The sequence below is a fragment of the Nicotiana tabacum genome, chromosome 10 (assembly GCF_000715075.1).
Source record: "Nicotiana tabacum cultivar K326 chromosome 10, ASM71507v2, whole genome shotgun sequence".
In the NCBI taxonomy this organism is placed as follows: domain Eukaryota; kingdom Viridiplantae; phylum Streptophyta; class Magnoliopsida; order Solanales; family Solanaceae; genus Nicotiana; species Nicotiana tabacum.
The window spans coordinates 105,132,869-105,204,957 of NC_134089.1; the positions used below are offsets into that span (position 1 = coordinate 105,132,869).

The following is a 72,089-nucleotide window of genomic DNA, read 5'->3' on the forward strand; positions in this document are numbered from 1 at the left end:
CGCTGATATCAGTATTACCTCATCGACCGTGAATATTTCTTTTGCAGCATGTTGCTCCCCGTACACTATTTTCACCCTGTCCGACATCAAGAATTTCATCATTTGGTGGAGAGTCGAAGGGACTGCCCTCATGTTGTGGATTCAAGGCCTCCCGAGCAGGGCATTTTACCTAATGTTGACCTCGATTACGTGAAACTTGGTATCATGGATAGTTCCAGCCATGTTCACCAGTAGGATAATCTCTCCTTTAGTTATTTCACTAGCCATATTAAAACCGTTCAAGACCCGAGCTGTGGGCACGATCTGATCTTGTAGGCCAGGCTGTTCCACGATCCTTGATCGGATGATATTTTCCGAGCTACCGGGATCCACTAAAACACACTTAACTTGAACTTTATTTAATAAGATAGAAATTACTAGAGAGTCGTTGTGAGGCTAATATATTCCTTCTGCTTCCTCATTGTTAAATGATACGGTGCCTTCTGGCTCATAATCCCGGGTCTGTTTCTCCCTAGTAATTGATACCTTAGTGCGTTTGAATACGACCCTTGTGGAATATCGACCCCTGCGATGATCATATGAATTACATGTTGCGGCTTCTCCTGTTTATTTTTCCTGTTGGAGTCCCTTTCCTTGAAATGATTCTTGGCTGGGTCACTTAGGAATTCTCGAAGGTGTCCCTCATTGAACAAACGAGCTACCTCATCTCTCAATTGCCTGCAATCCATGTGTACCATGATATTTACACATCAGATTAGGGTTCCTTTGGGAAGGATCGGTTTGTATGGTCCTGGGCCATCTGGTATCTTTGATTCTTCCAATTGCTGATACAATGCCCGACACATCGACACTAAAGTTATATTCCGACAATCGAGGTGTCTCTGTGGGATAGGCATACTTATCAAAACCATTTTTGTTCATGAGCACCCGAGAAGTCTATCCTCGATCGCTTCTTCGATCATTCCGGGCGGAATTGCATCCTGGACCACTGTTCCTGCGATCTGAGGTGTACGGTTGATATCGATCTTTGTTCGATCTTGGCTTCCTGTCAATGTCCCTCTGATTTTTGACTGCTGGCCTGTTTGAGTGCACTGAACCAAAAGGAGCTCCTAATTGGTCATCCTAGACCCTGATCATCGATTGGTACGATTGTGTACATCTGCCCAAGTTACAGTCGGATACTCGATCAAATTTTGCTTCAGCTGATATGATGTTATCGAACTTCGTTCATTCAATCCCTGAGTGAAATCTTGAATGGCCCAATCATCTGTGACCTGATGGCAACTCCATGCGTTCCATTTGAAATCGGGATAAAAACTCCCTCAACATTTTGTTATCCCTTTGTCTTATCTTGAAAACGTCTAATTTTCTTATTATGACCTTTATTTCCCCAGCGTGTGCCTTTACGACAGAATCTACTAACATGGCAAATGAGTCGATGGAATTTGGTGGCAGGTTGTGATACCAAATCATTGTTGTCTTTGAAAGGTTTCCCCGAACTTCTTCAATAAAATAGATTCGATCTTATCATCTTCCGAATCATTACCCTTGATGGCTCATGTGTAGGAGGTGACATGCTCGTTGGGATCGGTAGTACCATTGTAATCTAGGTATGTCCGGCATACGAAACTTCTTTGGAATGGGTTTCGGAGCTGCACTCAGAGGGAATGACTTTTGTACAATTTCTTTGAATCCATCCCTTTCAAGATTGGTGGTGCCCCCAGTATCTGATCAACTCGGGATTTGTATTTTTCACTTTTTTATCATTTGCTTCGATTTTCTTCTCTCCTGACTCAATTCTTTTAGTGAGCTCCTCGAGAATGAGCTCCTCGAGAATTTTCATTATTGCATGATCGATCCCAGATTCGTTACCATTTGACCTCTCTAGCACTGACTTGGTACAACGAGAGATTTCTGGGTTGACCCCACTCGGAGTCCTATGTTGATTTTGTAGCTGAGCAATAGCGGTTTGTTGAGCATGTAGCAACTCGAATATCACTTGGAGACTAACTCCTCTATCTCCTCTGCCCTGTGTACCTTGGCCACCAGATCGACCTTCCCTACGTACGCTCCCTTCGGGGTCCGCATTTAAAGCAACGTGTGAACTGACATCGATCGAATCGGCAACCAGTGCTCCCCCGTGATTAGCCGGTGGCACCTTGGCTCCTGGAGCAATTACGGTGTCATTTTCCCCGTGAAATCCAAAGACCATTGTCACCATGTGTGGATGCGTTTTGTGAGTTTGACATGTTTTAACCCGAGAGCAAAAATACTTGACAAGAACAAGCGTGAAATAATGTGTGTTATCAAAATCAGCACCGAACAATCACTATTATCCTTAGCCCCTACGGTGGGCGCCAAACTATTTACCCTAAAATTCGATAATAATTAAACTTATATTATGGTTTTAAAGATATGTGATTTCGTTCAATACTAATTGATAAGCAAGGAAATAAATGAATAAATTAGAGAATAAAATAAATCAAACCAGTACGCTAGCCAGGTCTCGACCTCGACTTGGGATAGTCTCGAGGTGGGATAGTAAGAATAGTAAATGATAAAGCAACTCTGATGAACAGTAAGTGAAATGGTAGGAAAGTAATGAGTGTATATATTCTTATCAGTGAAAAATGATGATCCTTACAAATGAATGGGATCCCTCTTTATATAATAGAGGAGTCATAAATAAGGCACACTTCTAATTATAGCAGGAAACCATATTAACATCTGATTAACCGTCGTAGATTGATCCGTTCCGAGATTCACGCCATGATCCTCGACCAATCGCGGATATCTCGCCTTTTCCGTTATCAAGCTATACCGATGTCACTCAAAGTCTGTCTCTTTCTGGCCGCAATTGATGTCGACCTTGGTCCGGACTCGACATCCTAACTCTTTGACGCGACATTCTTCTCTCAACCAAAGAATAAAATCGGGTAGCCCCTATTTCTACCATTTACGAGTACACTTTTGCGAAAGGCCTTGAATAGTAACGTACATTTTCACTAAGTTTCAAGAAAAAGTATCCTTCGCACTGTTAGTGTTGAAAAATGCATTCAGTTTATTTAAGACACCCAAGTCAACTCAATTGCATTAAAATTCAATTATTTTTTATGCTATGTTATTAGTAGAGTTTACCGTTTACACACTGATAATAAAAACTTTTACGATTTCAAGTTCTTTAAATTGCGATCCACAGTAACTAATCGCATTAAAAACATAAATAATTGATAATGTGGAAAAGAAAATTAACGGATATCAATAATATTTTCTTCATATTATAATATACTACATCCCTCTTATATTACTTGTTCATTTTTTCTTTTACCCATAAGCATAAATAAGAAAAATATTTTTACTAATTTACCCTTTTAACTCTTTTTAATATCTACTATTTGACTATTTAAGTGGCCTCAAACTAATCAACTCAAGTTAACAAAGTGTATCCAAAAGTTCTCGTTGACGGACTAGCATAAAGCATATGAACAGACACCATCAAAACTGATTTAATTTTTAGGGTAAAATGGGAAAATTTTAATTTTTGTTTTGTAAAATTGACAAGTAATTCGGGATAGATATTTTTAGTAATGTGGACAAGTAATATGTGACGGAAAGAGTATATAGCTTAAATTTTATATTTCCTTTGTTATTATCATTATAGTATTATTATTGTTCAGTTGATGGGGTGGATGGTACCGAGCCATTTCTAACCCTTGCCTCCATTTTCTCCTCCAAAATGGAATAAAGTTACTCCAACCATTTTTTACTTTTATTTTATATTTCTCTCTCTCTTCAATATTATATTATTATCTTTTATTTAAATTTTATTTTCTTATTTCTATTAAAGAAATTCTATCTTTTTTTCTTTTTTACATATTCATCACATATAATTTAATATAAAATTATTTTATACCATAAGTTTTTAAATAATATAATTTGTAAGCAAATATTATAAATTATATATATGAACGGATATTTCAAATAAAAGTGAAATCATGGAGATACAAAGAAGTTATTATGCTATTTACCATAGTTTCTATTTTTATGTATTTTAATTTAATGTATTTTCAGTTTTCGCTTTTCAATTTTAGCAACATTTTTATATTCGCACCTTTCAATTTTACAACATATAATATTTTATATTTGCATCATTCATTTTTTGAGATGATTATATATTTTTTGTACAATTATAACTTATAATAAAATTAACTTACAATTTTACATAAAAATAATAAATGCACGAAAATTAATTTATCAAAATTATACGCTAAAGTTAAGATGTAAAATTAATATTATAATGATATTACATAAACATAATTAGGTATATATAAAGAGATAAATTAAATGAGTTAAATAATAAAATAATATGAATGAATAGTAATGGAGGAGATGGGGGTGTCACTCCAAATTTGGAGTAACACTATTCATTCCCGTTTTGGGGGCAAAAATGGAAAAGTATTGAAGCTACATTTTGACAAAAAAAAAAAGACTTATTATGAAAAAATGGGGAGGGTTGGAGATGCCGTGAGACCTTGATTGCACATTTTACTACTCCAAGAGAACGGAGTAATAAATTCTTGAGGGAATGAAAAGGGGTGGAGGGTCAAAGTCACCTGAAAAGTGTTTGTTTAATTACCTAATTAATTCCTACCCTCTAACTAACCTACAACAACAAACCTAGCCGACAAATATAAATGTCGTATATGAGTAACGTCCACTCAGCCACCTTCGTCTTTAATTAACCACCAATTATTTTTGTACTTACTCCCATGTTCCCGTTCACATAAATTGAAACGGAGGGAGCATCAATTATTACCCTCTATCTTCCTTCGCTCGTAAATCTATAATTTGCTTTGGTTCAAACGTAAAATTAACTTTTTTTTCCTCGATGCATATGTTATATAATTTTCATTTTAAATACGAATAGATATATTTATCATGATTTTTAAACTATTTTAAAATTATTTTAAATTAATAACTATTGTAAATTATACTAGGACTTATTATTACTAGTTTTCAAATATTTTAATTTTAGTTAAGAAGTTCAAACATTTCAAGTTCGTACTAAAAAATAATTTGACACCTTTGCCCTTGAATGGAAGGAATAATATTTTCCTTATATATGCAACCACCTCCTAGTATTCGGAACATACTACTTCGACTAATTTAGATTTTCGCAGGGTAAGGCCTTTTGAATAAAGGAATTGCTTCCTATATATTGTGAATTATTGTGCTTTGAATCAGTATATGTAGTTAATGGAAAAGAATTATATGCATCCCAAAGGAGTATTCAGCTTTAGGGGTATGAGTAAGACTTAGAACGGGGTCGACCACGATACAGCAACTGACGGTCGTCCAAATAAAGGCCAGCGACTAGAAGCGGGCAGCTGAGATATGATAATAACGGTAACTTAAACTGAGAAAGAGACAGGAAGAATATTCCTCTGGATTTTATGTTGTACTTTTTAGGGGTTTTTGGGGAATGTTCCTTATAAATAGGAAGAGATAGTGAACAAAGAGGGGATCTGCCTTTTTGAGAATTGAGACATATTATAAAATTGAGAGAAGAATATACGAAAGAATTGTCTTATTCACTTTATTCAAGCACATGTTATTCAACCTTCATCCATAAATCTCAAGATTCCACATTCATATCGACTGCTTACCTTTTCACGTCGTTAGAGAAAGGAAACACCCAATCACACAATCATTGGGTGATAATCCCTTTACACTATAACCCTTATCATTTCTTGCATTTATTATACATTTATAATATTACATATGTTGTCAATCATAGCATATCAAGTTTACTATTTAATGCTCCTAAGCTCTACTCGTTGTACAAGAGTCTTGTTTTATTTGGTCTAGGATTTATTAAATTCAACTGAGATTCACCCTATTAACTTACTATTAATTGGTTTAGCAATAATTTGCTCAAACAATTTGGCGCCGTCTGTGGGGAGGGTTTAGTTGAAACTATAGTTCTTTCTAGATCATAAAAAAACCATCTCTTCTACGTTTGCAAAAACTAACAATGGCAGGAAAAGGAGATGCGAGACTGAAAGCGATAGCAGGCGTCACTACCAACATTTTAAACACCATTAACAAAGATGGCAGGGGAGACGACGAGAATGTGACACCAAACGTTATGCCCACGCGAAGTATTTCACCTCCCCCTCACGAAAGCATGACGGTTTTCACGCGAAAGGGGATCCTCCACATCCACAGCTAAAGAAGCACCACCATCAGTGAAGAAACTACTAGAAGAGTGAGTGACAAGCACTCTAAACAATATCCTCGATAGACCTGCCCAAAGGGAGAATGAAAACACCGCGCAAGCAGATATTGTAACAACTACTGGCGAGCAGCCCCTTCTTCAAACAGGTAACACTTACCCCACTGTGGATGCAGGTAACGATGCGCTCACAGCCGTCCTAAAAAAATGGAAGAAATGGGAAACGAAAACAAGGTGCTCCGCGACCAGATGAAAGAACACCAAGAAAGGGTCGACAAGATACCAGGCACCCCAAAGTTACTACCAAAACGAGACATTGGTTGACTCGTCGAACAACCGTACAGCGAAGAAGCGGCTCCACACGCTATTCCCAAAACCTTCAAAATATTGTACATGAAGATATATGATGGTACTACAGATCCAGAAGATCATATTGTCCACTACGCTACAGCGGTGAAGGGCAACGATCTCTTGAAGGAGCAAATACCATCGGTGCTACTGAAAAAGTTCGGCGAAACCCTAACAGGGGGAGCCCTAACCTGGTATTAACAACTGTCGGCGAGGTCAATAGCAATGTTTAAGGAAATGGCTGACAAGTTTATCACCGCCCATGTAGGGGCTAAGAAGGCGGAAGCCAGGGTGAATGACATATTCGTCGTTAGGCAATCAACTGGCGAGGGACTCAGGGACTTCCTTGCCCGGTTTAATAGGGTGAGAATGAGCCTACCAAATATATCAGAAGGGATGGCGGTAGTGGACTTCCAGAATGGGTTGAGCAGGAACGAGTTGAGGGCAGCCAAAAAACTATTAATCAGGCTCATGAAATACCCTCCCACCACTTGGGAAGAAATCCACAATGCCTATTGCGCCGAGGTGAGAGCCGACGAGGACAACCTTAACGGTCTGATCCAACAACTGACATCAGTTCAAGCAGAATCGAGGAAGGATCGTCGTAACAACGGTCGAAAGGATCAGTCGGGCCCCTATCTCAGCCGAGAAAGACATCGGCCATATGTCACAATAGCTATCCCACCACCTCCTCAACATACGGAAGGGTCGTCAAGGCCGCACACAGGGACTCAACAAAACGAACTTATCCTCTCACAATTTTTGTGTTTCCCCTTCAGAGATTGTGTACGCACTAGAGAAGTTTGGCACGAAGGTGAAATGGCCACAAAAGATGAAGTCCGACCTAAATACTCGAAAGTCCAACGTCCTCTGTGAATTTCACCAGGAATGAGGTCACAAAACCGAGGATTGCATAGGTTTGCGACAAGAGGTAGTGAGAATGTTAAACCAAGGGCACCTGAGGGAACTAATGAGCGAGCCTGGACGAGCCAACTTTGCCCGCGGACGCAAACCACACTAGGGACCTCCAAATCCACCCTCTCCCATTCGCACCATCCAAATGATCATCGATGGAGGCGATGAAGCAACGATCAACCATGTGAAGTTCACCACTACGCATAAACTGAAACGGTCGATCACCCACGAACGGTACGACGACTTTAGAGATAGTATCATCTTCGATAAGTCGGATATCGATGGTTTGATTTTCCCTTATTTTGATGCTCTTATTATCACTTTACTTATTTTAGACACTGATGTAAGAATAATAATGGTATACGACGAAAGCGACGCATGTATTATCCACCCTCGAGTCCTCACACAAATGAGACTCGAGGACAAGATAATACTACGTTGCATAACACTAATAGATTTTAACAATGCAGTTGAGCGAACCTCTAGGGAGATAACGCTACTCGTTTTGGCCGGGGGCGTCACCTTGGAAACAACATTCCATGTCATGAACCAAGACATAGCTTACAACGCCATCATAGAGCGGTCATGGATAGACGCCATGAGGGCTATCCCATCGAGCCTCTACCAAGTAATCAAGTTCCCTACTCCATTGAATATTCAGTATCTAGGGTGAACAACGCACCGCCCAAGAATGTAATCGTATCGCCCATGATTGTACGTACGCCCAACAGATGAAGGGAGCGGACGCAGAGGCATATATTACCACAGTCGAGGATCGGACTTGACATACAAACAAATGTCATCAAGGACCCCGACATCATAGAAGCGGCTAAATCAACGGTAGAATATCTCGATCCCGTCCAATTGAACAACAACAACAACAGCAAAAAAAGGCTTATGTCGGGCATAAACTCTCAAAACTAGGTAAATTTCACAAGTTTTTAATTGATAACGCCGATCTGTTTGCTTTCTCCCATGTAGATATGTTGGGTATCCCGAAAGACGTGGCCACACATAAGTTGAACGTCGACCCACTCTATCCGCTAGTACGACAAATAAGAAGGAAATTCAACGCTGTAATCAACAAGGTTGTAAGTGATGAAGTGGAGAAGCTCCTCGCTACCGGTTCCATTCGAGAATCAAAATACCCCCAATGGGTCGCTAACGTGGTCATGGTAAAAAAGAAAAATAAAAAATGGCATATGTGTGTAGATTTCACAGACCTAAACAAGGCATGCCAAAAAGACTCTTTCCCATTGCCGCACATCGACCAGCTCATTCATGCAACAACAGGACATGATTTGCTAAGCTTCTTGGACGCCTACTCGGGTTAGAACCAAATCCTCATGGAGGAAGAGGACCAAGAGAAAACTACTTTCATCACTCATCAGGGAACGTACTGCTACAGAGTTATGCCGTTCGGGTTGAAGAATGTGGGGGCAACGTACCAAAGGTTGGTCACCAAGATGTTCAAAGATAAACTCGAAAAAATAATGGAAGTCTACATTGATGACATGTTGGTTAAATCAAAAAGAAAATAAGACCACATCGATCACCTGAAGGAAGCCTTCGGTATACTGAGGATGTAAGACATGAAACTAAACCCCAAAAAATGCACCTTCAGCGTAACCTCGGGCAAATTTCTTGGTTTCTTGGTATCACAAAGAAGCATCGAGGTCAATCTAGATCAAATTAAAGAAATTGAAGGGATACCTGAGGTGTTGATCAGCAAGAAATAGGTGCAAAAACTGACTGGCCGTATAGCGCTCTGTTAAGATTCATCTCGCGGTCATCCGACAGATGACACAAATTCTTCAACATGCTGAAAAAAGACAACGGGATCCAGTAGAACTCAGAATGCATTGATCCCTTGAAAGAACTAAAAGCATACATGTCCTCGCCCCCACTACTTGCCAAAGCAGAGCTCGACGAGTGCCTTCTAAAAGATTTGGCTGTCTCAGAAGTCGCGATAAGTGCGGTGCTGGTCCACGAGAATAAAGGTTTGCAATCCCCAATTTATTATATTAGCAAAACACTGGTCGATGCCAAAACAAGGTACCCCCACCTCGAAAAATTGGCCTTAGCATTGGTTGTAGCTTCACGAAAGCTTAGACCCTATTTTCAGTGCCACCCCATATCGGTAGTGACGACTTCCCCCTACGGAGCATCCTACATAAACCTGAATTGCCGGGAAGATTGGCCAAGCGGGCCATAGAACTAAGCGAGCATGATATAACTTATCAGCTGCGAACGATGATAAAATCACAGGTACTCGCCGACTTCATTGCCGATTTCTGTGCCAAAATAACGCCCGAGGTCGAGCAGGAAGCTTCACGTACTTCCATTGGGAAACCCGACCTCTAGGTCCTTTACACCGTTGACGCAGCTAACGCGTCAGGATCTAGACTAGGACTCGTACTCGAGGTCCCAATAGGGGATGTTATTCGCCAATCCATACGGTGCCCCGATATGACTAACAATGAGGCCGAGTATGAGGCCGTAATTGCAGGGTTAAAGCTAGCTCTCAAATATGGAGCACAACGAGTCGTCCTCAGATGCGACTCACAACTCATCGTCAACCAAGTTACAAGGACTTTCCAAATCAAACAGCAAAGGCTACAAAAGTACCAGGCAGAAATTCACAAACTACTGCAGCAATTCGATGAATGCCGACTCGACCAGATTCCCCAAGCTCAAAATATCGAGGCAGATGGCCTCGCCAAACTAGAAGCCGCCACCAAAAATATCACTAAAGAAAACGCGGTCACCCTCCTCCACTCGTCAATAGACCAACTCGAGGTACATTCCATAAATTTGACTTGGGATTGGCGCAACCGCATCGTGACATATTTGCAAGAGGGAACACTCCCACAAGACAAAAAGGAAGCCAAAAAGCTTTGAATGCAGTCGTCCAAGTACAACCACATAAATTAGGACCAACACAAGAGCACGTTCGGGGGGGCCTTGGCAAAATATCTAGGGCCGAGCCAAATAAGACGTGTGCTCGAAGAAGTACACGAGGGTCATTATGGTGCCTATACAGGAAACCGAGCCCTCATCAAATGCCTCATTCGGGCAGGGTATTATTGGCCCACTATGAAAAAGGAAGCCACAAATTATGTCAAGAGATGCGAGCAGTGCCAAAAGTACGCGCCTATGATACATCAAGCGGGCGAACTCTTCTACTTTATCACTTTGCCATGGCCGTTCATCAAATGGGGAATGGACATCGTGGCCGTTCATCAAATGGGGAATGGACATCGTCGGACCCCTCCCAACGGGGTGAGGTAAGACACGTTTTCTTTTAGTTTTAACTGATTACTTTTTAAAATGGGTGGAAGTAGGTGAGTTCACCCAAATAAGCGAAGAGGAAGTCATCACATTCATATGGAAAAATATCATATGCCACTTCGGCATCCCCAAAGAAATCAGCTGCGATAATGGGCCCCAGTTCACTGGGAAAAAGATGACCGAGTTCTTCAAAAAATGGCGCATCAAGCGAATACTCTCCATGCCATATCATCCTACTGGCAACGGTCAAGTTGAATCCTCCCACAAAACAATATTGAATATCTTAATTAAAAAGCTTGAGGACGATAAAGGGCTATGGTCGGAGCTACTACCAGAGGTATTATGGGCCTACCGCACCATGCCAAAAACGAGCACAGGCGAAATGCCATATTCATTAGTCTATGGGACAGACACTATGATACCTGTTGAGGTCGGAGAGCCTAGCCTGAGATACTCCAATAAAAGTAGATCAAAAAATAATGAGAACAGAAAATAAGACCTAGACGAGGCAGAAGAACAAAGAGACATGTCTTATGTAATGATGGTAGCCCAAAAACAACAAGCGAAAAGATACTACAACAAGAAGGCCAAAATATGACCACTCAAGCTGCAAGTGCTTTAACACGAGCACCCTCGAGTTCTACCTCGGAAACCTTCCCGTTAGCTTGCACGGACTTATACACGTCAAGCTGAGCCTCGGCATAGACCCACATCTCATACAACTCCCCACACACGACGACATCATCCAAGGTATGAGATGTGGAGGGTTGTGACTGTTGTCGCACCTCCTCCACCTTCAAAGAAACAACCTGTTCGTTCAATACGGATAACTCTGCCTCCAGATCTTGCATCCGTTCCTCTAACCTCGCTACATAAGCGTCGACGTCTCCATCTCATTATCCCGCTCAGATCTACAAACACGAAGGGCGTCTTCCAGAGTCGCTACCTCAGATACAGCAGTCACCCTGCCCTTTTTAGCATGAGCTAATTCATTAGCCTTAATGCTCAATTCACCCCTCAGATCGACAACCTCCGCCTCTCTTTGACCAAGATCAGCAGTCAAGGTGGCCACCTGTGCCTGAAGGTCGGCGTTCTCGGCCATCACCTTCTTGCTCACCTCAAACTCATCCTCCTTGGCCTTAAGAGCCGCCTCAAGTTCACTACATCGGTTAGTGGCCTTCATAAGCTCTTTATCCCTCTCTTTTAGCTTTTCAACCTACTACACCAACTCTTCCTCCTTCTGTTTAAGCCCATCACGAAACAGCTGAAAATTGTTATCCTGAGTGAAGACATCGGCCAATGTACGGTGCTTGGTGCGGTACTCTTTGTACTTATAGGCCACTTTGCCAAAAACGGTCGTCCTTCGTTCATCCCTCCAATCACGCTCAATCTCCATGATGAGAGTTTGATATGCAGAGGAAAGAAAGTCAGCTTACGCAGATTACGCATAAAAAACAAATCCAAAAAAATAAGAGAAAACACTTACCCACAAAGCCATGCCGGAAATACTCTGTGATAGCTCCGCGTCACTTATCACCTGAAGCGCCATGTTCTCGAAAGTAGCGCACAAAAGGTTAAATGCTGACACTGCCTGCTCGAAGTATGCCAAAAGGTCGTAATCCATGGGAATGACTACGTGTCGGTTAGGGCCCTCCGTCCTCACTTACACGTGGGTATGTCTCTCCAAAAAGGCTCGCACATCTTTGGGATCGATGTCCAAGCCTGAACTACCATCCTCTGTAAGCTTTGCTACATCCCCTCCGGTAGTAGAAGACGTGCCACCTTCAGCAGCACGTACAGGTCCCCCGCCTTGATATGCCTCTTCGGCCCTAGGGGACCTCCCTGCCAAAATGGCATCCGCCATAAAAACGGTCCTTGTGCTTGACTTAGGAAAATACGCCACTCTCGAAGCAATGATTTTTCTCTTTTCAACGTCGGTGGTGACGACCTTCCCAAGCTCCACCCTTCTCCTCTTTCTCGGCGGAGATTCATATCCGTTGGAAGACTCATTTATAGGGTGGGGTGGTAGGTAGGCCGAGAAGGTATCTCATCTTGTACAGCGACATCCTGAGGAGGGTCCCTTATTGATAAAGTCTGAGTACGACCTCCGCAGACGGACTTGGCTAAAGTAAATTGCATCCCCGCCGATATAATGGCCTGGCAAAATGCCAGGACTGTAGCCTTTTTTTTGGAAATCCGTCGGCCTATCACCACAAAGAGGTCGTATCAATAAACGACAACAAACAACCGAAGGCTGGAGAAAACGTAACACTTAATAGATGGAACCTTAGATCCAAAGCGTTTGAGAAAAGTGACCCAATCTCGAATCCCCACCACGTGAGGTAGCACGCGAGCTACTCAATTGTCAATGTCGACGACGGGAAAAGGTGCACGTCTCTCAGCTGCACAGAAAAATCACATGTGAATAAAAATCAGAAAGAATGAAAGTAGATAACAATCGTACATCATCGACACCTACGATTATGATTCCATTGCTTTAGAAATCCAGCAGGGGCTGACACCAAGTGCTCCGTTTTGATGAAAAAGTCTTGTGCCAAAACTTTCGACTTTCCCTGTCATCCGTTCCAACCACCAACCACCTGGTCCCACGATGGCACAGATGTATCATGGCACCCCTATGAAAGCTCGGGAAAATAAATGTAATAGGTGGTGGATGTCAACCTCACACCCAACCTACTCTGCATACTTTGTCAGCATCAGAAAGATTTTATACAAGTACGGAGACAGTTGTACTGGGCAGACTTTGTAAAACCGACAGAACTTCTCTACTAGCGGAAGAAGAGGGAGGGTATGACCAATCATGAAAAGATACACATAAAAAGCACAATATCCAAGTCTATGGACCTCCACAATGTCCCCCTAGCCGGAACCATCTCGACGTAAGGTGGAATATGGTATATAGACTAGAGTTCATCTAACGGAGATGCCCGGTTTCAAAGATCATCAGAACGGGAGAAGGAGCAGGTTCCTTATGGTAATCGGTCCTGGACAAAGGGTTTCTGGGGAGTATCTCTTCTATGGTAGGGAAGCTATCACCCTCATCAGCCGCAATATCCTCGCCACTAGAAGGAGGGGCCACTGACAAAGGGGTGGCATCGGAAACTTCATCGTGTGCACGAGAGGTTTGGGACATCTCGATAACAGAGGGTGTGCTAGTAAACCTGAAGGGAGAGACGATGACCAAACGGGAAGATGGGAAGCAGAATCACAGAAACGGAGCTAAGAAAGATGATCAAATGAGAATAAGGTACACACAAGGAAGAAAATGGAAAAAATTTCTGAAAAAAACTTAACCCTCACCTTTATAGGGCTGAATGGCGCAAGAATCGAAGTAGAGGACTGTCAATGGCGCTAAACCAAAGCGACAAGCACACAGACACTGTCTCGGGAAGATGCATAATGATGACGTGCGTGGTAGTGACGTCACACCTTGATAACCACATCAATCAGAACTCTGCAGGTTGCGTTGTTCTTTCAATCTTAATCAACCCGACGTAATTTAATAGTCTCCCACAACGGAAACGAATGATGTCCGCTTATCGAGGACGTGTAGGGCTACGACCTCAACAAGTAGAGGGACTAACTGTATAGGTCCAAATTTGGTAACCACGGTAACGAATAAGCAAGACTTAGGACGGGGTCGACCACGACACAATGACTGACGGTCGTCCAAATGAAGGCCGATGACTAGAAGTGAGCAGTTGAGATAGGATAATAGCGGTAACTTAAACTCAGAAAGAGATAGGAAGAATATTTCTCTCGATATTCTTTATGTTGTATTTTTTAGGGTATTTTGGGGAATGTCCCTTATAAATAGGAAGCGATAATGAGCAAAGAGGGGATCTGCCTTTTTGAGATCTGAGACATATTGTAAAATTGAGAGAAGAATATACGAAAGAGTTGTCTTATTCACTTTATTCAAAAACATGTTGTTCAACCTTCGTCCATAAATCTCAAGATTCCACATTCATATCGACTGCTTACCTTTTCACGTTGTCAGAGAAGGAAAACACTCAATCACACAATCATTGGGTGATAATCCCTTTACACTATAACCCTTATCATTTCTTGCATTTATTATATATCTATGATATTACATATTTTGTCAATCATAACATATCAAGTTTACTATTTAATGCCCCTAAGCTCTACCCGTGGTACAAGAGTCTTGCTTTATTTGGTCTAAGGATTTATTAAATTCAACTGAGATACACCCTATTAACTTAGTATTAATGAATTTAGCAATAATTTGCTCAAACATCTATCCCATCATAATTGTCGGTTTTGAAGGTGTTGGACTTTAAGCCATTGGGCTTTAAAGTAGAAGAAGTGTGAATTGGAAATGGAGGGAAAATAAAAAATTTGAAGAAGTAACTTTTGTCTTGGACTTTGTCCCTCATTGGTGAGGGACAACCACATTTGTGTGCTTATATATAGAATCACTTCTTAAAACTCTTAAAAGGAGTTGAAGAGAATGAACCCTCGCGCTGTCATCGTCGTCGCTCGCTCGGCTTTGGCTTTGGATTTGGATTTGTCAAATGATCGATCGATAAGATTATTTTTTGGACAAAATTTATTTAATTATTTAATTAAATGCCAAATCACTGCTGAAAAAACGCCAGAATCCTTCTGAAGATTCAGAGGGTCTCTCTGGCCGAGGTTCTACTGCAACCGCGGTGGAACCGCGGTAGGCAGATTCAGAGAGCCTCTCAAACCGCGGTTCTGCCGCGGTCGCGGTAGAACCGCGACAGGCAGCGTATTCTTCTGAAAAGGCACCTTTTCCAGACACATCTTCTGATAATTGCCTATAAATTCTGACGCAAGGCTCCATTTTCGATATACGAAAAATACTCCAGAACTTCTTTCTTTCTGAATACACTGCATCCTAATTCGCAGTCTCTCCAACTCAAATTCGTAAGTGTGAGTTTGCTCCGTTCTTTGAGTTCGTTGGTATCCTGTAGTTTGTATTGCCACTATTGAAGGAAGGTTTATTCCGTTTTATCCTGGGAGGATTTAATCCATTACCTTGGCAACATGTGAGGGGATTAAAATTCCTTAAGGACACACAAGAAAATTGTGAACTCGGAATATTTCTTATTGTTTACTATTTTTTGTTCCAGTTTTTCCTTCTAACAGTTTTTCTTTAGTTTCCTCGTAATTTTGTGTTTCCACACAGGATTGTTAACAAGCTTAAGGAATTTTAAAAAAAAATCTAACAGTTCTGTGTTGAAATATATATATTAAACTGTTATCTATATTTTGTATACTGGTTTGGAGACTAAAGCCTTCGTGCTTTCTACTCCAATAATTGTTCTGTCCGATTTAAAGTATAACAAAACTTTACCGGAATAAGAAACGTACGGGTTTGAAGTATATAAAAACTTCACCATTGTTATGTGTTGTGTGTTTGGTTTGGTATTCAGTTTGAAGATATCAAAACTTCACTAATTTAACAAAGTTCTGTTTTGTTTCCAACTCTACAGAAACATGTTGAATGAAAACCAAACTAATGGAAATGTTGCAGGAATGGGTGCTACTGTTACGAGTGTTGCTGCCTCGTCAAGCCGTTCAACTCCTGCTCATGCTATGGCACCAGCAGAAAAACCCGGAAAGTTTTCCTGTATTGACTTCAAATGTTGGAAAATGAAGATGCTCTTCTATCTGACTACGTTGAGTTTGTAGCGATTCATCAAGGAGGATCCTCCAGTCCTGGCTGAAGGCACTCCGGATGACGAACGATTTGTGGTAACTGAAGCATGGAAACATTCTGATTTCTTGTGCAAAAACTACATTTTGATTTGTTTGGAAGATAGCTTGTACAATGTCTATAGTGTCATGGAAACTTCAAAAGCATTATGGAATGCGCTTGAGAAGAAGTACAAGACTGAGGAGGCCGGACTTAAGAAGTTCGTGGCTGCAAGTTTTTGGATTTCAAGATGACTGACACTAGGTCGGTCATAACTCAAGTCCAAGAATTACAAGTCATTGTGCATGATCTCCTTGCTGAAGGTATGACCCGAATCAATAATTTTATTAATAAGATTTTTCGTGTTATTAATTGTGAATTTATTATTGAAGGTATGGTCATAAATGAGGCCTTTCAAGTCGCCACTTTCATTGAGAAGTTACCTCCGTTGCGGAAGGACTTAAGAACTATCTTAAACACAAGCGGAAGGAGATGACACTTGAAGACTTGATTGTTCGTTTGAGGATAGAAGAAGACAACAAAAATGCTGAAAAGAAGTCACGTGGAAACTCGACAATAATAAGGGCTAACATTATTGAGGAGGCGCCACAAAATAAGAAGAAGAAGAAGGCTTCTGGACCAAAGAATTACCCAAGCAAGAAAACGTTCAAGGGTAATTGCAACAACTGTGGAAAATTTGGGCATAAGGCCGTGGATTGTCGTGCGTCATAGAATGATAAGAAGAAAAAGAACCAAGCTAACATGGTTGAAGATGGAATGGAGGACTTATGTGCCATGTTGTCTGAATGCAACTTGGTAGGAAATCCAAAAGAATGGTGGATAGATTCTGGAGCCACCCACTATGTTTGTGCTAACAAGGAGTTATTTTCTTCTTATGCCCCCGCAGGACCCGACGAGACAATCTTCATGGGAAATTCATCTACGGACAAAATTGAAGGAGTTGGCAAGATTGCGTTGAAGATGACGTCGGGAAAAATAGTGACTCTAAACCAAGTCCTCCATGTTCCAGAAATTTGCAAGAATCTTGTGTCTACCTCACTTCTTGTCAAGAATGGATTCAAATGTATTTTTGTTTCTAATAGTGTTGTACTAAGTAAGAATGATGTGTATGTAGGAAAAGGTTACCTGAATAAGGGCCTTTTAAAGCTAAATGTAATAGCAATTCCTATAAATAAAGTTAATGCTTCTTCTTACTTACTTGAGTCAAACACTTTATGGCATGCACGCTTAGGTCATGTCAACTTCAAAACATTGCAAAAAATGATAAATTTAGAAGTATTGCCAAAATTTGATTTCATTAATTCTAAATGTCAAATATGTGTGGAATCAAAGTATGCTAAGCATCCTTATAAGTCCGTTGAAAGGAATTCAAGTCCTTTAGACTTAATTCACACAGATATTTGCGACATGAAGTCAACACCATCTCGCGGTGGGAAAAAGTATTTTATTACTTTTATTGATGATAGCACGAGATATTGCTATGTTTATTTACTTAATAGTAAAGATGAGACAATTGATGCTTTCAAGCAATACAAGAGTGAAGTTGAAACACAACTAAACAAAAAGATCAAAATGATAAGAAGTGATAGGGGTGGCGAATATGAATCTCCTTTTGAAGAAATATGTTTGGAAAATGGCATTATTCACCAAACAACTGCCCCTTACTCTCCACAATCTAATGGAATTGCGAAGAGAAAGAATCGAACGTTGAAAGAGATGATGAATGCGTTGTTGATAAGCTCTGGTTTACCACAGAACGTGTGGGGGGGGGCACTTACAGCTAACCGAATAATCAACCGTGTACCTCATAGTAAAACACAGTCCATTCCTTATGAAAAATGGAAAGGAAGGAAGCCCAGCTTGAAATACTTCAAAGTGTGGGGGTGTTTAGCTAAGGTACAAGTTCCTAAACCTAAAAGGGTTAAGATAGGTCCAAAAACGGTTGATTGTGTATTTATTGGATATGTAACCAATAGCAAGGCATATCGTTTTCTGGTTCATAAATCAGAAAATCCTGAGATTCACGTTAATATGATAATAGAATCAGATAATGCTGAATTCTTTGAAATTATTTATCCGTATAAAAAGGAAAATGAATTGACCTATCAAAAGTCAAAATGACCTCGGGAGGAAATAATAAATGATATGCCCAATGAGGAAAATCCGAGAAGAAGTAAACGTCAACGGACATCTACTTCATTCGGTCCAGATTTTCTGACTTTCCTGCTAGATAATGAGCCTCGTACCTTCAAGGAAGCAATGTCTTCCTCAGAAGCACAATATTGGAAAGAAGCTGTCAATAGTGAAATAGAATCCATATTGAGCAACCATACCTGGGAATTGGTTGATCTTCCTCCAGGTAACAAAAGGTTGGCTTCTAAATGGATTTTCAAGAAGAAAATGAAGGACGATGGTACTATTGACAAATACAAGGCAAGACTTGTTGTCAAAGGGTTTAGACAACGAGAAGGTCTTGACTATTTTGACACATACTCGCCAGTAACAAGAATTACATCCATTCGGATGCTAATAGCGTTAGCCGCCTTGTATGGTCTTCAAATCCATCAAATGAATGTAAAAACAACATTCTTAAATGGTGATCTTGAGGAAGAAATTTACATGAACCAACCTAAAGGGTTTGTGGTTCCGGGAAAAGAAAAGAAGGTGTGTAGACTTGTCAAGTCCCTTTATGGACTAAAACAAGCACCCAAGCAATGACATACGAAATTTGACCAAACAATGTTGTCAAATGGTTTTAAGATTAATGAATGTGATAAATGTGTTTACATTAAGAACGTTCCAAATCATATAGTCATTGTTTGCTTATATGTTGATGATATGCTAATAATGAGCAAAGACATTGCCGACATTCAAGCTACTAAACGTATGCTTGCTAGTAAGTTTGATATGAAAGACTTAGGAGTTGCCGATGTAATTCTAGGAATTAAAATCCAGAGGACTCCTCAAGGTCTAGCTTTGTCTCAGTCACATTACGTGAAAATGGTACTGGAAAAATTCAAACACTTGGAATTTAGAAGTGCAAGAACTCCAATTGACTTAAACCATCATCTTATAAAGAATAAAGGTGAAAGTACGTCTCAATTGGAGTATGCTCGTATGTTGGGAAGCTTAATGTACATCATGAACTGTACACGACATGATATAGCTTGTGCAATAAGTAAACTTAGTCGATTCACAGGTAATCCCAACAAACATCACTAGGTGGCAATGAAACGAGTTCTGGGATACTTGGAGTATACCCAAGACTACGCTTTGCACTACAATAAATATCCTGCGATTATCGAAGGATATAGTGATGCAAATTGGATAACCGGCTAAACAAAAACAAAGTCCACAAGTGGATATGTTTTTACTGTTGGTGGAGGAGCAGTATCTTGGAAATCTTCCAAACAGACGTGTATCTCTCATTCTACAATGGAATCAGAGTTTATAGCTTTGGATAAAGCCGGTGAAGAAGCTGAATGGCTTCGAAATTTCTTAGAAGACATTTCGTTCGGGCCAAAGCCTTTGGCTCCTATTTGCATACATTGCGATAGTGAGGCTGCAATAGGACGGGCAGGGAGCGTTATGTATAACGGAAAGTCTCGTCATATACGACGAAGACATAATACCGTTAGACAACTACTTTCTAGTGGAATTATCACTATTGATTATGTAAGATCAAAGGATAATGTTGCGGATCCACTTACAAAAGGCTTAACTAGAGAGGGAGTTGAGAAATCATCTAAGGGAATGGGACTATGGCCGAGGACAAGTCAACATGGCGGTAACTCTACCTAGAATTTTGGATGTTCCGAGATCTAGGTTCAAGGAGCTCAAACAAAGTTGTGATTGACCGGTTCAACATTGTCAAAATAAAATCTTTGGTCCATTCTCGTGATGAAGACAATGTTCAGTAACAAGGATAGACCTTTACACGTTCTTTAATGATTATCAAAGTTTGATGAGGTATCTATCAAATAGTGTCAATCTAAAGGATTACACGTTTAGGAATCACCTATGTAAGTGTGAAATGTAAGCCGCTTCAAGGAGAATTCTGTAAGGCCAGTTCTCTACGCACTTATGAGACCAGGCGGTGTTCATGGCTAAAATGAATACAACAATGAGAACCAAAAGACGGTTAAGGGTTGGTTGTGTGACATATGGTTGTCTAGGTATACACTAAAGTTCGACGGTTCAAAGATATCAAATCTACCGATTGACCGAGTATATCCGACATATGTTCACTACGGAAAGTTCAAAGGGAAACCTACTTATCCAGATGCAATTAATCCTTACTTGCAAAATCACATAGCTTTCATCTATGATCTTTCTTGATACAACCATTCCCATTCATGTGAGGGATTGTTGGACTTTAAGCCATTGGACTTTAAAGTAGAAGAAATGTGAATTGGAAATGGAGGGAAATAAAATGGAGGGAAAATGAAAAATATGAAGAAGTAAACTTTTGTCTTGTACTTTATCCCTCATTGGTGAGGGACAACCACATTTATGTGCTTATATATAGAATCACTTCTTAAAGCTCTTAAAAGGAGTTGAAGAGAATGAACCCTCGCGCCGTCGTCGTCGTCGTCGCTCGCTCGGCTCGGCTTTGGATTTGGATTTGTCAAACGATCGATAAGATTATTTTTTGGACAAAATTTATTTAATTATTTAATAATTAATTAAATGCCAAATCACTACTGAAAATATGCCAGAATCCTGCTGAAGATTCAGAGGGTCTCTCTGGCTGCGGTTCTATTGCGACCGCGGTGGAACCGCGACAGGCAGATTCAGAGAGCCTCTCTGACCGCGGTTCTGCCGCGGTCGCGGTAGAACCGCGGCAGGCAGCGTATTCTTCTGAAAATGCACTTTTTCCAGACACCTCTTCTGATAATTGCCTATAAATTCTGAGGCAAGGCTCCATTTTCGATATACGGAAAACACTCCAGAACTTCTTTCTTTCTGAATACACTGCATCCTAATTCGCAGTCTCTCTCTCTCAAATTCGTAAGTGTGATTTTGTTTCGTTCTTTGAGTTCGTTGGTATCCTGCAGTTTGTATTGCCACTGTTGCAGGAAGGTTTATTCCGTTTTATCCTGAGAGGATTTAATCCATTACCTTGGCAACGTGTGAGGGGGTTAAAATTCCTTAAGGACGCACAAGAAAATTGTGGACTCGGAATATTTCTTATTATTTACTATTTTTTGTTCCAGTTTTTCCTTCTAACAGTTTTTCTTTAGTTTCCTCCTAATTTTGTGTTTCCACACAGGATTGTTACCAGAAGGTAATAATATACTTGATGCTCATTGATAACATTGCTAACCAGTAGGTGTGCGTGGTCATTATGGTTTTTTGTCATTGGCTAACAGCCATATGCTGTGCCATTTCACATTCGTTGTCATGATAGTCTTCAACTGCACAAAAGTTGTGCCAAGAACTAGTAAGAATTGTGCCTACCATCCAATTCTTGTCGCATGACGAGATTACTCTATCACTCTATAAATGAAGGCTCGATAAGTGTTTTCACTTCATTCATATTATTGTTCCTCTTTCAAATCCATTCGAACTTACACACTCCTCACTCTTCAGCTATGCATTTTTTAATTTAATGATGTTTGTATGCATTTCGATTTTAGTGCTAGACACGTTTTCTTAATCTTTCTCACAAAAAAAAAATCAACTTTTATTCCTTGAATGTGTTTACTGATTTGAAATCACTTAAATTATGTCTGTTAATTATTGTGATTGAAAAAGATGATGTGGTTTCACGACAAAAATGAAATTTAATTATAAAACATATTTGATAGCAATAGTACTGGACTATATTTTTTTTTTCTGTGAGTTAAAGAAATTTAAGTGAAATGTGATGAATTTTAAAATATTAAATTTAAGATATAATCTGTGGATATAAAAAAGAAAACAAATTCCAAAAGATAATTATTAAAGTCAAAAAATTTATTTAAAGGGCTATGAGAGAAGTAAAAAATGTAGAAGGATTTTTAAATGACTTGGACTTGAAACTTTTACACTTTTAAATGCAAAAAGGGGAAGAAGAAGAAAGAAGAATATATGAAACTAAAATTTCTTTCAAAACATGCACATGGCATTGATTTTGAGCCGATCTCTAGATGATTGTTAAATATTAAACATAAAAAAATATTTACGTTATTTATCTTTCCTTCAAATATAAAAAATTCCATCTCCCGTCAATCTCAAAATTAACAACTCCGTCATGCTGTGTATTATATTATTATATAGGAGTATATGTAATAACTAATCATCCAGAAGAGATTGCAATAAATTAACAACTACTCCGGCAATGATGTTCAGGTTGTTAGGGTCGTGTAATTGTCAGCATAGGATGTTAATTTTGCAAGATTTTTTTTAGTAAATGTTTAAGGTAAGCGTGGACGGACATGAAAACAAAAGGAAAATGCAATTAAAACTGTGATTTGAAGTCCGAAAAAATGCGCTTGTTTCTGTGCACTTTCCACTTCGATCAAACTGCAACACTTTCTCCAGACAGTAAGTAACGACAATTTACGAATTACAACAAATCCACCCGAAGACTTGAATATAATTACAATACGTGACTTCTTTCTGACCTTAATAACATTTAAGTCAACGTGAAAGTTTTTCCTCACAAAGGACAATTCAACAAGTTGCCCTAATTTTTATGACCTGAAAATTGGAGAACTCCAGTAGAATTCCGGCCAAAAACTTCGCCCCATGGCCATCGCCGACCACCACAAGCCACATAGCTCCGACGGAAAGCTCTGGAAGCTTTGTCCTCTTTGGCAATCAGGAACTACCTCTTCATCTTCTTCGTCTACACAGAATCTTCACTCTCAGAATCACAGTCACCAAAACGGCGTCGGATCCAATAATTCTCGTTCTACTTCTTCCGTTACCTCAGTTGCCAGATCATTGCTTCCGGCTCGGCGTAGGCTTCGGCTCGATCCAGCTAACAATCTCTATTTTCCTTGTGCGTCGCCGTTGACTATCTTTGACTTTATTTATATTACTTTTTCATTTCCTTTTAGCTCAACAATTTTCGGTTTTTTTATGTCATGTAATTTCGTGTTGGAGTGTGAAGCAATTACGTTCTGCTTTTATTAAGATAATTTAATATTTTTTCGGCAGATGAACCGGGAAAGCAGGTGAAGAGTGCTGTAAAGATTAAGAACACTAGCAAATCTTATGTCGCATTTAAGGTAATTTATTTAAGGATCCTTTACGTAATAATTGGTGCTAGTAAGGTCTGTAATTTTCAGAAATCGCTTTTAATCTTATTAATTAATTTATGCGACCTGTGTCAAGTGTTTGGAATCTATAAATTGAAGGTGTTACATTAAAAAACACGAGAAAGAGACGCTAGTAGGAGGTGTAATTAATTTCCTAAGTGATTTTACCGTATCTGGATCTTCTGGATGGTTCATGTTGAACCAATAGTATCTACCTTCAAACCATTCGCATTTACTTTTTGTTGTGAAGCTTATTCCCATATCTCAAATTAGTCTGTTCTATGCTTTAGGGTCGAAGACTAGACCAAGACAAGTGAGCTAATGACAAAGCAGAATCTCAAGTACATTGATGTCGCAAAAGGGCGCTGGCTTAATATAATTATGTATCTTTCTGTAATCAAAAATCTAAAAAAGATAAAATAACGAAAATCATTTTTTTGCTGTGCAGTGAAGCTCCCTGATTTATAACTTTTGTCTTAAGTTCTTGAATTGACTATGCATCTTGCAAAGACTTTTCAAGTCTAAATTGTTGTTCTGGTATTCTTATGAATAATATAGCTGACCTTGTCTAGTTCAGGGTTGGAGCATAGCAGTTCTTGTTGTTATTTATGGAGGTTTAATTTCTGATTGCCTTCACAGTTCACACCATATAATTAGTGGTGTAAGTTTCTGATTATTGCCTTTTTTTTACCTTGATTCTTCCTTTTGCATTTCAAGTTTCAAACTACTGCACCAAAGAGCTGCTACATGCGACCTCCCGGAGGCATTCTCGAACCTGGTGAAAGCGTTATTGCCACTGGTAATTGGTTTGCCTAAGTTATCTTGTTTCCAGTATCTTTTTTGGATGTAGAAGATCAACTTATATTTGGATTTTGTGACTGAATGATAGTCTTCAAGTTTGTTGAGCACCCTGAGAACAACGAAAAGCCTGTAGATCAAAAGAGCAAGGTAAAGTTCAAGATCATGAGCTTGAAGGTTAAAGAAGGAACGGATTACGTACCTGAGTTGGTAAGCAACTGAACTTCCTAGGTCTTTTTAAAAGTGGCAATTTTATGGGTTTGCAGCATCTTTAACCACAAAGTAAGTTAGGGTATCGTGCTTCTTCAACTTTGAATACTCATCATGTGCAACACATTGATTTTCTTACTGATGATTCATGCATTTTAACTTAACACATTAACATGGAAAGGTGTATATGGACTTGTCTGGATCTTGGACATTTTTTTGTTTTTTGTCCTTTTGGTGCTGAAAGTCACGAGTTCTTTATTTGTCTATCTGTTCTATGTATTTTTCTTTATGTAAGGATGGACCCTGTCCTATCTTCCGAACATCTTTATGAAAATCAGCTGGGGATTATATTATTTACCGCTTATATAAATAGAGCATTTTATGGTAAGATGCAGGTAAATATGGAGCTCTATCATAGGTCGGCATTATTTGAAATGACATCTTCATGACATGCTCCTATATATCTATCTTATTAAATATGTTAATAATTTGTTAGAACTTAGAAGTAGTAAATTAGAATTTAGAAGAAGCTCGGATCTTTGGTACACCTTAATTTCAAGATAAAAAGTTCATCCAGGATGTATAGCTTATTTGTGGTGGCTGTATTCATGTAGTTCTGTGCTTGCTTGCTTCTTTGTCCTTCACTTAATCCAGGAGCTTCTCTTACCACCTTGGCTATGGTGACATAGCAGAAGCTCTTTCCAGTAGGCTTTGATTAAGAAAGGATATTTTAGCTGATTCCCGTCTTTTGAGTAGAGTAGCATTAAAAATTAGATAAGTTGCCTTTGGTATATTCCAAGAAAAGAATTGTTAAAATTGCATAGAGATGTGCTTGTAGTGTTGTCTTAAAATCATGACCTTCAGTACAAAAATATTTGATGATGTCTTCAAGGCAAAGCCTTCAGCAGATTTTGGAAAATCCTGTTCGATGCTTGATATGTACTTTCCTTTATTGTAAATTTAATCAGTTAGAACATCCTGAAAAAATGACATAGACTGTGAATACATGAAGTTATTGAGGTTTGGGGCTTTTACAATGTAGCTAGGAACAGTTGCTTTTGTCTGCAACTCCCAAGTTTGAAATGTTTCATCCTTTTTTAGGATCAAATTTAGGAGCATCAGAATGTCATACACAACCCATTTCTTCCTGTCCTGTCTTTGCGATAGTCAGGATTACTAAAGATTTTCTTTTCTTTCACCATCATTCTATACTCCCTTGGAAGGCAATCTTGGTGCAACATACTGTTTCTGACTTGGGTTCTCTCCTTGGAAAGCGATTGTGTATGTGCATTCCCAAAACTAAACGTGGGAATTTCGTGCCTCAGTTGCCACTGTGTGCGAAATCTGATGTGTAACTACAGAATATAAGTCTATAGTGTGACTCGAATTTGTTGTCAATAAATCCAACAGTGTTATAATCCTGTTGGTTTGTGTTGATGCAGTTTGATGAACAAAAGGATCAAGTGACTATTGAACGTGTCCTACGGGTGGTGTTCTTGGACCCGGAACGCCCTTCTCCGGTAAGAATTAGACATGTTACTGTTTATCTGCTTGTACAATTTGCTCCAAGTTCACTCTCCAACTAAATAACTTGATTGATTAAGGCACTGGAAAAGCTAAAACGTCAGTTGGCTGAAGCTGAGGCAGCATTAGAATCTCGCAAGAAACCTCCAGTTGAAACTGGACCAAAAGTTGTGGGAGAAGGTCTAGTAATAGATGAATGGGTAAGACTCTGTATGTGTAAATCAAGGCATGTATATTTCCATGTTCGATTCCTTTAGGCTCTAACTTTGTTTTTCTGCTTGCTCTTGTTCATCAATAGAAGGAGCGAAGGGAGAAGTACCTAGCTCGGCAGCAGGTTGAGGCTATTGATTCAGTGTAAAGCACTAGCGGATTTTAATGCACGTGTCTCTTTTGCCAAAATTGAAATGTTAAACCAGATCCATCCCTTTTCTGCTTTGGTTCTTTCGAAGGATGGTAGAGAAAAGGGCAGTGCGGTGCTTCTTGTAAAGAAAAATAATCAGTGGAGGTTTAGTTTCCCTTTCATGGGGTCTAAGTTTGTTATGTGATCGTTTGGCTGTATTCTTGTAGATATTGCATGTCTTTTTGCTAAAAACATATTCTTTTGGTGCCATAAAAATATAAAACTGAGTACTGCTCATGTAGCGGCTATGCTACCGAATGCTTCTTGTATGAGTTTCCCAGAGAGACAGAAACTAAAGTGTTCCTTAATATGGTAGGTAGTCTACATTTAACTTCATAGAAACTATTGAGAGCTTAAGGTTGGAAATTGGATGTTATCTTTAGGAGTTTCATGCACTTTGTAGCTGCTAGGAATTGGAATAATACAACTATACGATTTACAAAGATGCTTAATGTGGTAGTAAAACTCTTCGTCTGTTTAGGCGGTAATTGTGTAGACCGTCGTGTCCACTGAAAACAAAAAGGAATTGCATAGTACCATATTCCACCGTATAACTTTCTCGCATAAGCTTATAGAAAATCTAATTTCCTTGCAAAGATATCAAAGCTAGAGTGCTAGATTTCTATAAAGAACTCGGGAGGGAAAGACGCGAGGAAGTATTGCCTCTGCTTTTTGATCTATTAGTCCTGCGATGAATTTCCAACTGTACACAGAGAAGCACAATTTTTTACCAAACTAGTGCCAGCTAAGAAAGAAAAGAAAACGAAATTAGAAGTGCTAACCTAATTTGGTCATTAAATAAAGAAAAAAAAGCAAACCAAGGTGAAAGAATGCATTATGATCTATGCAGTCTTCAACCCAACAAACAAGTTGGAGAAAAGCAATTACACTAAAATATCTCTAGTCGCATTTTCTAATAATCCAATCACTTAGTACAAAGAAAGAATAAATATGTCAAACTGAAAAAAAAAAAAAAAGAGTTTTAAAAAAGAAACGGATAAAGAAGCTAACACCAACATTCACACACAACCTATACATAATGAACAAGTTTGTATCTGGAATGCTTCGCAAGAAATTTTGATAAGAAACTCATTACAAGCAATCCAACCAGTAACCAAAGAGTTTCAATCAGTAAATCATCAAACTATTCAGAGATTTTCCGGCAATTTAAAGTTCTGTGATCCACAAATTTGATGAGAGCCATTTTCGACAAAGAGAGCTACGCCACATTTGCTACTATTGAAGCCATCCCAAAGAGAGAAATTGACAGTTCCAGAGATCGTCTTCTTTGCAGTAATATCCTTGACTGAACAGAGCTTTTCCAGCTTCCTAACAACATAGTCATTTGCAAGCATTTTTCCTTTGTTTTCTCCCGTAGCGCAATCAGTCACCAAACCGCATTCGTACAGAGCAATCATGATATTGACACCATTGTTGTCCACCTTACTCCTCAGAGATCCTAATAGGGATACTTGCAATGACTCTGCTGTTGGCCTCTCGAATGTCGCCTGTTAATATGTCTTTTGCAACATTAGCAACTGAGAGAGTTTTGATTATGGAGCAGCTTCTCTTCCAATTTATAATCAGTAAGTACATGTGTTGGATATATCATAGGAGGCTGACAATACCACTTACCTAGGAGGATGACTTGTAGACTTACCACTATAATTTACTAACATTTTGTAGTTATGAGAGTCCTAATAGCGACCAATATTTTCAATATAAAATGTAGCCATATATAGGAAAAACCACTAAAGTTTCAATAAATATTAAATTCTGACCCATAATTTCAAAATTATACTAAGCTCAGTTTAAAACCTAAAGACTGAATACATCAAATTTTAAATCATGAATCCGCCTTCCAATTGACACGTATTTTCATAAGAGGTGGTCCATATGGAATTGTACTAATCCAATGAATGCAAAAGAGTCTAATGACAGTAGTTAAACTAAACTGTACCAATTCAATAAAATTCTTTATCAGAATAATGTGTTGAGGTCAAATTTTAGTTACTTTTTCTTGATATCCAAATGATCAAATTATCTTGGATTGCACATATTAGCTTATCATTTCCAGTAGACTGTAACTTGGTGCAAGATCATGACGAATTAAATCAATCCCACATTAATTTGAATCTAACATAAAAATTCTCCGTATCAACTACGATTGTTTTTTATCAGACGGAATAACCAATACAAATTGGTAATACAAAACATGGTTTGATTTTGAAGATTAATTATAAGATCGTGAAGAAAGATAAAGATTTTTTTTTCTGTTTCCCGCCCGGTAGGGCCCAATTCGGGGGAAACGCTCCTACCAAGTATTTTTCCATACCCAGAGCTCAAACCCGAAACCTTTGATTGAGGGAAGAACAGTCTCATTCACTGCACCACATCTTTTGGTACGTTGGCAACACCAAAATGCACCATTTTATTTATTATATAAATCTACTAATGATTCCATGTATGATCAAAAGCAAATCCTTTTAAAATCAACAATATGGTAACAAGAACAAACCTGGAAGGAAGGAGCAGGAAATCTGGGGGCAGATTTGATGCAAGAGAAGAGAGCTTCGTGTTCATTGGCAACACATTGAGCTCGTCCTTGGACCACAATTTGTGGAGTAAACATTGTATCAAGATTTAAGGCCTCAACATAAGCCTTCTGTTTAACGGTCCATAAACTAGACCCAAATGGATCTTTCCAGCCCATATAATCCCAGTAATCCACATGATATGCCAACAAAATCACCGGCATCTCCAGGTTAAAATCGCCTCTTCCTATCCTCGAAAACAACAGCTCCGCCTCAGGTGAGGTGGCGCAGCCCTGTGATGAGAATAACTCCACCACCACTGGCCCGCACCGTTTCTGCTCCTCCGCCGTTAAGTCTGCCGTTGCATTGTCGTTAGAGGTCTGGTGGTGTTTGGAAGAAGAATGAGAAGAGCCTTTGCCGAAGCAAGTGAAGAGACGGCGCGCCATTCTTGACGTGTCGTCTCAACCTGGCGATGCCTTAAGGGAGATTAGAATGAAATGTGCCGATGAATAATTTGTTGCCTTTTTTTTGGTTTTGTTTAAATAATTTTTATGTGGTGTTGAAGAAGAAGAATGATAAAAAGAGAGAAACTAAAAAGGAAAGCGTAGAATTGTAGAAATACGAGGAGACGGTGAAGAGAAAAAGGCGGCGGAACAAGTGCTTACAATGGTGTGCTATTGATATCTTTATTACAAAAAACGATTCCTTTGCTCTTCTTTTGTTTTCTTCTATATAAGAAAAAAAATGAAAATTATTATATTTTCTTATTGATGGAAACAAAAGAAGAGTAATTGCAATCAAGGTTTCCATAAAAGTGTAGCACATGAAATGTGAATTAGATATACGATAGATATTGTTATATAAATAAAAATGTAATAAGCATAAAGATTTTTATCTTATTATAAATAAAAATTTAATATTTAAATGAAGAAGAATAAAAGGATGGTTATTCATTATATTCGAATTATGCGCCACCATTTCTTGAAAATTTTCCCGGTTATATATAAAAAAGTAGTTATTCACATACGCGAGTTTGCAATTATGTTTGAACTTTGAATGATTTATGAACTAATTGATGAAATATTTGCGTTATCTCACCCAATTTGCCAACGTAAAGTACTAATTAGATGATTAATTATAGTTAAATTATACTCTTTCTGTCATAATTTATACGATATTTTTGCTTTTCGAGATTCATACTTATTATTTTTGACTATCCATTTGGACATAAAGTTTTTCAGATTTCAAAATAAAAGTTATATATTCAAAAACTACGTAAAAAGTACGATAAGTCACAATAATTAATAATTTAAAATATTAAAAAAAAATATGAAAAATTATAACTAAAAATAATCCGTATGACTCTCGATATCTAAACACCTTCACATAAATCGGAACAAAGAGAGTATAAACTTAGACTGTGAATATATTATAATCTATCTTTCTTTATCTAGACTAGATTGGAAAAAAATTACTATAAATTATTCAACATGAAATAAAATGTTATGCTCTTTGCATTATACAAAAGTCAAAAGAAAAGTTAAAATGGGAGGTGTAGCATTGCTGCGAAGGAAGGTCGGCGGCCATAGATTGAATGTCGTTACCGACACGAAGGAGGAGTCGGTGACACGTTATTATTTGTTTTAGGTAAGGTTACGTTGAGTTGGAAATGTCAGTCGGACCATCTGTCCACTTGCAACACTTTGCAAAAAGTGCGATGCCTTCACTGGGAATCTCTTTCAATAAACAATTAGTCTATCTTATTATATTAAGGGAACACAGATTTCCCCATATTATAAAACAAAAAAATAAAATTAAAGCTTGAAAATAAGAAGGACAATTATACTTCCGTAGTGGTATAAACAAAGTAACATACAGAGAGATCAAAGATAGAAGTCTATTGCACTCTCTCCGTTCAAGTTATATGATGTAATTTGATTCCGAAATTTGAAGAAAAAAATATTTTTAATTTTTGATGAAATTTTTTTATGATTTTAAGCATACAATCGAATTTATATACTTATCAGATATGCTATTAAGTGTCATAGGTTGGTCAAACTAGAGACAAACTGTATTGGACCAAATTTGACAATCACGACAACAGATAAGCGAGGCTTGAGACGAAATCATTACAATACAACAACTGACGATCGTTGTGGTAAAGGATGACGACTAGAGGCGCGCAGGTAAAATGAAGTAGTTTCGGTAGTCTAAACTTAGAAAGAGACATGAAGAATATACCTTTGGAATATTCTTTGTGCTATACTTTTTAGAGTTTTTTGGGGAATGTCCCTTATAAATAGGAGTGGATAGTAAACGAGAAGGGATCTGCCCTTTTCGAGAACTGAGTGATATTGTAAGATTGAGAAAAGAATATACAAGAAGGTTGTCTTATTCATTTCATCCATACACATGTTGTTCATTATTTGTTTATAAATCTCAAGATCCCACATAGATATTGATTACTTTCCATTCCACGTCGTCAGAGAAAGGAAACACCCAATCATATAATCATTGGGTGACTATTCTTTATACTACAATCCTTGTTATTTCTTACATTTATTACACTTTCATAATATTGCACATCTTGTCAGTCACAACATATTAAGTTCACTATTTAATGTTTATAAACTCTACTCATCATACATGAGTTTTGCTCCACTTGATCTAGAGATTATTAAATTCAACTGAGATTCATCATATTAGTTTTTGTTACTAATTAGTTTAGAATTTATTTGCTCAAACAATTTAGCACCGTCTGTGGGGAGTTTTTCAGTTGAAACTATAGTTCTTTCTAGATCATAAAAAAAACACCTCTTCTTCGTTTGCACCAACTAACAATGGCATGGAAAGGAGATGCGAGGTTGAAAACGATAACAAGTGTCATTACCAATATCTTGAACACCATCAACGAAGATGACAAGGAGGACAATTAAAATGTGACGCCAAGCGTTATGCCTAGGCGAAATGCTTTGCCTCCCCCCGAAAGCGTTACTGCTTCACGCGAAAAGGAAGCCTCTACGTCAATAACGGAAGAAGCGCCACCGGTGGTAAAAAGGCTACTGGAAGAATGGCTAACAAGCACTCTGAACAACATACTTGATAAACCCACCCAAAGGGAGAACAGGGACGCTGCACATGTAGAAATCACGACAGCCACCGGCGAACAAGATGCCCCCCGAACTGGTAACACTCACACCACTATTGATGCAGGTAACGATGCACTCGCAGCCATTCTAAAGAAGATGGAAGAAATGAAAAACAAAAATAAGGCGCTCCGCGACCAGATGAAGTAGCATCAAGAAAGGGTTGATAAGATACCAGGCGCCCCAAAGTTGTTACCGAAACGAGACGTTAGTCGATTCATCGAGCAACCATACAACGAGGAAGCAACCCCCCATGCCATTCCTAAAACCTTCAAAATGCCACCGTACTTGAAGATATATGACGGTACAATGGACCCAGAAGATCATATCATTCACTACGTCACAACGGTTAAAAACAACGATCTTTCGAAAGAACAAGTACCATCAGTGCTACTAAAAAAGTTTGGCGAAACCCTAACAAGGGAGGCCCTAAACTGGTACTCACAACTACTGGTACGATCAATAGCAATGTTCGAAGAAATGGCGGACAAGTTTGTCACCACTCATGCATGGGATAAAAAGGTGGAAGCCAAGGTAAATGACATATTCGCCGTTAGGCAGACACTTGAGAGGGACTCAGGTACTTCCTAGCCCGGTTTAACAGGGTGAGAATGAGCCTACCGAATGTATCAGAGGGGATGGCGGTAACGGCCTTCCATAACGAGTTGAGCAAAAACGGGTCGAGAGCAACCAGAAAACTAGTAAGCAGGTTCATGAAATACCCTCCCACCACTTGGGAAGAAATCCACAACGCCTATTGTGCCGAGGTAAGAGCCGACGAGGACGATCTTAATGGCCCGATCTAACGACTGATGTCAGTTCAAACAGAAACAAGGAAGGATCGTCGCAATAACAGTCGAAGGGATCAGTTGGGCCCCTGTCTCGATCGAGAGAGAAATCAGCCCTACATCAAAACAACCATTCCACATCCCCTGCGGTACATGGATGTCCCTCCTCGGCATACCGCGACACCGCAAAACAAAAGAGGTATGCCTCCGCTCTTATCTGCTCACAATTTTTGTGTTTCTCCTTCAGAAATAGTTTACGCACTAGAGAAGCTTGGCACGAAGATGCAATGGCCACAAAAGATAAAGTCCGACCCAAGTACTTGAAAATCAAATGCCCTCTGTGAATTTCACCTGGAACGGGGTCACAAAATCGAGGACTGTATAGGTCTGCGGCAAGAGGTAGTGAGAATGCTAAATCAATGACACCTGAGAGAACTGATGAGCGACTGAGGGTGAGCCAACTTTTCCCGCTGACGCGAACAACCCCAAGGACCTCCAAAACCGCCCTCTCCCACTCGTACCATACAAATGATCATAGGTGGAGGTGACGGGACAACAATCAACCATGTGAAATTCACCACTACATACAAACTCAAACTGTCGATCACTCACGAACAGTATGATGACCTTGAAAATAGTATCGTCTTCGATAAGTCAGATACTGACGGTTTGTCTTTCCCTCACTACGATGCTCTTGTTATTAGTTTACGTATTGCAGATACTGATGTGAAAAGAATAATGGTGGACGACGGAAGCAGCACATGTATTATCCATCCTCGAGTCCTCGTAGAGATGAGGCTCGAAGATAAAATAATATCGCGTTGCATAACACTAACGGGTTTTAATAATGCAGTCGAGTGAACTTTTGTAGAAATAGTGCTACCCGTTCTAGCCGGAGGAGTCACCCTGGTAACAACATTTCACATCATGGATCAAGACACAGCCTACAACGCCATCATAGGGCAACCGTGGATACACGCCATGCGGACTATCCCGTCAAGTCTCTATCAAGTAATCAAGTTCCCTACTCTATGGGGAATATTTAACATCAAAGGCGAACAACTCCCCGCACAAGAATGTTATCGTAATGCCCAGGATCGTGCGCACACCCAATAACTAAAGGGAGAGAACGCGAAAGCATAGCAATTAGCAAGGGGAACCAAACCCGACACACAAATAGACGTTATCAAGGATCCCGACATCATAAAGGACGCTGAGTCAACCATAGAAGATCTCTATCCTGTCCAACTATACAACAATAGCAACACAACAAAGGCTTATATCGGACACAATCTCTTAGAACCAAGTATATTTCATAAATTCTTAACTGACAATGCCGACCTATTTGCCTTCTCCTATTCAGATATGTCGGGCATTCCGAAAGACATCGCTACGCATAAGCTGAACGTCGACCTGCTATATCCGCCAGTGCGATAGACAAGGAGAAAGTTCAATACCGCAATCAATGAGGCCGTCAGCGTTGAAATTGATAAACTACTCTTCAACGGTTCTATCCGAGAATCAAAATATCCCCAACGGGTCGCAAAGGTGGTCATTGTAAAAAATAAAAAGGGGAAATGGTGGATGTGCGTTGATTTCATGGACCTAAACAAGGCATGCCCGAAAGTCTCTTTTCCACTGCCTCATATCGACCAACTCATCGAGGTAACAACAGGGCACGAACTGCTAAGCTTTTTGGATGCCTACTCGGGTTACAACCAAATCCTCATGGAGGAGAAAGACCAGGAGAAAACCAATTTTGTCACCCATCAAGGAACATACTGCTACAGAGTCATGTCGTTCGGATTAAAGAATGCGGGGGTGACATACCAAAGGTTGGTCACCAAAATGTTTAAAGACCAACTAGGCAAAATGATGGAGGTTTACATCAATGACATGTTGGTCAAATCCAAAAGGAAAGAGGACCATATTGATCACCTTACAGAGGCCTTCAACATATTAAGGCGGTATGGAATGAAGCTAAATCCCGAAAAGTGCGCCTTCGGTGTAACCTCAGGCAAATTCCTCGGATTCTTGGTATCACAAAGAGGCATCGAGGTCAGTCCAGTCCAGACCAGATCAAGGCCATCGAAGGGATACCCAAAATGCTAACCAGCAAAAAATAGGTACAAAAACTGATAGGCCGGATAGCCGCCCTATCGAGGTTCATCTCACGGTCATCCGACAGATGCCATAAATTCTTTAACGTGCTAAAGAAAGACAATAGGCTCTCGTGGAATTCAGATTGCATCGAGGCCCTAAGAAAACTAAAAGCATACTTGTCCTCACTGCCACTACTCGCTAAGGCAGATCCCGGCGAACGCCTCTTGATCTACCTGGCCGTCTTAGAAGTCCCGGTAAGTACTGTTCTGGTCCGCAAAAACAAAGGTACGTAATCCTTGATTTATTATATCAGCAAAACCTTAGTTGACGCAGAAATGAGATATCCCCACCTCGAATCACCCCATATCGGTGGTGACGACTTTCCCCCTCAGAAGTATCTTACATAAATCCGAGTTGTTGGGAAGGTGGGCCAAATGGGCCATAGAATTAAGCGAGCATGATAAACTATCAGCCGCAAACAACGATAAAGTCGCAGGTACTCGTTGACTTCATCGCCGATTTTAGCACTGAAATATTATTTGAGGTCGAGCAGGAAGCGCTTCGCACCTCCCCTGGGCAACCCGACCTCTGGGTCCTCTATACCGACGGTGCATCTAATGCGTCAAGATCTGGACTAGGACTCGTACTTGAAGTACCAACATGCAAAGTAATTCACCAGTCCATACAGTGCCCTGATATGAATAACAACGAGGCCGAGTATGAGGCCGTAATTGCAGGATTGAAACTGGCCCTCAAATATGGCACACGACAAGTCGTCCTCAGGTGCGACTCACAACTCATCGTTAACCAAGTTACTAGACTTTCCAAATCAAGGAACAAAGGTTACAGAAATATCGAGCAGAAATCTATAAGCTACTGCCTGAATTCGATGAATGCCGACTCGATCAGATACTTTGGGTGCAAAACATCGAAGCAGATAGCCTCGCCAAACTAGCAGCAACGACCAAAAATAGCACCAAGGAGAATGTGGTCACCCTCCTCCACTCGTCAATAGACTAAGTTGAGGTACATTTTATAAATTTAACTTGGGATTGGCGCAACCGCATCATGACATATTTGCAGGAGGGAACACTCCCGCAAGACAAAAAGGAATCCAAAAAGCTTCGAATACAGGAGGCTAGGTACAACCTCATAAATCACGACCTTTACAAAAGGACGTTTGGCGGTCCATTAGCAAAATGCCTAGGACCAAATCAAACAAGGCACGTGCTCGAAGAAGTACATGAGGGTCACTGCGGTGCCCATACAGGTAACCGAGCCCTCGTCAAATGCCTCATTCGGGTAGGATACTTCTGGCCCACTATGAAAAGGGAAGCCGTAGATTACGTCAAGAAATGTGAGCAATGCCAAAAGTACGCACCAATGATACACCAAGCGGGCAAACTCCTGCACTCCGTCACTTCACCATGGTCGTTTATCAAATGGGGAATGGACATCGTTGGACCTCTTCCAGCGGGGCGAGGTAAGACATGTTTCCTTTTAGTTTTAACTGAATACTTTTCCAAATGGGTAGAAGTAGGTGCATTCGCCCAAATACGCGAATAGGAAGTCATCACATTCATATGTGTCACAACTCCTTTTTTCTACCCGAAAGGGAATAGAAAGGAGTTTTTCCAATTAAAGTGACAATAATCGAAATGAGATTATTTATTTTTATTCAGAGTCTCCACTTGGGATAATTTATGGTGTCCCAAGTCACCGGTATAAAATCCCGAGTCGAGGAAGTTGACTCTGTTTTACAGTCCGCGAACACATAAATCCGAGTAAGAAATTCTGTTAACACGGGAGAAGGTATTAGGAATTTTCAGATTTTGTAGTTTTACCACAGTCGCTCAGCTATTATTAATTGGCATAATTATATGATTAATTACATATTTAATACCTATTGTGCATTTTATGCATTTCAACTGCTTTTAATTATCTATGGAGTTATTTCTGGAACAAGTTATGATTGTTGTACACTTGTTTATTTTTGTACATGTTACGAATCGTGTCACGGGAACCATACCCACAATCTACAATACGTGTACTTTATTAATGTTCAAAGTTGTGGTTGGGTCACATGAAATGTGTACCCAAATTGGTATTTACGTATCGTGACCATGCCACAGAAAACGTACCCATAGTCACGATGATTATTCACGCGCCGGAAAAGTTTGCCTACCCGAGTATGACCGGCCTAAATCATGCTCCTAAAGCAAACAATAGAGCAAATTCACAACTAAAATTATCACGCTCGAAATATTTGATTCTGTTTAAACCCAAACTCCCACAGTCCAATTCAATATCCAAAACAACAAAAACAACCATTTCCTTTACGTTTTTAAAGCCAACCCCTACTGTCAAACACTTTCAATTAATATTCCAAGTTAATTTCTTACATAGCCATATTCAAAGTTAGATTTAAACAGCAATGGAACTGATAGCAAGAAAGAAAACAAAACTAATCCTTAATTAAAAGGAAAGAATATTGAAGTCAAAAGCATGTCACTTAATGGCAAAATAATTACCATCGCAATTAATCATCCAAATATCATATAGGACAGAATCAATATAAAAAGGATGAGATATTGACGGACCTTAAAGCAAAATCAAAAAATGCTCAACACCGGGAACCTTCGAATCGACCCCCAAACACCTTAGCTACTCTATTTCGATTCCTTGAAACAAACCAGAATTCCGAAATGACACTATTCAAATGAATAATTGATAGGAACCTCGATCTGGTAACGGATTGAACCTCACCAAAAAATCTAATAATTGGCGAGGCCCGGAATATGAACTTGACTTAGATTCGGATTCCGACGACCATTGCTCTCATTGTGAAAGAGATAGTGAGGTGAAGAACGACCAGTTTCTGACGAGCTTTGGTATGGCTGGTGGCAGTGATGGGGTCAGCAGCTGCGACTGCTTTGATGGTGAAGAGGGGGAGTGGCATTAGGGTATGATGAAGGTTACAGCTGTGCTTTTGTCTTAGGGTTGGGGTCTTCAAATTACATGTGTGTTGGAATGGAGATGAAGAAGAGGGGTTGTTTTTTGTCTTTGGTTTTGTGAGGGTGTGAAGAAGAAGAATTTCGGGAGGATGGATGGGGGTCTCTTGTTTTTGGGATTCTGCGGATGATTTAAGGTAGGGAATTTAGGTTAGTTAAAAAATGTGGACCTAAAGAAATATGTTGGGGTAGGGTATAAAGGTCATAAATCTGATGGGTCTAAGGGTACTGGCTTGGGATTATGGGCTAAGATGACTTTTGGATTTTGGGTTGGATCTATGTATTATTAAATTAAAATTGAGCTAAAAATTCATAAACTATAGACCCAAATCCAAATCTTCTTGTACAATAGTATAAAGCACCTATAAAAATGTAAAATCACTCTTAATTAATTAAAATAAACGATTAAAGATAAACCTAAAATGAAACTGTTTTTGGTATTTTTTCAAGATTATGTAAAAATAAAAACTTTAGTAAAATAGTATGACTACAAAACATTAATGAAACTATTTTTTGTGATAAAATAAATTAAAAGAGTCAAAACTAGTTAAAATAACGATATTAGACCTAACTAACTATTTAAACGCTAAAAATGTGTAAAATCTCGAGGAGGGTCAAAAATTACATGTCTACAGCTGCCCATCTTTGACTGAAATGCGAAGAGTTTTCAGACAAAGAACGACGAGACAGATTTTTTGACCCGACCCTTATTTAGAGAGACCAAAAACTAAAAGAAGGGAGAATGTGACCGATTCCTGGTATCTGAGCTGCTTACATATCCTTGGATATAAAGCAATCAGGCCACGTGTAGTTCAGAATTAGGAAGAGTGATGGAGTATACCGAGGTGGAGAGCCGATTGAGGTGTCGTCGAGGTTCCGGTCCGCGGTTTCTGTATTACATCAAAATTGAAAGAAAACTTTACAGCAAAAATAAAAGAAAAATACAAAATCCTATCTATTCCTTGTCTTGAATTTTCCTTGAATCTCTACTTGCTCCTTCAACATGAAACTGAAAATTCACCCCATCTTCAGGTGGGCATCTTGTTGACTTGAATTTGAAGAAAACTGAAAGTTGACCCTGTTCTTCAGCCGGGCATCGTACTGACTTGAATTTGAAGAAAACTGGAAGTTGACCCTGTTCTTCAGCCGGCAATCCTACTGCTTGCACTTGAAATAAACTTGAAATTTGTGTAGACTTGAGCTTGCAAACCTTGTCTTTCAGTGGGCTCGTGCTACTTCTGATTTGAACTAAAAATTGCCCTTATTCTCCAGGCGGGATCCTGCTGTCTTTGACTTGAATCTTGAAAATTGAAAGTTGACTCTGTTCTTCAGGCAGACTCCTGCTGTCTTTGACTTGAATCTTGAAAACTGGAAGTTGACCTTGCTCTTCAGGCGGGATCCTCCTGCTTGATTTTGACTTGAACTTGAAAACCGAAAGTTGACCCTATTCTTCAGGCGGGCTCCTGATGCCTCTCTGACTTGAAATTTCAAACTGAAAGTTGACCCTGTTCTTCAGGCGGGATTCTCCTGATGCTTTTCTAACTTGAAATTGCAAACTGATCATGTTCTTCAGTCGGGCTCCTGATGCCTCCCTGACTTGAACTTGTAAACTGAAAGTTGACCCTGTTCTTCAGGCGGGCTCCTGACGCTTCTCCAACTTGCACTTGAAACCAATTTTTGAAATATTGACCCTCGTTCTCCAGGTGGGATCCTCCTGCTTGATATCGAACGAAATTGAAAGTTGACTCCATTCTTCAGGTGGGTTCCTGGTGCTTTTTTGAGTTGAACCTAAAACCGATTTCTGAAATGTTGCCCCTCGTTCTTCAGGTGGGTGCCTGTAATAAAAAATAACAAAACAAAAAAAAATTCTGCCCCAGTTTGTACGAGGAAGATTTGTAAGTTGTTAGCAAAACTGTAAATCACCTATGCTATTGATGAAAGAGGCAATGATGCAGGTAAAACTAAAAACTCGACTAGGATGTGCGTCTCCTGTGAGATCGAGCTTATACAAAACTATAAGCTAAGCTTGACTAAACTAAAAATTGCCCCTATTCTTCAGGCAGGACCCTGAACTCAAGAAAAACTAGAGATTGAAAACTTAAGGAAACTAACAACTGACCCTATTCTCTAGGTGGGACCCCTGAACTTTAAGAGAAACCAAATATTGAAACCTTAAGGAAGCTAATAACTAACCCTATTCTCCAGGCGGTATCCCTGAACTCAAGGAAAACTAAAGCCTAACCACTTAAGAAAATAAAAAAACTAGCCCTATTCTCTAGTTGGGACTCCTGAACTAAAGATTAACAACTTAAAAAAAACTAAAATTGACCTTATTATCGAGGTGGACCCCTAAACTTAAGGAATGCTAAAGATTAACAACTTAAGAAAACTAAACTAACCTATTATGTAGGCGGGACCATTGAACTTTGAGATTAACAACTTAAGAAAACTAAAATTGACCCTATTCTACAGGTGGAACCCCTAAACTTAAGAAACACTAAAGATTAACAACTTAAGGAAACTAAAAGCTGACCCTATTCTCCAGGAGCGACCCCTGAACTTAAGGAAAGCTAAAAACTCTTCTGATTAGGGAGAATGCCTAGGAGGTACGATTCTTCACAACTAGGGAAAATGTGTAAGAGGTAAAAACCTTCTCAAACAACCTTTATGGTGACAAAATTTGGGCACTGCACTTGAAAAATTCAAGCTTCCAACTTTTGATTTGGATATAGTATTCGTCCCTGTTTCACACAAAGAAAACTTGTGAGTTTAAACATGGTACTTAGTTTGTGGCCTTGACTTTGAGGGTGATTTCTCCTTCACTTGCCATGATAACTTTGATTTCAACTTGAGAGGCCTTTCTTGTTTGTTGACTAACCAATTTCTCTGTCACCCTTATCACAGAAAACACTTCTGAGCCGTTCAAATCCAATACCCTTTATCTGTTGCATTGTGCTTATGAATTGACATATACCGAACCTTTGTATTTCACATGAATCACAAAGCACACCAAACATTGCCAACTCAGTGCGCATACTGCTCTTTCTTGACTTATGCCGCTTTGATATGCTAGCCAGACTCCGCTTTGTGTAGTTGAAAGCTGGTAGTAGATTTTGAAGACATTTCTTACTTGTTCTGACAAAACAGACTCCAGAGGACTTAAACAAAGCAAGAAGAACAAAGTTAAGGAACAATGGAAAGGGTTGATACCTAACAAGAAAATTACAAAGTAGAAACTTATCAGATGTGGATATCAACTCTAATGACCATGATATGTACCTTTGATTAAGTGGCCTAATCTGTCAAAGCAAGTCTAATATTCAACTCTTGTTGTACCTCTTCGCTGTGAAACTGGGCTTCAATGCTCGGATTATCCCATCTGATTCACGATCCTTATTCGACTTGTAGTACCCGAAGGGTTTTCACCATTAATCCTCTCTCATTTTATTTTTTCTCTCAACTCACCGTTACCTTATGGTGCCTGTAAAGGTTTTCACCAATAAGACTCTCTCATTCTATTTTTTTCTTCTTATTTCCTCTGATTCTATAGATGAAAAGGCATTAACCATGGTAAAAATATCATATGCTCTTGGCATGTCTAAACTCAGCACTCTCAAAGATTATCTGGGAGGTCTTTTTTGGACTGTAATATGGCTTTTGGACAGGGTTAGAAAGAAAGGATATCATAAAGACTCAAAATAACTAAGATAACAGGGTTAATTTATTTACAACTTTTGGAATCCATTTCAAAACTTTGCCCTAATTTCTAAAACAAAAGAATTTGATTCTAAGAAAAAAACAAACCGCCCCACTCTTGACTTCGTGGGATTATGAAATATTTTATTTGGTGCGACCGAACCATAAGACTGCCTACATATCTTGTGGTGACAAGAATCAGGTTGAACGTAGTTCACAACTAATTCTTTTTTTGTTTTTTTTGTTGCGATATTTTTTCCTTTTTTCTTTTCTTTCTTTTCTTTTTCTTCTTTATCTCTCTCTTTTTTTTGAATTTTCTTTTGGAATGAATTTTCTGAAAAAAATCTATGGGGAAATGTGATTCTTTTTTTTATGACTCTAACTTGATTCCAAAAGAGGGGAGGTCAAAGAAATCAGCACAGGCTCAAAGAGGTACCAAACGGTATAAAGTGTATGGATAGCTGAAAGAGGGTCTCCCAATCTCTAAGAATACCAAGTATAACACATGCAACTTGAAGATGAAAAATGAAGATCATGCATAACACTTCTTTTGCAGCATCAACATTGGTATCATATATATGCCTTCCACCTTTCTTTAGTGTCTTGTTAAGTACAGAGCTCTTCTTGGGTGATTTCTTTTTAAAAATGGATGTGCTCCGTCAGTTTGGAGCAAACTCCCTTGGCTTTATGTTGTAACTTGAGATGCGCTTGAACTCAAAGTTGCTTGCTTAAAATTGTCTGGTATGCACTTTCTTGTAATAAATTCTTGTCGTCCTCTTAACTTTCCAAACCATCTGCCCCAGTTTCACATAATTCAGGCTTTAAATGATCTCAAAATATCCAAATCTTTACTTATTTACCTCAAATGTCTCTGTCATCTTCAAAACTTGTTTCATTGTTTCATGATTAGACTAACTTAAGACTAGACTGAGAATTCCACATGCATGTCAAGCCAGTAGAGTCACCATGAAAAGAACTATAAAAGAAAAAAGAGAACTAAACAAATACAGACTAGAAATAAAAAAGAAATAGGAGATTGTATTAAACAGACGGTGAACGGGTTCGAATAACAAAACAAGCAAACTAAACAGGGGTTACAATCCTAGAACAATCCTAGATAGCACTACATGAGTTACTACGACTAAACAAACTAGGCAAAATAAAGGATAGAAGGGTTTGAGCCACAAGACAATATCCAGATTACAACCCTGAAATAAATCGGATAACAGAAATGACAACAAAATAAACCACCAAGACTCCTCCTTGGCTAGCCAAGAAAGGAGCATCTTTCCAATCACCAAGCTCAACATCTTAGCCACTGAGTTCCGCATCAACAATACGAGGACCTTCACAAGTCTCCATCACATTGACCTTAGCAAATTGCTTTTGGGTCCTTTTTGTCGGCTCGTTCTTAAGATCAACTTCCGGAACCATGAGTGATAACGCTAAAAGCTTTGCGGCAAGTGGCCCTCCGAGGATCTTAGAAGAGTTCTCATATTCCTTTTCAATACAAATCATACCCACCATATGCGTCTCATTATGAACAGGCGATGTACTTTGGCTAGTGTCCATTGCATCTAGATTTTGCACGATAATGTCACCTACCTCAATAAGCTTCTGAACTCCTCTTTTCAGATGCCAACACTTTTCTATGCGGTGACTCGGGGCATTAGAGCAATATTCACACCTTTGAGAATAATCAAAATTCTTTGGAAGAGGGTTTGACATTTTTATCTAAATCGACTTCAACATGTCCAATTGCCTCAACCTTTTTAACAAACTGGCATATGATTCTCCAATAGGAGTGAAAGTCTTTTCTTTTTCCTGTTGCCTTTTCATTTTGTACTCTGGCCTCGGTTGGAACCTTTTGCGGGTAAGTGGTTGATATGCTTGAGGAGACGGACAACCTCTGAGGGGTAATATTGGGCATCATGAGTTTTGAGTGGGTGTTCATTGTTGGATCTATGAAGGGAAGATTGTTGAGAAGTTGTGATCGTAGGGATAGCGGATATAACAGGAGGTCAATTTTTGGAAAAGGTAGTTGGAGGACGAGTGATGGAGCTACTAAGGTGGTTAGGAAAGCTGTGATAAGCGGGAGAATCTGGGGAGTATGGGGATTCATCTAGCAATATGACCAGAGTTTGGGTAAGGGTAGCATCTAGGAAACTAGGTGGTGGCGGGGGTGGCGTCTTCCCAGTCATCCAAGCCTGATACATGTCCGTCATGTGTTATCTTAACATCCTTACCTCTTCAACCAACCCATTGTCCTGTTCAACCAATTGCTTTTAGGCACCAGTATCAACCAACTCAATTCTGTTGTCATCTGCCTTTGCCGTTTAACTTTATGTTGTAGAGAAGAGTTACCACTTTAAAAATAAAAAACTAACCACCCTTCTGCTATAATGAAGATAACAAAGAGGAATAAAATGAGGTCACCATGTTAGCGTTAGGGCATTTAACATAATATAATCTCACTTTATATGCAATGCACCTAGTCACAGTTATCGGTTCTAAAATGACTTTGAAGGTATGAAGGTCAGATGACATCATCCCAATTTCATTCTTCTTTCCCGTTTCCTTATTCATTTTCATTTCTAGCACAACTTGGTTTTTTATTTCCTTTCTCATCTTTTTTTTGCTTATCCCTCTTTTCTTTCCTCTCATTTCTCACGTCCCACAACTTCATTCTCTTTTTTTCTCTCTTTTTTGTTGTTTTTTTAATGCTTTTTTATTTAATGATGATTAGATCGAACCTTATGTAGGTTGCCTACGTATCATGTCCCTCATAAATCAGATCAAGCGTAGTTCTGAAAATGTAATAAACTAAAAACAAAAATCTTTTTGAGTTTTCATTTATAACTTTTTTTTCGGTTTTCAAATACAAAATAGGAAATACAATATCGAGAGACTTGACAAACTCAACTATACTACATCAAACTCTGACACCAACTAAAAGAATCAGTGCTACTGAACATGACTATAAAGTACAAGACAACAAAAAATACAAACTCAAAAATAAGTAAAAAAAATCCCCTTAAGCAACTCCTGGATGCAACAGTCCTCAGTAAGAGGGTCCTTGGGCGTCTGTCATGCTCAAGCTCTAGTAAGTAGATCCACACATGTATGAGAAAAATAAGGCAAAATAGAATTAAAGACTTAGAACACTATGTGAGACAATAAGACTTCCTATTGGACACATGCAAGATATGATTGAGGCTATTTTGTAAAATAGCTTATGTGGCCAAAAGGTGGCTAGAAGTGCAAACTCAACAAAAGTGACCTCTAAGACATGGAAAAATTACTTTGCAGAAATGACCCATTTTGTAGAAATGGCCTATGTGGCCAAAAAATGGCTAAGCATGCAAGTTCAACAGAATGGACCTTAAATAGAGAGGATACTTTGTTGTGAACTTAGCACTCTAAGACATGGGTTAACAACTGCTTTTGCGAAAATGGCCCCATTTTGCAAGAACGGCCGACGCGACCTAAAAGTGGCTAGATATGCAAATTTAAGAAGGACGGACCTTAAAATAAGGAGATAGCTAATTGTGGATTGAATACTTTCCAAACACAATTAAACAAGCCACTTTGTGAAAATAGCCCTATTTTGCAAAACGGTCGATGTGGCCAAAAGAGGCTAAAGATGCAAGATTTGGCTACGACCCTCGAAGCCAAGAACGTAAGACTCACTAAGAAGACCGGACCCTATGTGGGATGCCTACGTATCACGCTCCGAAAGACGAGAATCAGGTATGCGTAGTTCAAAGAGATTGGATATGGGCAAGAATTAAAAAAATAACTAATTTAGAGAAAATATATTTTTTGTCTTTTTTTTTTGAAAAATGATGAAACACGTAAATTCTTTTTGGATTTTCTTTTTTCCTTTTTTTCATTTGATTTTTTTTTTTCCGGAAAATGATGGGAAAGTGCAAAATCTTTTTGGATTTTTCATTTTCATTTTTTTTGTCTTTTTCTTGGAGAAAAAAAATGTGAAAGAAAAATATAACTAGCCCTACTTGCATCATTTTTATACTTCACTCCCTTTTCTTTCCCATTTACCCTCAACCATCATTGGTCCGTCACATGACCCTTTTTACCCTTGAAGAATGGTACATGTAGCACATAAGATGCAATAGGATGGTCTTTTGATTTTGGGTACACCTGTCCTAGACGGACCCAACCCATGTGTTGAGTCCCCAAAGTCAAATGCACGTGATGCAAACAAGCGTTCCTACTAGGGATCCGACATGAGGCTATGTTATTGTAGGTTTAAAACCTGGGTGTATTGTTCTAGACCTGGCTTACCCGAGCAGACAACTCGAGCCGAGGGGGCAACGTACCGGTAACCAAAAGGCCATCCAGCTTTGTAGTTGATCCGATCCTCATTCTAAATTAGGGTATGACACTAACAGAAAAGAAGTCACACCAGCGTGAACTTACCAGAAGATTTAGAAGACTTAGAGAGAAGAAGGGTTTCGTAACAGTTTTATATACTGTTCACACAATACCAAAGCGGTAAAAAGCGACATTTAGCATATTAGGCTCAAACACGTAAAATCAAATAATAAACAAAAGCCAACTCTAACAGCTATTCTAAGCTCGAATTTTGAACCCTGAACTAGAAGTTCTGGGTGCTTTTCCCCAACAGAGTCGCCAGAGCTGTCACACCTCCCTTTTTCTACCCGAAAGGGAATATAAAGGAGTTTTTCCAATTAAAGTGACAATAATCGAAACGGAATTATTTATATTTATTCAGAGTTGCCACTTGGGATAATTTAAGGTAACCCAAGTCACCGATTTAAAATCCCGAATCGAGGAAGTAGACTCTATTTTACAGTCTGCAAATACAAAAATCCGGGTAAGGAATTCTGTTAACCCGGGAGAAGGTGTTAGGCATTCTCGGGTTCCGTAGTTTTAACACGGTCGCTCAACTATTATTAATTGACCAAATTATCTGATTAATTACATATTTTATACCTATTGTGCATTTTTAGCTTTTCAACCGCTTTTAATTATTTATGGAGTTATTTCTGGAATAAGTTACGATTGTCGTACACTTGTTTGTTTTTGTACATGTTGTGAATCGTATCACGGGAACCGTACTCAGAATCAACAACACATGTACTTTATTAATGTTCGAAGTTGTGGTCGAGTCACATGAAATGTGCACCCGAATTGGGATTTATGTATCGTGACCATGCCATGTGAACCGTACCCATAGTCACGATGATTATTCACGCGCCGGAAAAGTTTGCCTACCCGAGTGTGGCCGGCCTAAATCATGATCCTAGCACAAACAATAGAGAAAATCCACAACTAAGATTATCACGCTCGAATTTATTTGATTCTGTTTAAACCCAAACCCCCACAGTCCAATTCAATATCCAAAACAACAAAAACAACCATTTCCTTTACGTTTTTAAAGCCAACCCCTACTGTCAAAAATTTTCAATTAATGTTCCAAGTTAATTTCTTACATACTCATATTCAAATTTAGATTTAAACAACAATGGAACTGATAGCAAGAAAGAAAACATAACTAATCCTTAATTAAAAGGAAAGAATATTGAAGTCAAAAGCATGGCACTTAACGACAAAATAATTACCATCGCAATTAATCATCCAAATATCATATAGGACAGAATCAATAAATAAAGGATGAGATATTGACAGACCTTAAAGCAAAATCGGAAAATGCTCAACACCGGGAACCTTTGAATCGACCCCCAAAACACCTTAGCTATTCTATTTCGATTCCTTGAAACGAACCAGAATTCTGAAATGACACTATTCAAATGAATAATTAACAGGAACCTCGATCTGATGAAGGATTGAACCTCACTGGAAAATCTAACAATTGGCTAGGCCCGGAATATGAACTTGACTCAGATTCAGAATCCGATGACCGTGCTCTCAAAGTGAAAGAGACAATGAGGTGAAGAACGAGCGATTTCCGACAAGCTTTGGTATGGCTGGTGGCAGCGATGGGGTCAGCAGTTGCTGATGCTTTGATGGTGCAGAAGGGGAGTGACGTTAGGGTGTGCTGAAGGTATCGGCTGTGCTTTTGTCTTAGGATTGGAGTCTTCGAATTACAGGGATGCTGGAATGGAGATAAAGAAGAGGGATTGTTTTTTTTATCTTTGGTTTTGTGAGGGTGTAAGAAGAAGAAGTTCGGGGGGGGGGGGGGGGAGGGGGGTCTCTTGTTTTTGGGATTCTACGGGTGATGATTTAGGGTAGGGATTCTATGCTAGTTAAAAAATGTGGACCTGAAGAAATATGTAGGGTTAGGGTATAAAGGTCATAAAATTTGATGGGTCTAAGTGTATTGGGCTTGGGATTATGAGCTAAGATGGCCTTTGGGTTTTGGGTTGGGTCTATGTATTATTGGATTAAAATTGAGCTAAAAATTAAAATTCTTAAACCATAGACCCAAATCCGATTCTTTTTGTACAACAATATAAAGCACCTATAAAAATGTAAAATCACTCCTAATTAATTAAAATAAACTATTAACGATAAACCTAAAATGAAACTGTTTTTAGTATTTTTTCCAGATTATGTAAAAATAAAAACTCTAGTAAAATAGTATGACTACAAAACATTAATGAAACTATTTTTTAAAATTTTCATTTTCTTTTTTGATAAAATAAAGTAAAAGAGTCAAAACTAGTTAAAATAGAGATATTAGACCTAAACTAACTATTTCAACGCTAAAAATGTGTAAAATCTCGGAGAGGATAAAAAATTACATGTTTACAATATGGAAAAACATCATATGCCACTTCAGTATCCTTAAAGAAATCAGCTGCAACAATGGACCTCAGTTCGTTGGTAAAAAGACGACCGAGTTCTTCGAAAAATGGCGCATCAAGTGAATACTCTCTACGTCATACCATCCTGCTGGAAACGGTCAAGCAGAATCCTCCAACAAAACAATATTGAATATACTAAAGAAAAAGCTCGAGGACGCCAAAGGGCTATGGCCAGAACTGCTACCGGAAGTATTATGGGCCTACCGCACCTCGCCAAAAACTAGCACAGGCGACCCGTCATATTCATTAGTCTATGGGACTGACGCCATTATACTCGTTGAAGTTGGAGAACCTAGACTGAGATACTCCAATGAAAGTGGACCAAACAACGACGAGAACATAATACAAGACCTCGACGAAGTAGAAGAATAGAGAGATTTGGCTCATGTAAGAATGGTAGCCCAAAAACAATAAACGGAAAGGTACTACAACAAGAAGGCCAAAATACAACCACTCAAATTCGGGGATTACGTCCTCAAGGTAAAACACAAGCGACCAAAGACCCAAAAGAAGGAAAACTGGGAACCAACTGGGACGGGCCGTAAAAAAATCACAACGGTGGCAAGCAAAAGGGCATTCCAACTAGAAACAATGGAGGGAAAACTACTACAAAACTACTGGAATGTCGCCCACCTCAAATACTTCCACTTCTGAAAAACGACACCACCCGAGTCGTACTCTTTTTCCCTTACTCAGGTTTTGTCCCAATTGGGTTTTCTCGGGGAGGTTTTTAATGAGGCGATGAGGGGTACGTCTCGAAGTTCAAAGTGGCATGTAAAGTTCAATAAATGAAACTGACATGTAAAATACTCCAATAAATGAAATAAAGCAACATTTTACTCCATCGATCTTCGTTCGCGATCTAAAGTTCGACGTCGCTGGAACTACGACGGGTTAACATTTCAACCAACTCAAAATAACACCCCTATGGCCAAGGGCCATCGCCAAAAAAGCAAAATTTGACCTCGTTCGAATTATGACGGGTTAACATTTTGACCAACTCAAAATAACACCCATACGGCCAAGGGCCATCGACAAAAAAAGCAGAATTTGACCTTGTTCGAATTACGACGTGTTAACATTTCAACCAACTCGAAATAACACCCCTACGGCCAATGTCCATCTCCAAAAAGAAGAATTCAATCTCGTTCGAATTATGATGGGTTAACACTTTGACCAACTCGAAATAATACCCCTACAGCCAAGGGCCATCGCCAAAAAAGGAGAATTCGACCTCGTTCGAATTACGATGGGTTAACATTTCGACCAACTCGAAATAACACCCCTACGACCAAGGGCAAAAAAAAGGAGAATTTGACCTCGTTCGAATTATGACGGCTTAACATTTTGACAAACTCGAAATAACACCCCTACAGCCAAGGGCCATCGCCAAAAAAGAAGAATTTGACCTCGTTCGAATTACGACGGGTTAACATTTCGGCCAACTCGAAATAACACCCTTACAGCGAAAGGCCATCGCCAAAAAAGAAGAATTTGACCTCGTTCGAATTACGTTGGGTTAACATTTTGACCAACTCGAAATAACACCCCTACGGCCAAGGGCCATTGCCAAAAAAGAAGAATTCAACTACATACGAATTACGATGGGTTAACATTTCGACCAACTCGCAATGACACCCCTACGACCAAGGGTCATCGTCAAAAAAAAAATTCGACTTCGTCCGAATCATTTAATACTCAACGTCGCACGGATTACTCGATATCTGACGTCTCCCGAATCACTTTATACAACTTTGTTTAAGTTATTAAGTTCCGCGATCACCTACGACAAAATATCACACAAGGCCCCCCCGCCCGAGCCCCCCCCCCCCCCCAACAAACAAAAAAAATAATTCAGAGGCACACAACAAAAAATTAATTGTTCTATTACAACTGATATATTACAAAAGTTTTTTACAAAGGGCTCAAGGACTCTCTCACAAAAATAGCAAAGCAAAAACTGAATACAACAAAGTCCTACACCACATCATCCCCCGTGGCATACTCCTCATTATACCAAGAATCAGAGGCGAGCTTGTCTGCATCATCATAATCAACATCTTCCCCGCCAGGCGTGCCGGGGTCGTATCTACAAGCCTCATGAGGTGCACATGCTTTAACACACACATCCTGAAGTTCTGCATCAGATACCTTCCCATCGGTATGAAGGGACTTGTACACGTCAAGTTGAGCTTCGACATTAACCCAAATCTCATATAAATCCTGCGGCACGACAGGATCAGTCGAGGCATGAGATGTAGAAGGTTGCGAGTGTTGTCGTGCATCCTCCGCCTTCAAAGTAGTGACTTGTTCGTTCAACATGGATAACTCCACCTCTAGATCTTGGATACATTCCTCAAACCTCGCTACCTTGAGCGCAGGCGTTTTCACCTCATTGTCCCGTTCGGATCTACAAACGTGAATGACGTCTTCCAAAGCCGCTACCTCAGAGATGGCAGTCACCCTATCCCTTTCAGCACAAGCCAATTTATCAACCTTAACACTCAGCTCGTCCCTTAGGTCGACAACCTCTACCGCCCTCCTATCAAGCTCAGTAGTTAAGATGGCCATCCGTGTTTGAAGGTCGGTGTTCTCGGCCATCACCCCTTTGCTCATATCAAGTTCATCTTCCTTGGCGTTAAGAGCTGCCTCAAGTTCACTACATCAGGCAATGGCCTTCATCAGGTCTTCGTCCCGCTCTTTCAGCTCTTCGACCTTTTGCGCCAACTGTTTCTCCTTCTGCTTGAGCCCATCACGGAACAACTGAAAGTTGCTGTCTTGAGTAAAGAGGTCGGCCAATGCATGATGTTTTGGAGCGGTAGGCCTTGTATTTAGAGGCCACTTTCCCAAAAACGGTCATCTTCCACCTATCCCTCCGATCGCGCTCAATCTCCATGATGAGGGTCTAGCATGCAAAGCAAATTCAAAACGAGGAGTGGGTTAAGTATACAAAATGATCCAAAAATAAAAAGAAAAGAGAGAATCACTTACCCGCAAAGCCATGCCGGAAATTCTCCATGATAGCTCTACATCGCTCATCGCCTTAAGCACCGCGCTCTTGGAAGCAGCGCACGAAGGGGAAAATGCCGATGCTTCCTGCTCACAATTCGCCAACAAGTCGTAATGTATGATAACTAGGGATTCTAGTTCATTTTATACTCCTTTTTACTTGAGTTTTGATTAAAAATGTATGCAAAATAGTCCCAAGGGCTTACATGTTGTACTTGTTTGCAGGGTTTGGTCGAAAAGGTGACAAGTAGTCAAAACTAGCTCAAAAAGGAGTGAAACATGCACAAATACTAAGAACAAGTCAAAGCACAGTTGCAACAGACCCACCGCGGCCGCAATCCATTTAGTACGGTCCGCGGTGAGGAGATTCAGAGAGGTGCTAATTTTGGAGGATCAAGAACTGTGGCCGCAACCCATTTTGTACGGACCGCAGTACCCTCTTTGCGGACGCAATCCATTTTATGCAGTCCATGTAGAGGGGATTCAGAGAGTTGGTAATTTGGACGAATGAAGCCAGCGCGGTCCGTGGAGCATTTTATGCGGACATCATGAAGCCACCACGGTCGTGGTGCATTTTATGCGGCCCGCGGTGGCCAGATTCAGAGAATGATTAATCAAGCCAAGAAGCCTCATTACGGTCCGCGATGCATTTTATGCGGACTGCAATACCTTGTTAGGGGTATTTTTGTCCAAAAAATTTGGCCTAGTATAAATACTTTCTTTTCACATTTTTAGGGTATCTTTTGTAATCTGTAAGACTCCAGAGCACGTGAGCGGCTGTTTTGTTCTATTTTGAGTAATTTGTAGCTACTTTAACACTAAATCTTCATTATCTTAGTTTGTAATTAAATCTTATGGGTTATTCTTCATCTATTTATCTATTTTCCTCCATTATTATGAGTAGTTAGACCCATTAGCTAAGGTTGTGGCTTAACCCTAGTGTGGGTATTTGATGGGTCTTTTGATTTAAGGCTTAGATGTTTATGGGCAGTTGATATTTGGACTGAGTTGTGTTTTCCACGTTGAATTAGTGGTTGCAAACACTAATTTGTGCCTATTTGACTTGAGTTCTTTGAGAAAGAGAGTTTGAGTCTAGGAAAATCAGTCCAACAAGGAATTGGGATGTAATCAAGAGATTGATAGTCCCAATTAAAAGGTTAAACCTAGAGATAGTAATACTCGACTTGAGCCTATATTGCTTACACAATTTTGGCACCCAATTGGTCTTGAGAAAGTCAATTAGGGCAAAGTCACTCAAACTACCGAGAGATATAGAGTTAGTAATTCTGTGCATTGGCTATATCGCAATCCCCAACATAACTTCTTTACCTTAGGCTTTAGATCCCGTCAAGTATTCACCTAGGAGAAGTCACTTCCCTAGTGCATTCTTAACTATTTAGAAAACCTTACAAGCAATCATTCTTAGTTTAACTTAGCTTATCATTAGCATAAATATTAGAAGTAACAACCAACCAAAAGATGATTGGAAGTGTAATTAAGAGCACTACACATTTCTAGTTCATATAGGAATCCAATTTCCAATTCTAGCTCCCTGTGGATTCGATCCTGACAATCTCGGTAAAAGCTGCTTCGACCGCTCTCGCCACTTTGTAGTGGTGTAGGGTTGGCATCGATCAATCTACAGGGATGACTATATGTCGATCAGGACCCTCCGTCCTCACTTCCACACGAGTATTTCACTTCGAGAAAGCTCGTACATCTTCGAGGTCGACGCCCGAACCTGAACCGTCATCCTCGGCATGCACAACTCTACCTCCTCCAACAACAGAAGACGCGCCACCCTCGGTGGATCATACAGATCCACCGCCTTGATATATTCCTTTAGCCCTGGGGGACCTCCTCGCCAAAATAGCGTCCGCCATAAGAATGGGACCTGTGTCTGACCCAAGGAAAGATGCTACTCCCGAAGCATCAAGTTTGCTCTTTCTAATAACAGTAGCGATAGCCTTCCCAAGCTCTACCCTCCTCTTTTTCCTCGATGGTGATTCATTCCCATTGGAGGGCTCGTCCATGAGGTGGTAGATGGGGCAAAGAGGGGCAGCTGTAAGCACGTGATTTTTGCCCTATATGAGAATTACTCCCAAAAAAATTCAAAATAAAATGATTTTCCTTGGTGTGAAATTTTGTGAGATTTTGTGATATTTTGGATAATTATTTGTATTTGTCTGTGTTTGTTTATTTGTTAAATTAATAAAAAAATACAAAAATATGTCGCATTTGCATGTAGGATTTAATTCTATAATTGTTACTAATTAAATTTGTTTACAAAAAATTAAAAATTACAAAAATAGGCATCGTTTGCATTTTTAGCATTTAATGTCCAAATATACAATTTTATGCTTAATTATTACTTAATTGTGTGTTAATTGTTATTGGGAGTTAATTTGCGCTTTTATAACTTAATTTAATTCTTAATAATAGTTTAAGTATTTTTATAATTTAGTTTTAGAGAAATAAAAGAAGAAAAAAGAGCGAAAATATAAAGAAAGTCGGAATTGGGCCTCTTCTTCGATTTCAAGCCATAGGCCCAAAAAATGGCCCAATATTCCCTACGACCCAGTCTATTTCGAACTGGGTCGACCCAGTCCATAACCCAAAAGACCATAACCCCTTTTGTCTTACATTTTACAAAACAAAACAAAAACTAAAAGAAGAAAACCCTAAAATCTAAACCATCCGCCCCCCTCTCCTATCTTCTTCTTCTTCTTCCAAAGCTCCAACCAAGCATCCATGGCTGTCCGCGCTGTGCTGCTTCTTCGACACACTCTCATCGTCCAAACAGCTGCTTCCCAAGCACTTCATCTTCTTCGTCCACCATTGTTGCTCTAGTTCGTCGTCGTTTGGTCGAGCTTCATCTTCTCCGGCAAAACAGTCCGTCGTCGCCACCAGTTGCTTCTGCTTGTGCGTCGACCAGCCCGTTGTTTGTTCCTTCTATTGTTCGAAGCCCCGTCGCTGCTGCTTCTGTCTCAACCAAACAACCAAACGAACATAGCCATGGACGAGCTTCGACGTCGACCATATCGTCGTCCATGGCTGTCTGCGCTGTGCTGCTGCCTGTCGCCGCCGTTGTTGCTGCCTGTCGCCGCCGCTGCTGCTGTCTCGACGTCGTGCTGCTGCTGCTCGTCGCAACAGGTGTTGGACGGACTGCTGCTGCTGCTCGTCGCGGCAGTAGCTACGGGCTGCTTCATCTTCTCTTCGTCTTCGTCGTCATTTGTTCGAGCTTTGGTCGAGGCTCAGACAGATTTGTTTACAATCAAAGTTCTTCGTTGATTCATCTCCGGTACATATCTTTTAAACTCATGTTGTGAAGAGCTTCAACATGGCAAGTAAATGAAGTTTGGAATTATAAGGATGTCTTTTACTCATTTAAATTTTATTAGTTTAAGTTTCAGTTTTGTTTTAGTTGGTTAATATAGTATTAAATCAATTGGTAGATTAGTTCTCTTTCTTAATAACAAATGGCTTAGTTATTTTAGGAACGCGATCAACTCATTTCTTTTAATATATGAAATAATGTCAACGATTTTTTACAAAATATAGAGTTAGTTTTTGCAAAGTATTCGCGTAGGCAGAATATAAGAATTGGTTTATTTATCTCAAACTCAATCTTCGTAAGCAAAATTAACCAAACAATTATAACCTCGGACTAAAAACAAGTGGTGTAAAAGAAGGATGGGATTTATAGATTGTAAACATTTTAAGTCAAAAAATGTGTAAATAGCGTTTGCTCCAAATATAACAATGAAAATTCTTCAAAAAAATATTACTTCATTTATTAAATCAATTGGTTTCCTAAGTTTTATACGCAATTCGCTTTTTTGGGTAGATAAATATTGTATTTACCATGAAAATGGTAGTATTAATCACACGTTGTTTATTTTTATTTTATTTTACTCTTTAAACTCATGGTTTTTGTGGAATATAATTCACACGTAAAAATATAATTTGCGGTCAACACTTAATGAATTGTGAATTCTTTTCAAGGAATTTAGAGGCATCTCAAATAGTGATTTCTCATGACTCTTACATTTAAAAATAGATGGATGCAATAAACATTTGTAGAGAATTTATATTACTGTCAAGAATATTTACATAATTAAGGATGCGTTCGCGTGACTTGATTATACTTCTAAAGGCGATTCGGATTATGCGTTCGCGCAATTTCGAGCAAATTTTTACTAAAAAGAGATTTCTCGGAGAATATCATTATTAATTTCATAAAAACCCGAGATGTGATGTTCACTACTTAATTATACCAAAGGGAGAATGTTCTTGATTTTATTTAAAGCATAATTTCGAAAATGATTATTTTAATAAAAATATTATCTGTATTATTGTGTACACGTGCGCGTGACACAACTCCGCATGTTTTAAAAATATAATTTATAACACGAATATACGTACGCGTGATTCGATTCAAAGAAGGGTCTTTAAATCTAAATAGAAGCGGTAACAATAAAATCATGCAATAAAAATGTATTTAACAAATCAAAAATAATCAAGCCGAATATAACAGTTGAGCGACCGTGCTAGAACCACAGAACTCGGGAATGCCTAACACCTTCTCCCGGGTTAACAGAATTCCTTATCCGGATTTCTGGTGCGCAGACTGTTAAATAGACAGAGTCATATTCTCCTCGATTCAGGGATTAAAACCGGTGACTTGGGACGCCTTAAAATTCCAAGTGGCGACTCTGAAACAAACAAACAAATCCCGTTTCGACTGTCCTTTAATTGGAGAAAACTCCCTCTGTACCCTCGCGGTGGCGGAAAAAGGAGGTGCGGCAGCTCTGGCGACTCTGCTAGGGAAATTTCCAGAACCACTGGTTCAGGGTTCAAGAATTTGAGCTTAAAATAATTGTTATAGTTGGCTTTATTTATTATCTGATTTTTTTTACATGATATATGCCCAATGTGCTAAATGACACTTTTACCGCTTTAATATTATTTGAATTATGAATATATACAACTGCTACGAAACCTCCTTCTTTCTAAGTCTTCTAAATTTATGGTGCACACGTGCGCGTGGCCCACCTTTCTGTTAGAAGTCATACCAAATAAGACGAAGTTAGGACAAGTAACTAGGCCGGGCAGACTTTCGTGCTCCCGGTACGTTGCCCCCATTTCGGCTCAAGCTGTCCACTTGGGTGAGCCAGGGCTAGAACAATATGCCTCAGTTTTTTTCACTTAGAATAACTCAGCTTCATGCCGGATCCCTAGTAGGAGCGATTGTTTGCATCACGTGCATTTGACTTTGGAGGCTCAACACAGGGGTTGGGTCTGTCTAGGACAGGTGTACCAAAAAAAATGACCATACTGATGCATCTTACTTGCTGCTACTTGCGCATTTATTTGATCCGGATTTGTGTGTTGACTGACTTTTGAATATCAGGAATAATATTTTAAAATTGAAAAAAAGAAATAGCGGTTAGGGAATTGACTGTTTATTTTTGAAAAAAAACCAATGCCCAAATACTGTCAAAACTCTGCCGAAATTTTGAGAAAATGAAAAAAAAATTTATTAGTTTGTTTTATTAAAAACAAAGAAAAATAGAAAAAAAGAGTTGTTGTTCTGTCTTATTTTTTTTTTAATAAATAAAAAATATAAAAAGGAAAATAGTTTGTCTTCCCCTGAAAATGCCAATGAAAAAGAGTATTACTTTTAAAATAGTTTTATTTATTTGTTTCTGAAAAATTCAAAATGAAAATAAAAAGAGTCGCGCTGAAAGTAGAGTCGCGTTGAAAGTGGTTTTATTATTTGTTGCAAATATATATATATATAAATCCAAAAAGTTTCTCTTTATTTCCAAAAATGTATATATATCTTTATTTGTTGCAAAAATATTTGTCCTGCCAAAAAGTCTAGAAAAGGTTTTTTTAGACTCCCAATTTTCAAAACAAAACATCCAAAAATATTTTCCATTATTGACTTCTTTAGAAAGTCTTTTTAATTATAAAAAAAATATATATTATAAAATAAAACAAATTCGAAAATATTTTCCTTCTTCTTTAAAAATTGAAAAGAAAATTCAAAATTCAAGAAATATTTTTTTTAGAAAGCATTTCTTTTATTAAAAATAAAATTCCAAAAAAAAAAAAATTTGTTTTCATTTCTCTTTAGAATAAAAAAAAACAAATGAAAATTCAGAAAAAATATCTTAGAAGTCTTTCTTTTAAAAAAGAAAATCAAAAAAAAAAAAACTTCCTTTCTTCTTTTAAAGTAGTTCTTTCACAAATTCAAAAAAAAAGAAGTTAGTTCATTTACTTATTCTTGATCAGCCCGAACTACGCGGGTTTGATTCTCATCGGATGTGAGATACGTAGGCAACCCTCATCGGGTCCAACCCCACCTTTTGCTAAAATAGCCAAAAACAAATAAATAATAATAAAAAGAAAAAAAACATGTCAAAATTTTAATTCTGTCATAAAGAAGTTGGGTGACGCTGTTTAGTCAAAACATAGCTGAATGTTCCCGAAAGGGACGCCGGAAGACTGACTTTGCATAAACAACCACCTTTGGGTCATTTTTTAAGATTTGATCCAGTTGACCCACACAGCCTTAAAAATCTTCGTCCCCGAGACGTTGACGGGCCGTGTTTGCAATATTGAGTTTTTGTAATTTCAAAAACGATAAAAAGAGTCATAAATAAGTCAGGTGATGCTGTTTTGTCAAAACATAGCCGAATGTTCCCGAAAGGAACGCCGGAAGGCTGACTTTGCATAAACAGCCACCTTTTGGGTCATGTTTAGGATTTTTGGTCCAGTTGACCCACACAGCCTTAAAAATCTTCGTCCCCGAGGCGCTGAAGGGCCGTGTTTGCAACACCAGGTTTTTATTGTAATTTGAAAAGAAAAAAAAAACAAAGAGTCAGCGGTCAGGTGAATACCGTTTGGATTTTTAGTCAAAAATAAGTCGAGTCAGCTTCGGCCGCGTCTTAAACCGTTCTTGCCGAAATAGCCTTAGAGTATCTTTCAGTTGTCGAAAGGCTATTTTCGTAAAAGAACGGACAAATTGGTAAAGTGTCGTAAAATAACCCTCCCCGACCTCAAAATTCATGTGAAATTTGGAAGGGGCCACGTTTGCAAAAATAACCATTCGGTTGCATTTGTCAAACAGAGAAAGGAAGCTGGCCTTTTGTTTTTGAGTTTGTAAATCTTTTGATGAGAATATGTGGGTTGTTTGATTCTCGAGTTTGTAGGTCATCTTCAAACCTTTGAAACCCAGTTTGTTTTAATATGAAAATTAAAAAAAATGTTTATTATTGTTTATCTTTTATTGGTCCGAACTATGCAAGGTCTGATTCATGCGGGGTCATGATACGTAGGCAATCTCCATAAGATTCGACCACAACAAAAAAAAATGAAAAAAAAAATGAAAAAAAATCGAAAAAAAAAGATGTTGCTAGTAATAAGAACCGACTGAGTCCATTATAACATGTTTTGTTTTGAATTGTGAAGAACAAGCAAGGGTTGTCTGGTCAAAAGAGTGTTGCCTTCAAAGATCTATGTATGTTCCCCGATGTCCACTTGCCGCCTGGTTTCAAGACTCCCAAATTTGAAAAGTATGATGGACATGGAGATCCCATTGCCCACCTGAAAAGGTATTGCAATCAAATGAGAGGTGCGGGAAGAAATGAAGAATTGTTGATGGCTTATTTTGTGGAAAGCCTTACGGGAGTAGCTTCCGAATGGTTTATGGATCAAGACACGTCTCGCTGGTATGTCTGGGACGACATGGCACAAGCATTTGTCAAACAGTTCCAATACAGCGTCGACATTTCCCCAGACCGCATTTCCCTTTCAAACCTGAAAAAGAAACCAAGTGAAAGTTTTAGGGAATATGCCATTAAATGGAGAGAGCAAGCAGCTCGAGTTAAGCCACCCATGGATGACCACGAGCTAATAACTGTCTTCCTTCAAGCGCAAGAGCCAGATTACTTTCAGAACATGATGTCCGCAGTTGGCAAATCCTTCTCAGAAGCAATCAAAATGGGAGAAATAATAGAGAATGGTCTTAACACAGGAAAAATTATGAGTCAAGCAGTTTTTAAAGCTGCAACTCACGCTGTCCGGGTTGAGTCTGATAATTTTTGCGACACAAATGAGAAGATTGAAGAAATCATGATGACATCAGGGTCAAGAAGAGGTCCTAGGAGAACATCTCGAAGGTATGAGCAGCCTCCTAAAGTTATCTATGAATCCCCTGAGCAATATTATCCCCCTCAGAACCCACAACACTCTATTGTTCCACCTCAGTATGTTGCCCGGCCACCAAAACGCCCCAGAAGGCGAGCACGAGCATCACAAAATCTCCAGAAGCCTCTACATAACTTTCAGGTGCCCTATAACCCACATCCAAGCCAGAAGTATAAAGGGGAACGAAGGTTGAAAGATAATTTTACACCAATAGGAGAGTCCTATGAAAGCTTATTTGAGAGGTTAAAGCATCACGACATAATTGCATCTATTCCTCCAAATCATCTGGACACACGTGCAAGAAGCTTTGACCCTTCTAAAAGGTGTGAATACCATTCCAATGCCCAGGGGCACAATGTTGAAAGTTGTCGGGATTTGAAAAAAGAAATAGAAAGGATGATCCAGGAAAATCTGATTGTGATCCAAGGTAATGACACCCAGAATATCGCGCAGAATCCTTTACCTGCACATCATGATGCACACTTTATGGGGAGGATGCCTGGTAACATGGGATTTTAGAGTCATCCCGGAAAGCCGCTAACTGATGATAATGATATCGAAGTTGGAAATGGTCTGGACAATACTGCAAAGCTCAGTGGCTAAAGATGCCAACTTTGATAAAATGGGAGGACGCTCCGTTCCTTGGTTAGCAAGAGAGAAGCTTGTGGTGGCTTATTTTGTTGTCATTTCTGTTGTCCGGATTATTCTTAGGGTTGTAATCCGAATATTGTCTTGTGTCAAACCTTCTTATCTTTTCATTTTGTCATATCAGTTTGTTTAAGTTTTGTCAAGGCTGTGTTAGGATTTTATTCTGCTTGTTTTGTTTGTTTTATTATTCAAACCATTTCGCCAGTAGTCTAATATAAAAGCCGGTCTTTTATTATTTCCAGTTTTCTTTTGATTAGTCCTTTTATCATTTTTATTCAAGCGCCGATTCTAGTGACATGACATGCACGCACAGTTTGGGCCTAGTCTATAAAATTAATCATAAAACCCTGGGAAGGTGATCAAAGCATTTAAAGGAAATAAGAACGGTTTGAGATTATTTGAAGCCCGAGTCATGTGGAACTGGGGCAAGTAAAACATAAAAAAGCCGTTAAATGCAAGATTCGCCAAATTGGCATGAGGGTCGTGCATGAGAGTGAGAGTGTCGCCCAGCAGTGCTTTAGAAATGACAAATGAAAAGCAAGTGTTTAACATAATTGTCAAGTCCAGCACCATCGGAAGAGACTATAAATCTATGTTCAATTGTGTTGTTTGCACTTGGCATGTTTTGAAGATTGGAATGATGAAGGCATTTTATTCTGCTACCTAAACACTTTATCCTTCGTTACCCCTTTTGAGCCTTATTTATTTTCTTTCATACCCCTCGTTCGAAATCAATAGCAATGACTAGGAAATACGAGCCTGGAAGGTAAAGAAAAAATCAAAAAAAAAAAGAAAAAGAAAAAAACGAAAAAGAAAAAGAAAAATGAAAAAAACAAAAACAAAAGAAAGTCAGAAGAAAAAAGAGGAATTGGGAACTACGTTTGACCTGATTCCTCAAAGAGGATACGTAGGCGCTTCACGGCTCGGTCATAGGGTGCATAGTACGCATAATGTGCGTAATATGCATAGTGTAACAAAAAATTTAAAAAATATATATAATAAATAAATAATCCCCAAGCAAGAAACTGGGGCAAGGATTGCGCTTGTTATAAACAAATATGATTTCGAAGGTTGTAATTTTGAACCCCAAATTGATTTGTTTTTTAGCCTTTAATTCCCTTTCTTTCTAAGCCTATCCAAAAAACCCACATTACGGTCCAAAGAAAGACCTTCTGACCAGTCTGCAAAAGATGCCAAGTCAGACAAATGAGAGTCTTACCGGCGAACATAACATTCTGTTCCACAACAAAAAGGACTCTAATCTCCAGCAGAGAGAGTCATACCGCCAACACTCCAAATCCCCAGCTGGAAAGTGATATAAATGAGAGAGTCTTATCGGTGAAAATCTTCACGGACACCATAAGGCGATGAAAGCTGAGAGAAAAACCCAAAATGAGAGAGGCTTGATAGTGAAAACCCTTCGGGCACTACAAGTCGAATAAGATTAAGAATCAGATGGGGAATTGCCAATTGAAGATCTTGAAAGATGATTGACAGCAGAGGATAGGCCACATATGCAGGTCATGACCATTAGAGTCGGTGTCTGCGTTTGATAGTTTTTTTTATTTATAGTTTCTTTCGTTAAAGAGTCATCTTTTTTCTTTTGTCTTTTATTCTGTTCCTTTTTATCTTTCTCCTTTCATAGAAAATTCCCCGGTAGAGTCTGTTTGGTCAGAACCAGTGGGAAATGACTTCAAAATAGGCCATCAGCTTTCCAAGATAAAGATCTGACTAATACATCCAAGTGATATAGTCAGGAAGGAACAAGCGCGAGGCTAATGTCAAGAAAGATATCCCCAGCAAAAGGGAATTGACAAAAGGATCGACGAGTGTCAAGAGGGATATCCTTGCCGAAATCAAAGGTTATTAAACCTCAAGACCAAAGCCCGTGGACAAAACAAGGAGAGCAATGAGTATGATTTGGGAAATTCATATGAGACTAAAAGGTCGGAAAAATGCAAGTCTCCGAGCCATGCCACGAAAGAAGAGGGATATTCCCAGCAGAAAAGGATTATCCCCAGCAAATAATATCATCCCTTGTGGAATGCAGAGCAAGGAAGGAGAAAGGGAAAAGCCATCCCAGTGGAGTATCACAACCAACTACCACGCTTTAAGCTAACAAATTTTGTTTGATTTAAAACAGGTAAAGGAAATGGCATTGATGTCGGAAATGCATGCCACAAGAAAGATTGTCAAACTGGGGCAGAAAATTTTCTTTTCAGTTAGAAAATTTTCTGGAAAATCAGGTACCCATTTGGGGAAGAATAAAGATAGCACCAAGGAAGTGGTGTTTGAACCAGGGTTGCCCCCAACATAATATGTTTCCAGTGGAGGAAATTGTTCCCCAGCAGACAGAACAAAGGGATGACATTTGTGCTCAGAAAAACAAAAGCCATTATCATCCCTAGGAGCTTCCAGAAGAATGAAGCATCGATTTGAAGGGACAAAATTCCCCAGCAGCGTTATCCTCAACAACGTTATCCCAAGAAGATAACACTTTTATCCCCAACAGTGTTGAGAGAAAATAAATTCTTAAAAAAAAATTGAATTTGAAGGAGGGGAAGAAAGAAGACTACCGCAGTGGTATTATCCCCAGCAAGCAAGAACAAAGCAGCACGAAGGAAGGAGAAAAGAAAAGAAGAAATTACGAAGGTAAGTTTCTCAAATCATTGATCTTTACATTTTCCTCTTAGGATAAAAAGTCCTAATCTGATGAACTTCCCTCCCGATACAAAATCTTGGTCTGATGAAATTTTTCTCCCAAGATAAAATCTTAGTCGGATGAATCTTTCTCCTAAGATCACAACAAAATGGACCTAGTCTGACGATTTATCTCCTAGAGTCAAAATCTTGGTCTGATGAAATTTTTCTCCCAAGATAAAATCTTAGTCGGATGAATCTTTCTCCTAAGATCACAACAAAATGGACCTAGTCTAACGATTTATCTCCTAGAGTTCAAAATCTTGGTCTGATGAAATTGTTCTCCCAAGATAAAATCTTAGTCAGATGAATCTTTCTCCTAAGATCACAACAAAATGGACCTAGTCTGACGATTTATCTCCTAGAGTCAAAATCTTGGTCTGATGAAATTGTTCTCCCAAGATAAAATCTTAGTCGGATGAATCTTTCTCCTAAGATCACAACAAATGGACCTAGTCTGACGATTTATCTCCTAGAGTCAAAATCTTGGTCTGATGAAATTTTTCTCCCAAGATAAAATCTTAGTCGGATGAATCTTTCTCCTAAGATCACAACAAAATGGACCTAGTCTGACGATTTATCTCCTAGAGTCAAAATCTTGGTTTGATGAAATTGTTCTCCCAAGATAAAATCTTAGTCGGATGAATCTTTCTCCTAAGATCACAACAAATGGATCTAGTCTGACGATTTATCTCCTAGAGTCAAAATCTTGGTCTGATGAAATTGTTCTCCCAAGATAAAATCTTAGTCGGATGAATCTTTCTCCTAAGATCACAACAAATGGACCTAGTCTGACGATTTATCTCCTAGAGTCAAAATCTTGGTCTGATGAAATTTTTCTCCCAAGATAAAATCTTAGTCAGATGAATCTTTCTCCTAAGATAAGATATCAAATCCTAGTCTGATGAATTTTCTCCTAGGATAATAATTAAAAAAAAAGTTTGAATTGAAAAAAAAAATGGTTGAAGTCAGGAGCCCCCCCTGAAAAATAGAATGGCGATTTATTGGTTGAAGTCAGGAGCCCGCCTGAAGAATGGAATGACGATTATTTTCAAAGTTGAGGTTGAAGTCAGGAGCCCTCCTGAAGAGAGGAAAGGCGTTTTTAAAATTTTTTTTGTTGAAATCTTGCCAACCTAAAGAAAGGAATGACGATGTATTGGTTGAAGTCAGGAGCCCGCCTGAAGAGAGGAATGGCGATTATTTTCAAAGTTGTTGTTGAAGTCAGGAGCCCGCCTGAAGAGAGGAAAGGCGTTTTTAAAAAAGTTGTTGAAATCTTGCCAACCTAAAGAAAGGAATGGAGATGTATTGGTTGAAGTCAGGAGCCCGCCTGAAGAGAGGAATGTCGATTATTTTCAAAGTTGTTGTTGAAGTCAGGAGCCCGCCTGAAGAGAGGAAAGGCATTTTTTTTAAAGTTGTTGAAATCTTGCCAACCTAAAAAAAGGAATGGCGATGTATTGGTTGAAGTCAAGAGCCCGCCTGAAAAGAGGAATGACGATTATTTTCAAAGTTGTTGTTGAAGTCAGGAGCCCACCTGAAGAGAGGAAAGGCATTTATTTTAAAAGTTGTGTATTTGAAGTCAGGAGCCCGCCTGAAGAGAGGAATGACGCTTATTTTTAAAAGTTGTTGTTGATGTTGGGAGCCCGCCCAGATAACAGAGGCATACATTTTAGTCTTTACATTTCAGTTGATGAAGTTGGGAGCCCGCCCAGATAACAGAGGCATACATTTCAGTTTTTATATTTCAAGCGTCGAAGTTGGGAGCCCGCCCAGACAATAGAGGCATACATTGTAGTCTTTACATTTCAAGCATTGAACTTGGGAGCCCGCCCAGATAACAGAGGCATACATTTCAAGTCTTTAATTTTCAAGTATTGAAGTTGGGAGCCCGCCTAGATAACAGAGGCATACATTTCAAGATCAAGTCAGAGGACAATAAAACAGAGGGTTACAATAGGAATCCCCAGCAGGAAACAATAAAATTCCCCGGCACCGGGAAACAGAAGGTTGCAACAAGAGGTCACAGCACAAACTCAAGTGCATGTGTCAAAAAGAAGAAAAGCACCGAAAAAAATGCAAGTAGACAAGAAAGCAAGACAACAAGAAAAATTGCAGTATAGCTTAGCTTCTTGTTTTCTTTTAAGCACGGTGTAACAAGGAGATCGGTAAGCAGTAGTAATAACATGCAACAACAGTAACATTGCAGTCCAACGGTAGTCCCAGCTACCAAAATTTCCCGAACTACATTGACCTGATTCCTGTTTAGCCCAGGATATGTAGGAAACCTTTGATGCAAAGGTTCGGTCAAATCTTTTTCAAAAAAATGCTTCACACGGAGTACTCGGATGGGCAAAAATCGCTCGCTTTATCTTTGCACGAAAACCCTTCGTGTCTTCGGGCAAAGAGGGGCAGCTGTAAGCACGTGATTTTTGCCCTATATGAGAATTACTCCCCAAAAAATTCAAAATAAAATGATTTTCCTTGGTGTGAAATTTTGTGAGATTTTGTGATATTTTGGATAATTATTTGTATTTGTCTGTGTTTGTTTATTCGTTAAATTAATAAAAAAATACAAAAATATGTCGCATTTGCATGTAGGATTTAATTCTATAATTGTTACTAATTAAATTTGTTTACAAAAAATTAAAAATTACAAAAATAGGCATCGTTTGCATTTTTAGCATTTAATGTCCAAATATACAATTTTATGCTTAATTATTACTTAATTGTGCGTTAATTGTTATTGGGAGTTAATTTGCGCTTTTATAACTTAATTTAATTCTTAATAATAGTTTAAGTATTTTTATAATTTAGTTTTAGAGAAATAAAAGAAGAAAAAAGAGCGAAAATATAAAGAAAGTCGGAATTGGGCCTCTTCTTCGATTTCAAGCCATAGGCCCAAAAAATGGCCCAATCTTCCCTACGACCCAGTCCATTTCGAACTGGGTCGACCCAGTCCATAACCCAAAAGACCCAAACCCCTTTTGTCTTACATTTTACAAAACAAAAACTAAAAGAAGAAAACCCTAAAATCTAAACCATCTAAACCATCCGCCCCCCCTCTCCTATCTTCTTCTTCTTCCTCCAAAGCTCCAACCAAGCATCCATGGCTGCCCTTTACCTTCTTCTTCGACACACCCTCATCGTCCAAAAAGTTGCTGCCCAAGCACTTCATCTTCTTCGTCCACCATTGTTGCTCTAGTTCGTCGTCGTTTGGTCGAGCTTCATCTTCTCCGGCAAAACAGTCCGTCGTCGCCACCAGTTGCTTCTGCTTGTGCGTCAACCAGCCCGTTGTTTGTTCCTTCTATTGTTCGAAGCCCCGTTGCTGCTGCTTCTGTCTCAACCAAACAACCAAATGAACACATCCATGGACGAGCTTCGACGTCGACCATGTCGTCGTCCATGGCTGTCCGCGCTGTGCTGCTGCCTGTCGCCACCGCTGTTGCTGCCTGTAGGTGCCGCTGCTGCTGTCTCGACGTCGTGCTGCTGCTGCTCGTCGCAGCAGGTGTTGGACGGACTGCTGCTTCTGCTCGTCGCGGTAGTAGCTACGGGCTGCTTCATCTTCTCTTCGTCTTCGTCGTCATTTGTTCGAGCTTTGGTCGAGGCTCGGACAGATTTGTTTACAATCAAAGTTCTTCGTTGATTCATCTCCGGTACATATCTTTTAAACTCATGTTGTGAAGAGCTTCAACATGGCAAGTAAATGAAGTTTGGAATTATAAGGATGTCTTTTACTCATTTAAATTTTATTAGTTTAAGTTTCAGTTTTGTTTTAGTTGGTTAATATAGTATTAAATCAATTGGTAGATTAGTTCTCTTTCTTAATAACAAATGGCTTAGTTATTTTAGGAACGCGATCAACTCATTTCTTTTAATATATGAAATAATGTCAACGATTTTTTACAAAATATAGAGTTAGTTTTTGCAAAGTATTCGCATAGGCAGAATATAAGAATTGGTTTATTTATCTCAAACTCAATCTTCGTAAGCAAAATTAACCAAACAATTATAACTTCGGACTAAAAACAAGTGGTGTAAAAGAAGGATGGGATTTATAGATTGTAAACATTTTAAGTCAAAAAATGTGTAAATAGCGTTTGCTCCAAATATAACAATGAAAATTCTTCAAAAAAAATATTACTTCATTTATTAAATCAATTGGTTTCCTAAGTTTTATACGCAATTCGCTTTTTTGGGTAGATAAATATTGTATTTACCATGAAAATGGTAGTATTAATCACACGTTGTTTATTTTTATTTTATTTTACTTTTTAAACTCATGGTTTTTGAGGAATATAATTCACACGTAAAAATATAATTTGCGGTCAACACTTAATGAATTGTGAATTCTTTTCAAGGAATTTAGAGGCATCTCAAATAGTGATTTCTCATGACTCTTACATTTAAAAATAGATGGATGCAATAAACATTTGTAGAGAATTTATTTACTGTCAAGAATATTTGCATAATTAAGGATGCGTTCGCGTGACTTGATTATACTTCTAAAGGCGATTCGGATTATGCGTTCGCGCAATTTCGAGCAAATTTTTACTAAAAAGAGATTTCTCAGAGAATATCATTATTAATTTCATAAAAACCCAAGATGTGATGTTCACTACTTAATTATACCAAAGGGCGAATGTTCTTGATTTTATTTAAAGCATAATTTCGAAAATGATTATTTTAATAAAAATATTATCTGTATTATTGTGTACACGTGCGCGTGACACAACTCCGCATGTTTTAAAAATATAATTTATAACACGAATATACGTACGCGTGATTCGATTCAAAGAAGGGTCTTTAAATCTAAATAGAAGTGGTAACAATAAAATCATGCAATAAAAATGTATTTAACAAATCAAAAATAATCAAGCCGAATATAACAGTTGAGCGACCGTGCTAGAACCACGGAGCTCGGGAATGCCTAACACCTTCTCCCAGGTTAACAGAATTCCTTATCCGGATTTCTGGTGCGCAGACTGTTAAATAGACAGAGTCATATTCTCCTCGATTCAGGGATTAAAACCGGTGACTTGGGACGCCTTAAAATTCCAAGTGGCGACTCTGAAACAAACAAACAAATCCCGTTTCGACTGTCCTTTAATTGGAGAAAACTCCCCCTGTACCCTCGCGGTGGCGGAAAAAGGAGGTGCGACAAGATCTCATCTCGTACAATTACATCATGAGAAGAGTCTGTGGCCGGTACAGTCTGAGCACGATCTCCTCGGACAGACTTAGCTAAGACAAATTGCATCCCCGCCGATGTAACAGCCTAGCAAAATGCCGGGATTGGGCCTTCTTCTTAGAAGCCCTACGACCTATCATCATGAAGAGGTCATGTCAACAAACGACAACGAATAGTCAAAGGCCAAAGCAAAAGAAACACTTACCAGATGGAACTTTCGGCCCAAAGCGTTTGAAGAAGGCGGGCCAATCTTGAGTCCCCGCCACATAAGGTAGTACACGAGCTACCCAGTCCTCGATACCGACAACGGGAAGAGGTGCATATCTCTCAGCTGTACGAAAAAGTCACAAGTAAATACAAATTAGAAAGAACGAAAGTAAACAAGTAATACCAATACCTACGGTTATGATTCTACTGTTCTGGAAATCCAGCGGGGTCCGGCACCAGGTGCTCAGTTTTGATGAAGAAGTATTTGTGCCAAAATTTGCGGCTCGCCCAGTCGTCCGTCCCGACCACCAACCTCCTGGTCCCACGATGTCGCAGGTGTATCATGGTGCCCCTATGAAAACTTGGGGAAAACAAATGTAAAAGGTGATGAAGGCTAACTTCACACCCAGCCAACTCCGCATACTTCGTCAACACTAGAAAGATTTTATACGTATACAGAGATAGTTATGCCGGGCAGACTTCATAGAATCGACAGAATTCCTCCGCCAAGGGAAAAGGAGGGAGGGCATGACCGATCACAAAAGGGTACACATAGAAAGAACAATATCCCGGTCTGTGGACCTCCACGAGGTCCTTCCCAGCCGAAACCATCTCGACATGAGGAGGAATATTGTACTTAGACCGGAGGTCATTTATGTGAGCCGACCCAATTTTTGAGACCACCGGAACAGGGGAAGGGGCAGGTTCCTTGTGGAAATCATTCCTGGACATAAGGTTTGTTGGTAGTATCTTCTCCATAGTGGGGAAACTATCCCCCTCCTCAACCGCTATATCCTCGCCACCGGAAGGAGGAGACATGGAAAACAGAGTGGAGTAGGAAACTTCTTCATGTGTTCGGTGTGTTCTAGGCATCTTGGTAATAGAGGGCGTATTGGTAAAACTTAAAATGAGGAACAATGATTGAACGGAAAAGATGAGAAGCGAAATCATGAAAACTGAGCTAAAGAACTAAGAAAGATGATCGGTGCTGGAAATGTGTACACAAAGAAGTGGCTAAAAGTTTCTGAAGAAACAAAACCTTCACCTATTTATAGGGTTGAATGGCACAAGAATCGAAGTAGAAGACTGCCAGTGACGCTAAAACCAAAGTGACAAGCAATCAGACGCTGTCTCGGGAAGGTGCGTAATGATGATGTGCGTAGGAGTGACGTCACATCCTGATAACTACATCGATTAGGGTTCCATAGGACATGTCAACCTCTCGACCTTAGCCAAAATGGCACGACACAACAGCCAAATTCAGTAACGGGAATGAGTGATATCCGCTCATCGAGTACGTGTAGGGCCACGACCTCAATGAGCGGAGAGACTAACTATATTGGACCAAATTTGACAACCACGACAACGAATAAGCGAGTCTTGGGATGGAGTCATTACAATACAACGATTGACAGTCGTTGTGACAAAGGATGACGACCAAAGGCGAGCAGGTGAAGTAAAGTAGTTTCGGTAGTCTAAACTTAGAAAGAGATAGGAGGAATATACCTTTGGAGTATTCTTTGTGATGTACTTTTTAGGGTTTTTTGGGGAATGTCCCTTATAAATAGGAGGGGATAGTAAACGAGAAAGGGATCTGCCCTTTTCGAGAACTGAGTGATATTATAGGATTGAGAAAAGAATATACGAGAAGGTTGTCTTATTCATTTCATCCAGACACATGTTGTTCATTATTTGTCTATAAATCTCAAGATCCCACATAGATATTGACTACTTTCCATTCCACGTCGTCAGAGAAAGGTTAAACCCAATCATATAATCATTGGGTGACTATTGTTTTATACTACAATCCTTGTTATTTCTTACATTTATTACACTTTCATGATATTGCACATCTTGTCAATCATAACATATTAAGTTCACTATTTAATGTTTATAAACTCTACTCATCATATAAGAATTTTGCTCCACTTGATCTAGAGATTATTAAATTCAATTGAGATTCATCCTATTAATTTATTACTAATTAGTTTAGCATTTATTTGCTCAAACACAGGCCTATGTTCGGAGAAAGAGTAGTCACCAAACCCTATTAATTTTAGAATTTTTTTGAATATATAAATATACATATTTGAAAACGGTCATATAATTTTTTTGAAACCCTTGAGATTAAAAGTCCGATATGAATACTGGTTGAGCGATTAGATCATGTATCCCACTACCTTTAAATCCTGAATTCGTTGTATGGGTCAAAATCTATCTTCAGAATACTTTAAAGCAAAATGGTATTGGTGAAACGCTCTCAGATTATCACGTGTCGAAGTGATCTAAGAAACGGTGAAGGTCGTGGTCGAAGAGTCAGCAAGGGCTGAAGCCGAGGAGTCATCAAGGATCTAGGCCTAGATCGAGTACCCTTGATAGAGTTATAATGGCTAGTTTCAAGATAGGATATGAAAGAGAGTATTCTATTGGATATTTTCGGCACTTGTACTATTAGGGTTTCTAGGAGCATGTTCCCTCTAAAGAGAAAGACACAATGATAGGGGAGAAGAGATATTCATTTGTAAAATATACTTTGACTTTAGAGAGAGAATCTGGTTTTATCACAAACACACAAAAATAACCGTTTCACGGAGATTCTTGCAGATACTTTTCACTCAAAGGCTTATCCATCACTCTCGATTGTCAGAAAGAATATTCATTGATTTCATCCTTTCTCGGGCGACTTCTTTGCATTTATTTACATAAATACCATTTATTATTGTTCATCACTATTGAATACTACATTACTTCTATTTGGGTTCTTAAATACTGATTGTTGCGCTCCGCCATACATTTGGAATAGATCTACATACTATTTATTACATTGCCGAAAACTTCGTCTTTAGAATATTATTATTGATCAAGATTAATTCTCATTTGTATAAATTTAGTTAGTTGAACCAACATCTATATTTTTGTTCAAACATTCGTCACTGTCCAAGCGATAAACCTGACTGCCACGGAAGTTCGAGAGGTTATCTATTTTCTTTTGGGTAGATGTCCTTGTTCCGTTTTACTCTATTCTTTGTTCCGTTTTACTCTATTCTTTGCATAGTGTGGTGACAGCTGACTAATATAAAGTACAATTATTAATAAATCCATCTATAGGGACTAGGGAGTATCTATCAGTTCGAGTAGTCATGAGTCATGACTCTTCATTAGATAACGTTTTGGAAAGTGGAACTTAGCCTATTGAGTTTTGAGAAAGTAATAGATACACGTCTTATATGTCAAAATGTTAATCAAAGTACCACTTTGCCCTGTAAACAACTTATGTTAAGTTAAAAAAATTTGCATACAAGGAACGATTTAATCATATAGTTTATGAAAGAGATAG

At 39.0% G+C, this 72,089-nt stretch overlaps 2 protein-coding genes across 2 annotated transcripts; one reads left to right on the forward strand and one right to left on the reverse strand.

The window, feature by feature from the left end:
• Positions 1–22,989: 22,989 nt before the first annotated feature.
• On the forward strand, positions 22,990–26,935 carry LOC107813616 (vesicle-associated protein 4-1). The gene is made up of 7 exons (XM_016638901.2): positions 22,990–23,505; positions 23,664–23,734; positions 24,482–24,563; positions 24,654–24,772; positions 26,215–26,292; positions 26,377–26,496; positions 26,595–26,935. The coding sequence occupies exons 1-7, from the start codon at positions 23,250–23,252 to the stop codon at positions 26,652–26,654; spliced, it is 786 nt and encodes a 261-aa protein (XP_016494387.2). The 5' UTR covers positions 22,990–23,249; the 3' UTR covers positions 26,655–26,935.
• A 645-nt stretch (positions 26,936–27,580) lies between these two features.
• Positions 27,581–29,914, reverse strand: LOC107813615 (uncharacterized). The gene is made up of 2 exons (XM_016638900.2): positions 29,215–29,914; positions 27,581–28,204 (listed from the first exon to the last, which is right to left on the reverse strand). Exons 1-2 carry the CDS (start codon positions 29,674–29,676, stop codon positions 27,845–27,847), a joined length of 822 nt encoding a protein of 273 aa, XP_016494386.1. The 5' UTR covers positions 29,677–29,914; the 3' UTR covers positions 27,581–27,844.
• Positions 29,915–72,089: the final 42,175 nt, after the last annotated feature.

Bases quoted from the DNA above. Each gene is read 5' to 3' on its own strand.
- LOC107813616 (XM_016638901.2), top strand. From the start codon at position 23,250: ATGGCCATCGCCGACCACCACAAGCCACATAGCTCCGACGGAAAGCTC. The intron at 23,735-24,481 runs GTAATTTATTTA...TTGCATTTCAAG, and splicing joins AATCTTATGTCGCATTTAAG to TTTCAAACTACTGCACCAAA. The intron at 24,564-24,653 runs GTAATTGGTTTG...ACTGAATGATAG, and splicing joins TGAAAGCGTTATTGCCACTG to TCTTCAAGTTTGTTGAGCAC.
- LOC107813615 (XM_016638900.2), bottom strand. From the start codon at position 29,676: ATGGCGCGCCGTCTCTTCACTTGCTTCGGCAAAGGCTCTTCTCATTCT. The intron at 28,205-29,214 runs GTTTGTTCTTGT...ACATATTAACAG, and splicing joins TTCCTGCTCCTTCCTTCCAG to GCGACATTCGAGAGGCCAAC.